General features: G+C 38.6%; 10 protein-coding genes and 1 non-coding gene across 17 annotated transcripts; 7 read left to right on the forward strand and 4 right to left on the reverse strand.

Moving 5' to 3' along the window:
- Window positions 1–3,141: 3,141 nt before the first annotated feature.
- Window positions 3,142–3,954, reverse strand: LOC130998307 (putative protein FAR1-RELATED SEQUENCE 10). Its single transcript, XM_057923737.1, has one exon. It carries the CDS (start codon window positions 3,952–3,954, stop codon window positions 3,142–3,144), a length of 813 nt encoding a protein of 270 aa, XP_057779720.1.
- Window positions 3,955–4,663: 709 nt separating this feature from the next.
- Window positions 4,664–5,584, reverse strand: LOC130998308 (protein FAR1-RELATED SEQUENCE 5-like). Its single transcript, XM_057923738.1, has 2 exons — window positions 4,728–5,584; window positions 4,664–4,682 (listed from the first exon to the last, which is right to left on the reverse strand). Exons 1-2 carry the CDS (start codon window positions 5,582–5,584, stop codon window positions 4,664–4,666), a joined length of 876 nt encoding a protein of 291 aa, XP_057779721.1.
- Window positions 5,585–17,030: 11,446 nt separating this feature from the next.
- On the reverse strand, window positions 17,031–20,057 carry LOC130997631 (neutral ceramidase 2-like). The gene is given in 10 exon segments (XM_057923017.1): window positions 17,031–17,718; window positions 17,790–17,959; window positions 18,059–18,122; window positions 18,287–18,412; window positions 18,488–18,721; window positions 18,723–18,747; window positions 18,824–19,038; window positions 19,040–19,380; window positions 19,462–19,670; window positions 19,762–20,057. Coding segments are annotated over 10 exon segments (2,241 nt in total). The 3' UTR covers window positions 17,031–17,157.
- Window positions 20,058–22,171: 2,114 nt separating this feature from the next.
- On the forward strand, window positions 22,172–22,807 carry LOC130998310 (uncharacterized). Its single transcript, XM_057923739.1, has one exon. The coding sequence runs from the start codon at window positions 22,172–22,174 to the stop codon at window positions 22,805–22,807; it is 636 nt and encodes a 211-aa protein (XP_057779722.1).
- A 4,843-nt stretch (window positions 22,808–27,650) lies between these two features.
- Window positions 27,651–28,673, reverse strand: LOC130997676 (neutral ceramidase 3-like). Its single transcript, XM_057923089.1, has 2 exons — window positions 28,092–28,673; window positions 27,651–28,000 (listed from the first exon to the last, which is right to left on the reverse strand). Exons 1-2 carry the CDS (start codon window positions 28,385–28,387, stop codon window positions 27,880–27,882), a joined length of 417 nt encoding a protein of 138 aa, XP_057779072.1. The 5' UTR covers window positions 28,388–28,673; the 3' UTR covers window positions 27,651–27,879.
- Window positions 28,674–39,677: 11,004 nt separating this feature from the next.
- On the forward strand, window positions 39,678–42,209 carry LOC130997633 (ABC transporter G family member 6-like). Its single transcript, XM_057923020.1, has one exon. The coding sequence runs from the start codon at window positions 39,917–39,919 to the stop codon at window positions 42,056–42,058; it is 2,142 nt and encodes a 713-aa protein (XP_057779003.1). The 5' UTR covers window positions 39,678–39,916; the 3' UTR covers window positions 42,059–42,209.
- An 8,409-nt stretch (window positions 42,210–50,618) lies between these two features.
- Window positions 50,619–50,725, forward strand: LOC131002106 (small nucleolar RNA R71). The gene has a single exon (XR_009094182.1). It is a non-coding gene; the product is annotated as a small nucleolar RNA R71 (small nucleolar RNA).
- A 2,599-nt stretch (window positions 50,726–53,324) lies between these two features.
- On the forward strand, window positions 53,325–57,644 carry LOC130997654 (serine/arginine-rich splicing factor RS2Z32-like). Its single transcript, XM_057923051.1, has 7 exons — window positions 53,325–53,498; window positions 54,180–54,296; window positions 55,182–55,221; window positions 55,349–55,444; window positions 56,409–56,605; window positions 56,809–56,913; window positions 57,024–57,644. Exons 2-7 carry the CDS (start codon window positions 54,187–54,189, stop codon window positions 57,409–57,411), a joined length of 936 nt encoding a protein of 311 aa, XP_057779034.1. The 5' UTR covers window positions 53,325–53,498; window positions 54,180–54,186; the 3' UTR covers window positions 57,412–57,644.
- Window positions 57,645–58,841: 1,197 nt separating this feature from the next.
- LOC130997668 (pathogenesis-related protein PRB1-3) lies at window positions 58,842–59,617 on the forward strand. The gene has a single exon (XM_057923078.1). It carries the CDS (start codon window positions 58,864–58,866, stop codon window positions 59,494–59,496), a length of 633 nt encoding a protein of 210 aa, XP_057779061.1. The 5' UTR covers window positions 58,842–58,863; the 3' UTR covers window positions 59,497–59,617.
- A 3,647-nt stretch (window positions 59,618–63,264) lies between these two features.
- Window positions 63,265–70,212, forward strand: LOC130997640 (cytochrome P450 81Q32-like). Of its 7 annotated transcripts, none has more exons than XR_009093140.1 (5): window positions 63,265–64,288; window positions 67,200–67,773; window positions 69,021–69,254; window positions 69,325–69,772; window positions 69,863–70,212. XR_009093140.1 is itself a non-coding variant. In XM_057923033.1 (2 exons), exons 1-2 carry the CDS (start codon window positions 63,377–63,379, stop codon window positions 67,809–67,811), a joined length of 1,524 nt encoding a protein of 507 aa, XP_057779016.1. In that variant the 5' UTR covers window positions 63,265–63,376; the 3' UTR covers window positions 67,812–67,916. The 7 variants fall into 7 exon arrangements, 1 of the variants encoding a protein (XP_057779016.1); XR_009093135.1 differs by lacking the exon at window positions 69,021–69,254 and having other exon boundaries at window positions 69,325–69,445; window positions 69,519–69,772; XR_009093137.1 differs by lacking the exon at window positions 69,021–69,254 and having other exon boundaries at window positions 69,325–69,445; window positions 69,519–69,729; window positions 69,830–70,212.
- On the forward strand, window positions 69,398–70,073 carry LOC130998311 (uncharacterized). The gene is made up of 3 exons (XM_057923740.1): window positions 69,398–69,445; window positions 69,519–69,772; window positions 69,863–70,073. Exons 1-3 carry the CDS (start codon window positions 69,398–69,400, stop codon window positions 70,071–70,073), a joined length of 513 nt encoding a protein of 170 aa, XP_057779723.1.
- Window positions 70,213–70,765: the final 553 nt, after the last annotated feature.

A 70,765-nucleotide genomic window follows, 5' to 3' on the forward strand; every position in this document is an offset into this window, starting at 1 on the left:
ATAATCCAGATGAATGTTGTGAAGGCACCGGTATATGTGACTGCAGTAGCTAATTGTGAATCGGGAGAAAGACCGGTAAAAATATAATTTTACTATCAATTAAGATTTATAGAATGCTATATATTATAATTATATTTAATAAAATGCTAGATATTATAATTTACGTAGGGTGTTTTTAAAATTGAATAGGTTGGACTTGAGGTTACAGCACGCCAAGCAGATGTGGTTCCAGTCAGACGTGTGAGGACAAATATGGCAAGGACATTAAAGAATATCGAAAAGGAGAACGTGGTGTCTGAAAATCCGACGACTTTGGTAAAAAGGCTGCGTAGCGGTAGGATGTAAATTGATTCAATGTGGTTGTAATATATAAACTTTTGATTCAGGTTAAGGGTGCGTGCGTGGGTGGTGAAAATGGCAAACGACTGGTGTTGAAACCTATTCCGGAAAATGTACGTGTGTTTTTGGCTGACAATTGTGTGGAGGTAGATGTGTTTTGGTTTGAGTGAACGAGGTAGATGTGTTTTTTTGGATGACAATTGCTAGGAGATGTATGTGTTTTTTGGCTGACATTTTGTGAATGTGAGTATTTATTAAGCATGATCATATATTTGCATGTCAAATTGTCTGAAATATGAGGTGGTATTCGGTTACGAATTTGAAATATGTTCATGTGAATTGATCTGTTGGTTGCTTATATTACGTTTTTCTAACGTTGGATGACGAATCATTTGCACAAGTTTATAATTTGATTTGCAGGGAATTTCTGAATTTTACGAATGATTTTTTTGAACTGCAATATGAATTTGGATTGTAGGTTTCTAATCTTACGATTTTGTAAGTTTGTAGTACGAACCTCTTTTTAGTTTACGATTTTAAATATTATGGAGTACGAATTCAAATGAATAATGAGTAAGTTTTAAATTTTTGGCATGAATAAAAAGATAAGAAAGGTTGCATGAATGACTTAAGTTGTTGAAACTAATCCCTTTTCGAGTTGGTTTAGGATATGGTGGATCATGTGGGAATGCGTTGCAGAAGCAAGGGACTGCTTAAGAAAACAAATTATAATTTGTCCCCTTTTATGGAGAGGAGTGTGAGTACGACCAAACGTCTCAATAAGAAAGAGAAGGCTTTGGCCCTATTTGGGATGTACAACCAGAAAGAGGACAAGTAAAAAAAACTTATTCAATTTGTTTGTATAAAATTTATTTCGAATGTACATTATGTATAATGCACGTTTTTTATTATTAATTACAGTGTCGAATTGATGTTCCAGTATGATAATACAATTCTGCAACGAATGCACATGGCAACACTCTGCAGGGATAATGTTGTAGGTCCTGAAGTCATTACCGCGTGGGCGATATGCTTGAATATGAATGAGGAGTTCAGGTCGGATGCATCGCCAGCACGATTCTTTGCCTCAGTTGAAATTTGCGTAAGACACGTACCAGCTTTATTTTATACGTTAATTGAACTTGTATCTATGATCATATTATATTGAAATATATGTTGTTGGGCTTTGTGTTTGTAGTCGGAGTCTATTGTTCAACCGCCAAGTACTTGGACATACAATAGACGTCGGGATATATTTTTTAGGCTTCTAGCTAATGAACTATCAGGGCTTCAACAGATGGCTGTTTCAGACATAGATTTGGTTTGTTTTTTATGATATGCACTGGTATCATATATTGAAATCATAATAATTATATTATTAAAGTGTTCTATTTCAAAATTTGCTGCAGTTCTGCTTCCCTGTGTATAGAATAATGAATTTTTTCATGGTATGCGTCGACATAAGGAAAGAGAAGGCGTATGTTTTAGACAGTCGGAATGAGACCCCAGTACAGTGCCGAGATGAAAAATATTTGTCAACGGTCAACGACGTGGTAAAAACAATTTCGTTTGTTTGTTTTGTGACTTCATTTTTATATGGTATATTGTTTAATGTTTATGTTGTTTTCTAATGCTTATTAATTACACAGAAACAAATGCTTGGAGACTACATGGGACATTTAGGTCATGTGCACAAGAGCAACGTTGTGAAACGATCAAAAATGTTGATACCACATATCAAATGGGGGGATTCAAAGAACATAAATGACTCTGCGTATACATGATGCGACACATGGAGGCGTTTGTGGGTGAGAATCCATCTTTATGGAGTTGTGGATTAGCGCCGAAGCTAAAGAAGCAACTAAACCTCTTACGTGCGAGGTACTGTGCAGTGCTTCTTGGATGGGAGAAAAATATTGCCAAAGATGCGGTTGCGGTTGGAGCTAATGCGTACTATGACGAGGTCTTCAATAACCCCGCATTAGACATTGATGCTACTTTGCTAGGATGATGAATTCAACAAATATATGGATCTTGTTATGATGACGCATATCTACTTGCAGAGATAGACTTTATTTTTCTTTATTTTTCTTTATTGGCGAGTTGGATAATATTACGAGCATTTCGTAATTGTTGATTTCTGGATATTTGTTGGAAGTTTTGTTAAGTATCTTGCATAACTGTCTTGGTTTTATACTGAATAAACATGGTTGTTTTAATTATTGGTATGTGATTGGTTGGGGGCTTGCTTACTTATAATTCGTAATAGGTGTATGTGCAGTGTTACTTATAATACTATTACGAATCTTTGTTGAATTAGTATGTCAATTTTAAGGAATAAAATTTTTGAGAACTCAAAAGGACTATAGATCGAAGCACTACAAATAAGAACAACACAAATACATAAAAATTATAATTCATAATTAAAAAAAAATACAATAAATAATATAAGCAATGACTAAATAAAATACTATAGAAATGCACAAACTACACACGAACGTACGAATTTTTAAGCAAATTCATAAATATTTTTGTAAGAATTGGTAGAGTAAATTTAAGGAATCAAATTTGTATTCCATATTTTGTTGGAAAAACTCCAGGAGTATACGACTATAGATCGTAGCACTATAAATAAGAAGAATACAGATACTAAAAACAAACCCACTATAGAATTTATAAGCAATGACTAAATAATTTTTTGACTTCAGAATGTCAAGAAATCCAAATAAAATTCAAATCACATGGAAAATTTGAAAAATTGAAAGTCAGAATGACAATATTAATCTCTCATATATCATCCAATCACTCATTTTCGCTATCTTCCTCAACAACCTTGCCACAATTACGCGAATCATGTCGAACAAGGCGACCACATTTCTTGCACCTTCTCCTAGGTTTCTTCGCTTTCTCGGTCTCTATCTCAAATCTTGACTTGAGCCTCTTACCGCTGCCCTTCGTTTTGACAGCGTCAGGTGGGTGAATAGTAACTAAACTTGGGGGCTTGGACCCGTAAAACATCTCAAACATTTTTTTCTTCCCCGCTGCAGACGATGGCTCTGGTACATCCTTTGAATGGGTGTCTGCCCAAAGTCTCAAGTGTTCCAATAGTGAATCAGTTAAAGCCTCATCCCCTTCAGCAATACCAACACAACGGAATGCCTCAGCCATCAATGATTTATGGGGTGATTTAGTGTTGAAACAAGATAGAATGGTTGAGCTAGCAACCTTAAGCCATCTATGGACAATGTACTTGGATGGGATTTCTTTCAGCCCAATGTTACGCATTACAAAGAACATGTGCCTGCAGGGAAGCCCTGACTTGACAAAATGCTTACACGAACATGTAATGGTGTCTTCAGATATAGTAAGAACAACATTAAATACACCATTAGATCTATCATCTATAGCGTACCTATGTTGTTCTTCATCAATGTCCATAGTCTTTATGCAGCAACGGTTAACAGCCTCCACAATCTCAATCTGAACTTCTAGAAATTTTTTCCTAGTGTAGATAATTGCAGCGTGCTGTTCCAATGGAATGTCCGTCTGCAGCTGCGGCGCCGTTGTCTGATCAACCATACACAGTTGTTTGTAAGTTTGTCGTTGGGTGTCCATTGCACTTTCAAAGTGGATGTAGAACGCTGCCAGGTTCGAAGTACGATTTAAGTACTTGCGAAAAAAACTATTCTCACTTTCTGACAATGATGTGGTTCTAAACAAACCACTCATGCTTAGTTCGCGAAATACGCAGGTATCCAATATGAACGCTTCGAAAACATATCTGCAAACCATGTGTGATCTTGCAAATCATACTCATCTAACACTTGAGTCCACTTTTTCTCAAAATCGTCTGGCTCATCAAAATCTGACCACACCACCTCGTGAATCCTGCTAGTCAATTCAACATTCTCCCGCAATGATATTGGCAGCTTTTGAGCTAACTTCGTCATTATATGCCACATGCAGAATCTGTGTCGTGTGTTGGGCATAACATTTTCTACCGCAATCTTCAGAGCTGGGTCTTGATCGGTTATCAACATTTTGGGGGCGTGTCCCATGCACTCAACAAATTTTTCAAGTATCCAAGAATATGCAGTCACATCCTCCCTGTTAAGTAAACCAGCTGCAAACGTAACGCATCCACCGTGGTTGTCCTTGCCAGTAAATGGGGTAAATATCATGTCATACATGTATACAATGTACAATTAATTTTAAAAATCGTATCATATAATTCTGAATCCGAATTGTTACGCATTTTCTCTAGTTATGTTACGAATTAAGAATTCGTAACACTAATATTGTTGGATGTCAAATTTAACAACTGTTACATCCACGAATTCAGTCTGTAATGGTAACATTAAAAGTTCATAAAGGATTATCTTACAAACCTGTTTGTTGAGTATGTAGCATCGAATGACACAGCCTCACCAAAGACGGAGTAATTTCGCACACCAATGGAGTCACACCAAAATAAACTCTTCACTTTATCAAACTCATCAGTCAAGTATTCACACTTGAAACCATCGTCACAATCACGCTTACTAAGAAACCTATCCAGAAGTAGCTGTGCATCGACCCCATCAGCATGAGAGTTCATGTCATAATTCAAGTTTTTAAAGTCCTTGCTTGTACAACCTACATCATCATAACTTCCTACCAACTCTTTAAAAACACGGAATGCCCTCACAGGTCCAATGTTAGCCTTGGCACACTTCAACATAATCATCTGATGCGATTGGTCAATTTTGCGATTTTGCTTCATAAAAGGACGACATTCTTCACTTACAAGCTCATGGTTGTGCGATTCCTCAAAGCGAGTTACAACATATTTCCCGTCATCTTGTATATTGACCTTAATAGTAGCCTTACAACCGTTTCTAGTGGATGGCGTCCGACGCTTCTTGGTTTTTCGCCGGCTTGACTCTGGAACCTCTTTTTGAGACTCAGGTTTGGCACCTTCCCTTGTACAGATAAAGTATCTATACAATATTTGACCATATTTTCCTTTTTTGGCCGTGCTCTTCCGAGTTCCAAAACCTGAAGCTGCTCCATATTTTTTATAAAATTCCCATGCATCATTTATAGTCTTGAATTGTTGACCTATGTACGGCTTCTTGTTGGCTTCACAAATGGGAAGGTATGAATTGGTATCACATTCTACTTCTTCGCCTTCGTGATGCCCTGCATCTGAAAAAAGTAATAGTTGTTGGCTTTGATATGAAACAATATTAGTGAAGCAAAGCATTCTGACGCGTCAAAATTTAAATAACCAATTATTAAGTAATAGTTCACATTTCTTGTAAACTTCCTACCAATTCTATTCGTAACATAACCAAGCAAATGCGTACACATTTAATTTTTATTTCATCTCGTAACATAATACATAAAACTCTTAACATGGTTAATAAAATGCATGCAACAATACCCCACTGCCCACTAATCAAAGAGACTCGAATTAAAATTCCAAGAAAAAACGACCATAAATTGCATAATAACTAATAAAATGCATAACAATTCGTGTAACTTTGTTGTTAATTAAATTCGTAACATAACCAAAAAAATGCGTGTACAATTCATTTTCACACCTTTATGTAACATAATAAATAAAATTCATAACACGTTAATAAAATACATACAACCATACCCCACTGCATAAATAATCAAAGACTTGTAAAATCAACCAGATATTGTTAAAAATCGTCATATACGATTGTGTAACATAATTAATCAAATTCGTATAAACTACATTACAATTTAATTCGTAACATATCTAACAAAATTCGTGCAACCATCAACCACTACCAGAAACTCAACAAAATTCGTAATAAATGACGTATAATCAAAACGATCTCAACTACTGAATTCAGTAAAGAAGAGAAGGCTAATCTGTATATTGAATTTTAACGAATTGTATTACAAAATATTAGGAGTTTGAATGTGTAGTAAAATGATAGATGAATCCAGAAATCATTAAGAAACATTGATTATTAAATGTTAAATGTAAGAACTCATTACCTGGATGATCCATTAGATTATTTCTCGAAAAAGAGATATGAAATCAAGAAGGTTTGGTTTCGTTGATTATTGACGCTTGATGATACAAAAAAAATGTAAGTTTTAGGTTACAAAGGAGGCGTAATGAATTGATGATACGAATGTAAGTTTTAGGTTACAAAAAAATGTAAGTTTTAGGTTACAAAATTGATGATACGAATTGTAGACATGTTTAATGATTAATCATTAAATGGAAAGAGAAAGAGATTTGGTCACAAATACATATCTTGTTACCGAAAATACAGATTAGGTAAATTACTAGGTTGTCCTCTAATGAATTTTCGGTTGTTATTTAATATATAATTAAGCTAATTTCAAGCCATTAGATCAATCAAGATCTAATGGTCAAGATTCATCCATATTTTATACACTTAAAAGTGTTTTTATTCTAGCCCTCCTCTATATATATATATATATATATATATATATATATATATATACGTGACACAATATATCATTATATACATATACATATATATATATATAATATATATATATATGTATATAATGATAAATAATGCAGTATAGTGTTGAATAACGATACTAAAAAAGTAAGTAAAATTTTTGCTCCCTCCAGGATTCGAACCCGAATAAAAATTTTCTACATTCAGGTAAATATCAGTCATATGATACTGATGAGGACTAGAATACTCATCAGCGCTGTGCTTAGTAATCCAAGCCTATTTTACCTGGTTATGATTATTGTTATTATTATTACAGAAACTAACAGCGCAGGTACGATCGAATATCTTAGATAAAAGAGTAAGAAATCCACCTAAGCAGATGGAGTGAAGAATGATTGCACAAAGAAACCTTCCCGCGCAGCCAAGTAGCCTGCCCGTGCAGCCGCGCGGCCAAGGAACTATCCCACGCAGCCAAGATGCCCTCCCGCGCAGCCAAGGAGCTTGCCCGCGCAGCCATGCAGCCAAGGTGCCTTCCTGCGCAGCCAAGAAGGTTGCCCGCGCAGCCACGCAGCTAAGGTGCCCTCCGCGCAGCCGCGCAGCCAAGAAGCTTGCCCGTGCAACCACGCAGCCAGGATGCCTTCCCGCGCAGCTACGTATGATAGTTCAACTTCGGGAATAAGATCGTTGTACTGAGTTTTGGGCCCAATTAACTAGATGAGTGGGCTTTTAGAATTAGGGTTTGCTCACAAACTATAAATAGCACATCTATTAGAAAACTGAGGGATCAATTCATTCTAGCACACTTCACTTGTAACATGTAAAATACTCTTGAGATAGTGAAACCAACGAAGAACCTCCCGTGGACGTAGGTCTTGATGGCCGAACCACGTAAATCCGTGTGTCATTTATCGCTTTCTAATTTCTAGTTTAGGTGTTGGTGATTCCGTGCTTCACCAACTGGCGCCGTCTGTGGGAAAATCGAGCTAAGGCGTGAGATTCATTGTTTCCGGGTACTGTTCATCGAACTTTTTTTGGAAAATTGGAGATTCAGATTACTGTTCACGGAAAAAAGGGGATTACTGTTCATATGGGTTCTTCCCAAGGGGGGAATGGGTTACTGTTCATAGCTAAATTTTGATTGGGGAGCAAAAATGAGAAAAGAATATCCATCGAAAAAAAAAATCAGGAAAGATCCCCAATTCTTGGAGTCGCGCCTCTTTCTTCAAAGTTTCATCGCCGGGAAGAAACCAGACCAAGTCAGCGCAGGCTTCGATCGAGACCGCCTCCTGCTTCTGAGACTTCAACATTCGATCCTTGATTCGTCGATTCAGTGTGCAATAATGATTCGTCGGCCATGGGCAGAGGAGAAAACCCCCAATTCTCTTACTCAATGTGCATCTATCAGCAATTTCATGTGAATCTTGGTTGACCTTGTGTTCTTGTCATCTTAATTAGGGTGCCTGGTTTGCCCACTTCTGCCACGATGCCGATCTGCCGTCCTCAAAGCTCTCTCTGGTATAGAACAAACCAGCATCACTGCAGCCGTCTGGTTCGAAGCCCCATCTGGCTTGAGCGTCAATCAAGGTTGACCACCAATTCACCCAATATGGAATTCAAAACTCAAGTGGCGTTGGAAGCCAACAGTTGCCACCTTCGGCATCCCAAATGCTGGTGGCTCAGCCTCCCAACGCTGCAATCCCCATCACTGATTAATATCTGTGCCTCTCGACTAACCAAGAAGCTAAGCTATCTCTATTTTCTCGCTCTCTCAAATCAATATGGTGCTGAACTAATTTGGGATATATGAAAATCAAAGTGTCATGTGTGATTGTTCTCTTATGGGTGTTAATCTGTCTATATATTGCCTGGATTCAGTGATTATGCTCTTAAGCTCTTTCTTAATGTGTAAAATCTGATCATAGTGAAATCTGATCATTGTTGGGAGTTTAAATGAATCCTTTGTGATATTGCAACAATGATTTTGTGTTACTACGTGTTTGAATTTTAACTGAAAATTGTGGCAGATTTTGTGTTGGTCTGGATCATTTATTGACGGGTACTCTATAAGTATAGCTTTGAGAAGTAGGGAAATAATTGCTGCTTGATGAATTCAATATGCAAAAAATAGGGAAAATGATTGTTGCTTGCTGAGTCTGATCATGAAAAGATTATTTATAACAATGTCTGGACATACTAGCTAACTATTGCTAAAGTCTTCCATTGCTTACGTTTTTTGTTCGGATTCAGTGGTTGTGTATCTACAACGTTAAGTATGGGAATTGTGGGAAGCGATTAATGATGATATTTTTTAAGGGTTTACATTGTGATTAATTCCAGTTTGCGATGAATTTGATTGTGGTGGACATCCTGATTGTATATGTGTCCCCAAAGCATATGATGTACTAGTTTGAGTTAGGCTACCTTGTTGGCACCCGCGTTTGACTATCTTGATTGGTCACAAATTATAGGCAGACTAAAATATTTTGTATTTGTTAAGGGATGCATCAGATCATTTAAGTGGTCCATTAAACATATAAGGCTGCAATGAGTGATTCATTTAAGTGCTCTGATCACTCGAGACTAATTTCAATAGACTGATTCATTTTGAGATAGCCAATTCGATGAGTATGTTTTAATAGTGGGATAATTTATTCTGAAATTTTGGTCCAAAGAGGTATGTGCTAGTTTTGATCGTAAAGGAGAGATGTTGGCAGCCCTTGGGCCCACTTAATATTAGTACTTTATCAATATTTCTTTTTATTCAATCTCCTATTATGGAACTCACGATTTACTATTGTTAAGTAATTTGTTAAGACAGGTGCTGCTTTGTGGTATGAATCTCAAAGTTTATTGGGGTGATTGTCATTTCTAACAGCTGTAAAAGTCTTGCTTTGCACAGCCTGTGCTAGGAAAATATCAAAGAAGAACTGTTGCTGTGGGGATCTTGACTCAGCGCTGGAGAGGGCAGCGCAGGTGGGGGCCTTTGAGGGCAGCACAGGTGGAGTCCTCTGAAGGCCTGCGCAGGCTAGACCAACTGGAGCTGCGCAGCCCACAGGCCAAGACAGGGGAATCGGGGAATTAACAGGCAGGGTGGTAATCTTCAAAGGCAGCGCAAGGCGGAGTTCTTCGAAGGCAGCGCAGAGCGGAGTTCTTCGAAGGCCCGCGCAGGCGAGACCAACTGGAGCTGCGCAGCCCACAGGCCAAGATGGTGAGGGGATCGTGGAGTTAACAGGTGCTGAAGAGAGCCATGGCGCTTTAAATGTCCATCATCTGTTGCTGAAAACATCATACCCGACAAAGGGATTCCCGCGCTGGCGGGCAATTATTATTTCCTCGCGGCTCCGCCCTGAAGCTTCTCCTGGAGCAGAGCTGATGGGTGTAATTTACATATGAATGTCAAGTTATGGATGCTACAGTGCTGCCAAGCGAAATATCGTGGATTCTAAAACAGCGAAGACAAGACGGCCCACAAACGAAGGACGTTATGACTCAGCCCGGGAAGAAGTTTATGATCTTCAGCGCTGTATTTCGTTATTATCAGCTGCACTGAAATGGATGCTGATGTTGCTTCGGAAAGAGATCAATAATGTCGCGCGAGATCAAGACAATGCTGTTGCACTTCCACTTCCTGATCCGAGGATGCAGATATTCTTCAAGGGAAACTAGAGCCTCGAGAGGGCAGCGCAGGCGGTGGTCTCCAAGAGAAATTGGAGTATCAAGAGGGCAGCGCAGGTTCGAAGAACGCAAGTGGGCACTTCGTAAGTTCGCTACTGCGCTGATGTAGCATCGCACAAGAACATTGGGATGTCTTTTATCCAGTGATCTTATTCATGGTTTATGGTCTAAATGTTGACGTTTATGCATGATCTGTTGAGATTTCTTTGCTTATGACTTCCTGTGCCTTTGTTTGATTTTTTGCAAGGGCATGTTAATACCACTATATCGAGTACAACCTGATTGCTTAAGGGAACTATCAACTGGAAACGCCAACCGGTCATCCAAGTCGTCGATGATTTGCTCAATGTCCATCAAGTTCGTGGTTAGGGGTTCACAACTGCGCTGATTCACAGCTCGGGAACAAAGCAGGGTTCGGCACGAAGACATCTCCTCCTTCATTAAGCTGCGCAGCCAGCTCCGGTTCTCCCTCTCATCTGTTATTAAGCTGCGCAGCCAGCTCGGGTTCTCCCCTCTCGTTTGGCACCCCGATCAAGTTCAAATGATTGGCGTAGCCGCTCTGACCAAGTTCTCGGCGAAGATACAGAGGCAGCGCAGGCAGTCGATGCAAGGGCTTTGGCAGCAACTTCAGCGCAGACAAAAATCCTCACGAAGAAAGTGAAATTAGAAGGGCAGTGCAGCTGTTTTGAGTGAAGGGAAGTGCAAGTTCAAAGATACGCAGAAGAGCAGCGCAGTTGTCTTGAATGTAGGGCAGCGTGGGTCAAACCAATTGGCACGTTCAGAGTGACTCTATCAATTTAATATAGTGACGAGTAATCTGTTATTTTTATTTTGGGGTTGATGTTGTGTTCAATTTTATTAGGATTATTCATTTGGATATTGCATTTAAATTTCAATAACTGAATTTGGGATATGGCAACTATCTCTTACTTTAATTGGGTACCCAATTATCACCGGCTGATTTTGACCTATATCTTGGTGAAAAAATACTCTTACAATTGAAACAGTGAGTACTTGTTGAATGGCAGAACTCTATTGAAATTCAGGGTGTGAGGAAAGCTTAAAGTATTTGATTTTGAAGGAAATTTGATCTCGGGCACTTTGCCCCCTCGACTCATATGTTTTTCTTGAGAAAATGGATCAGGGTTGGGGTAAATGAAATATATATCTTTGTCATGAATGAGTGCACAGCTCTGTTATAAGGGCTCTCATATTTTTACTAATACTTTTACTTAAGAATTCTTACAGCACAGGATAAACATCTCTGGGGGGAAGGACTTGAACAAATATGGTGAACACCATACACATGAAAAGGTCACCCACTAACAAGGGGTGACTCAGAAAATGAGCTTTAATGGCAATTCAACCACGCTACGGAGGGGAAAGCCTTAAGTGGAATCTGGGTCTTCTCAGCGCAGTCAGGACATTTACCTCAACTACCTCTGCGCAGCTATCTCAGAGCAGCTATCTAGTTATCTCAGCTACCTCAGGGCAGCTACCTCTGCGCAGCTATCTCAGTTATCTCAGCTACCTCAGGGCAGCTACCTCTGCGCAGCTATCTCAGTTATCTCAGCTACCTCAGGGCAGCTACCTCAGCGCAGCTACCTCAGTTATCTCAGTAGTTTTCAGCGCAGAATGTTCGAGCCGTTGTCAGTTCAGAATGTCTATGCTCCGCGCAGGAATATCGTAAGCCGCGAAAGTTAGACAGGGGTGTACCATCTTGATTGTCTATGCTCCGCGCAGGAATATCGTAAGCCGCGAAAGTTAGACAGGGGTGTACCATCTTGATTGTCTATGCTCCACGCAGGAATATCGTAAGCCGCGAAAGTTAGACAGGGGTGTACCATCTTGATTGTCTATGCTCCGCGCAGGAATATCGTAAGCCGCGAAAGTTAGACAGGGGTGTACCATCTTGATTGTCTATGCTCCGCGCAGGAATATCGTAAGCCACGAAAGTTAGACAGGGGTGTACCATCTTGATTGTCTATGCTCCGTGCAGAAATATCGTAAGCCGCGAAAGTTAGACAGGGGTGTACCATCTTTGTACCATCTTAAGGGCCGCTCTGCGGGGGCGTACCATCTTGAGGGCCGCTCTGCGGGGGTGTACCATCTTTGTACCATCTTAAGGGCCGCTCTGCGGGGGAGTACCACCAATGTTTCACAAAGTCTTCTCGACGCAGCACCGCCTTTTTGTTCGGCAGCGCAGCCATGTGCCTCTCTGCTCGGCAGCGCAGCCATGTGCCTCGACGCAGTGCCGCCTCCCCGCTCGGCAGCGCAGTCAGCGCCACCTCTCTGCCCGGCAGCGCAGCCATGCGCCTCGACGCAGTGCCGCCTCTCCGCTCGGCAGCGCAGTCAGCGCTACCTCTCTGCTCGGCAGCACAGCCATGTGCCTCGACGCAGTGCCGCCTCTCCGCTCGGCAGCGCAGTCAGCGCCACCTCTCTGCTCGGCAGCGCAACTAGCGCCGCCCCGCTCCAGCACAAGTTATCTAATCCCTTTATCATCTTTAATGATGCTCGACGAATCAAAAGAAAACATTACTATCTTTTTTATCTTAGTCCACTCACAGCGCTGAAATACTTTGTCACCATTGTATTGTAAAGATTGACATTTTTTATCTAATAAGCTGCAGGGAATCATATATGCTTAATTGACACGGGAGAGAAGCACAGCGCTGACTTCATACCACACACCACTAGTTGAACAAAAAGAACGCTGTTCAACTAGACCAGGGGGGAGTAGCTGATGAGGACTAGAATACTCATCAGCGCTGTGCTTAGTAATCCAAGCCTATTTTACCTGGTTATGATTATTGTTATTATTATTACAGAAACTAACAGCGCAGGTACGATCGAATATCTTAGATAAAAGAGTAAGAAATCCACCTAAGCAGATGGAGTGAAGAATGATTGCACAAAGAAACCTTCCCGCGCAGCCAAGTAGCTTGCCCGTGCAGCCGCGCGGCCAAGGAACTATCCCACGCAGCCAAGATGCCCTCCCGCGCAGCCAAGGAGCTTGCCCGCGCAGCCATGCAGCCAAGGTGCCTTCCTGCGCAGCCAAGAAGGTTGCCCGCGCAGCCACGCAGCTAAGGTGCCCTCCGCGCAGCCAAGAAGCTTGCCCGCGCAGCCACGCAGCCAAGAAACCTTCCCGCGCAGCCACGCAGCCAAGATGCCTTCCTGCGCAGCCAAGTAGCTTGCCCACGCAGCCACGAAACCTTCCCGCGCAGCCAAGAAGCTTGCCCGCGCAACCACGCAGCCAGGATGCCTTCCCGCGCAGCTACGTATGATAGTTCAACTTCGGGAATAAGATCGTTGTACTGAGTTTTGGGCCCAATTGACTAGATGAGTGGGCTTTTAGAATTAGGGTTTGCTCACAAACTATAAATAGCACATCTATTAGAAAACTGAGGGATCAATTCATTCTAGCACACTTCACTTGTAACATGTAAAATATTCTTGAGATAGTGAAACCAACGAAGAACCTCCCGTGGACGTAGGTCTTGATGGCCGAACCACGTAAATCCGTGTGTCATTTATCGCTTTCTAATTTCTAGTTTAGGTGTTGGTGATTCCGTGCTTCACCAGATACATTAAATCAACATCTACGAATCAATTTAAGATCTCATCATATATGAGGGATCTCATTAGAACCATTATATTTATAAGGGTAGGTTACAGTGAGATTGCTATTTTTCGTGAGAGTACTAAATAAAGTAATATATGGTGTTGAATAATGATATTCAAAAAATTAACAAAATTTTCGCTTCCTCCATAATTCGAACTCAGGCAAATTTTTTCCTTCTCCAGGTAAATATCAGTCATAGACTCATAGAATACATTAAAATGTTATCTATGATTTAATATAATATGAATTGACATTATAATATTGAATTAGTAAGTTAATATCAAAATTACAAAAGAGTCGAATGCAAATTTCAAATCAATTGCAGCACCAATTAAAAACACAATGTGTATTTGTGAAAGAAAAAATTCCGCAATCCTGCATGTTACTGTATCTTTACCAAAAAATTGTAAAAAATTAATCCAAAACCAACAATCCGCATTATTAAAAAAAATGAGAAATTGAATTTCTATAAGAAAAAAATATCTACTGATGTGGTACGATTCGTACCACAACTACACCGCCATTCGTATCGTATGAATGACAGAGTAAAATCTAATTATATATAGTCAGAATTTGTATCGTACAAATTCGTACAAATTCTGACTATAAGGTTCTCTAGAAGATAATACAAACTACTCTTCACGAAGTAAAATATCAGACAAGACTCTATCAATGGAAAAACTATTGCATTTCGACTATGATTTTCTATTTCCTTAAGTGTGCGTTCTCTTTGGTTGTAAATTTATCATGAGAAAATGAAGGATAAACAAAATTTCACCTTTTAAATTTTTCTTTTCTTTTTCCACATTTCTTACTTGAACATTACTCATTCAGGTACACTCCAAAGGAGAGATAATATTATCACACTATTTTTGAAGGGATAATATTATCTCCCATTTGTAGTGTAAATGAAGAATGAGTAAGGGTTAAGTAGAAAATGTGAAAAAAGAAATGAATGATTTAAAGGGTGAAATTTTATTTATCCTTTCTTTTCTCATGATAAATTTACAACCAAAGAGAACGCACATTAAGAAGACGAGGAAGGGAAAAGAGGGTGGCATGGCGTGGCTACATAGGAAATTATTGCATGCGTTTCATGATTATATATAGGTTTGGGAAAAACTGAAAAAGTATCAAAGACAATTACATAATTGGATAAGTTGTGGAATTTATACGCCGCTTGAAAGATCGATCAAGATAAAACGGACCCTTTTAAAGAAAATAATCATATATTGTTTATTAAAAAACTATAAAGTTAATTGCCCGACACATTTTGTTTTAATATAGTAGTAGATAGATTTATACTCTCTCCATCTCTATTAATTTCTTTAACCGTCAAAATTACTCTGGCATACTAAGAAAATTAGCATTTGCATCCCATGCAATGTACGAGAAAATATTTTTTATTTTTTATATTTATATAAAAATCAATACTAATTAATTATCATACTCATAAATATAATAAAAATTAATTTTAACTAAATATATTTGAATTGAATATTAAAAAATTAAAAAATAATAAGAATTTACAAAATAAATATGATGTTATGAAAAGCAAAAAAAAGTTAAAAAAAATACTAATAAAAAAGAATTAAAAATACATTATTTTTTAAAAAAGATGAGAGAGGAGAAAGAAATTTATAAAATTTTAATATTTAAACAAATTTAATTTGTGCATTTTAAATCAAATATTTACATAAAATATATCAAATTAAAGCTCTTATCGTTACCTTTAATTTGATATGCATATTAAATATTTTATAATTAATCGAATTTCACAATTTTGGAAAAAAATAAAACAACAAATAAGAAGTTTAAAAAATGGAAAATAAAAAGAAAAATATAATTTAAGCATAAACTTTCAATTTTATTATAACTACAAAATTGCCACTCAATTTTGAAATTGAGAACTCCCTTTTCAATATAGTATATAGATGAGTAGTATTTAAAAATTGCAATATTTTATAATGAAATTTTGAAATAGAATGCTCATGCAAGGATTAAGGTCCTAATATTTGTTCAAATACGGAGGATCAATGTGAATATATATTTCCTCCGTCCTATCTATCTTGGGACAAAATTTTTGGATGCGAAATTTAAAAAATTAGTGGCACTAAATGTGATATGTGAAAAGTGAAAAAATGAATAAAAGGTAAAATAAGTGAAACTAGTACTCCCCATGTCCCATTATAAGTGATTCAAAACTTTTCGGCATAAGAATTACGAAGAATGTGTAAATTGGTTAAAAGCGATGGGACATATATTTTTTTAAGGGTTAAATTTTTTTATTTATAGAAATAGACACTTACTGTGAAATGATTCAAAATAAAATGTATATCACTTTTAATAGAACAAAAAAATATATTATATCTTAAAATAAGTGGAACACCCGAAATAAAAATTGTCACCAAGTCCCATTAAGGGAGTAGAAGATAGGATCCCAGCTAATTGGGTTGGCGCGCGTGAACAAGTAAAGATGAAAGTGATGATTAGTGCAATTTGACTACGCATTTCGATTTTGGCAATTAGTATTAAATCCAAGGGGAAAATCGTTGTTAGCAACCGACTATGTTTCATTACCTTTTGTATTACCCTTTTTTGCGAAAAATCTCATTCTCCCCCCCACATATTTTTTTAACCCAATATATAAGTGTTATGTTAATAAAAGTATGACTGCAAAAGCGTGGCCATGGCTAAGCCCACTAGCCTATCAATGAATGTTATGATAGGCGGTCGTTAATGGAGTGAGTGATCATCAGTATAGAGAACACGGAATCGTTGTTTGCGGCTAGGATCACCATTTTCTTCCCGAAGATGTGAGAGAGATTCTTCGAATACAGCGCAGCGCATCATCTTGCTCAACTTGGACTCATGTTTTACCACAGTGGCTTGAGAGTATTGTTATTCATGATTATTATCCTACATTCTATAACCACTTTTTCCGTTTCAAAAAACTATCAATGCAAAGGTAACAGTTACACGATTTTGTATTGATGGATTCAAACATAACAAAGCAAATCTAACCAAACCCCCAACTTCTTTTATTCATTACACTAGAAATTACTAATTTACGACAGTGAATCCAGAGGAGGCCCCCGTGAAGTAGTTCACGGGGGAGTCCTTAGCGGTCTTAAACGAGCCGTAGTGTCTCAACCGATAGACTCCGGCGCTCGCCTCCCGCGGCACCTCCCACTCAACCGTGCCAAACCCATACGTGCTATCCGAACTATACAAGGGACCATCCCACTTGAAAAAAACGCAAAAATCATCATCATCATAAGCAGCCACCCATTCACCATCACCCTGCTGCTTCTCCACCACACCAAATGTGCCTTCCGTCAGCAGATCGTACCTCGGGTTTGCACTCCAAAACGTAGCGTTCATCCTATCCCCTGCCCTGAGGGGCCCGCTCTTCGTGTCGTGTTTTATGTCCCCAAATTTCACTCCCGACGGGGGAGAGTCTCCCGTGGGGTCTAGCAAGAGGCTCAGCTGGACTGCAGAGAGATCCGGAGGCGATGGACCTCTCACGACGCTCTTATCGCCTCCGGCCATTGCCTGCGCTAGCTTCTTGAACTCTTGAATGTAAGCCGAAAGCGTGTGAGGGCCGTAGAGCGTTGATGCACCCTGTTTTTATTTAATTAGCTCATCGTTTTATTTTTATATATATTGATTGATTTGTTTGGGTATGTGATCACCTCGTAGCGCTGCTGTTTGTACTCCTCAAACGTAGCTACATACTGTGAATACGTGTTTGTTAAGCCGGCTATGACCACGTGAGTCGAGTTGTCGAACTCTCCTTGTCCGGACCCGATCAGCGTTTCCTTCACTGCCTCGCGCAGTCTTCTGCCAGCCATTGTTGTAAACTCTGCTTGCAAATAAAAAATGTCAAGCATAAGCATTCATAACCTAAAACAAGACATATTTTGCAAGTATATTAAGAAGAGAGAGTGATTTTGAGTTAGACCTCCTGGTACAGACAGTAACACCAATTTCCCCAACCTCAGAATTTGAATTGGCACAACTGCTGGCTGCATGTAACATTCACATTGTAAAATTAAATCGTATAGATTAATAATCCCAATGATGGGATCATATATTAATTGTTACGAATAAAAAGATAAACTTGTTTATTTATTTTTTTGTAACGTGGAAAAACAATTAGTATTTGGATAGAAAAGGAGTATTTTGTTACCGCCCAAGCATAAGGCCAAAACATTTCTCCAGTGTCGAGAAGGACAGCCTTGGGCTTCTGGCACTCCACTTGATATTCGCTCGGTTCTCGAATAGCATCCCTCACTTGCTTCCAGAATTTATTAATCTGCACAATAACTAATGCTCTAAATAAAATAACTTAGAAGCTGATGATCAGACTAACGCAGTCGTCTAACCTCACCTCAGTATCACCTTGCTGAAAACCGAAAACGCCGGGGCCGTCGGTAGTCCCGGCGGCGAAACCTGGCCCCAGCGCGGCGGGGCAAGTCCTCACCACCTGCTTATCATCCAACACAACTTCTATATCTGTAATATTCAGATATATTTGCCGGTAATCAATCTTCCCCGTGACTTCATCCTCCGCAGACGTGAATAATTCCACAGCCTTCTCAAATTGCCTCTCCCCGATCATCTTCGGTGCTCAAGATCTCATCCGGATATCTACACCAACAATCTTCAGTTTCAAATCATATAAAATTCATCGAATACATTATTATGTAATCATCAAAGTATATACCCCGGGCCACGGCCAACGCAGAGCAGATCGTTGCCATGGCAGGAAGAGTGATTAAAGTCGCAGGGCTTTCCACTGTCCAAGCAAAAAGCTCCCATCACATTAGGGCTCACATCTCCCACGTTTGACTGACAAAACGCCCCCACGAATCGCGACCCGTCGTTCTTCCTCACCTTGGCGCTCTGGCTAGCTGTCTTCGCGCACGCCTGCCCCTCCCGTCGCCTCAACTCTCGAAGCTGACTTCATCAGCCTTCTACGGCTAACATAAGTGATACGACTAGTACTGGAAGCGTTGGTGTTGGTGGAGGCGAACCAGTCTTCGAAGAATCTCGCGGCGGCGCCTTTGTTGTCGCCGCTGATGAGCTTGTTGTCCTTGCTCATGGAGGTCCCGTGCGTCGCGAACCAGCTGAAGGCGCCTCTGCTTTTCCCGCTGCTTTTGTCTACCAACTTCAGAAGAGTCATTTGCGTGTCCACGTTGCTCGGATATCTATCCCTTTCGTCGGGAGGGTTCAGCAGGTACGCGCTCGGGCTCCGGTTTATTCCACCCTTCTCCACGTCTCCTACATGGGATCGTTATTTATTTTAACTTCTGAGAAATATTGCTCAAATCTATATGAATGTTATCTTTTAAATTACGTTACCTGTGTTGATTAGAATCGAACCAGGCTTGAGGCTTTCATGAGCCTGGACAATGCTGAGCTCGATTGCAGTGACGAGGACGTCGAAAGACTGGGGAACGAAACCAAGCGAAGTTACAGAGTAGGTCACATACTGCAGATACCCTCCTGGACCAGCATGTGTGTGAGTGCCACTTATTGCCACATTTTCTTCACTGTACAACTCTCCATACCTTTGGTACCATCACCCCATGCACAAATTAAACGACTCTTGTGAATAAGTTGAGAAAGTGAATAAAAATGGCAAAAAGTACACAATTGTACCTTGATTTCAGTCTCTCGAGAACTTTAATAGTGACAAGTTGGGAGGCCATCCCAGCATCGAGGTTAACAAAGGCGATTCGAGCACCAACTTGGTCGGTCTCAGCGACGACGAAGGCCCGTGCCCGGAGCCGGAAATGTATGCCTCCGGTGACCTGCTCCATGTTAGCATAACCCATCATATTGACTCCGGCTGCCGGGCCGGTCATATCGTGGCTCCCCACCCCTATTAAGTAGTCTGCATTAGCAACTACGAAGCAGGTGATGATGGCTAGACTTAGAGCTTCGCGATTGTACATTCTGCTTCTCGTGTGTCACTACTTTGTATGTTGAAGATTTATTCAAGTTATATATATAGACAAGAGTGTACATAGATATAATGTTAGTTGTTGTCGCAACAATATATACCCTTAGTTTTATCCGGAACGTGGCAGCGGTTTCTGCTGTTTGGGTTTTGGTCTATTCTAATTAAAAATTATGCAAATTGGAGGTTATGTCATTAATCATTATAAAGAATTAGCGGCTTATAACTTTAGTTAGTAGATAGCCGTTTCAGTTTTCCACTTAATACGTCAAAATTTGCCACCAAAATGTAAAATGAGGGGCTCGATTTACAATTGCTATTGTGTTCTAATTGTTTATGGGTTAAGAATATGTAATTTTAGAAATCTGAAAACTGAAATTTGAGAATATTTGATTTTTAGAAATGGTTTCTAAAATGAATCTGAGCATGGACGATTTTGGAAATGAAAATTTTGAAAATGATTTTCTGAAATTGAATGAACCTACTGGCTGGGCCTTCGCCGGACACAACAACAAACCACCTTCATGGACGAGGCGGCGATGGTGGCTCGGGGCTCGCCGGTGTGCAGCGCCCGACCACCTGCCGGCAGCTGCGTCATGGCTTCAAGCCGACGCGCCGCTGCATCTCTGTGGCAGTCCCGCCATCTCGGGCTTGGAGTCCGGCGGTGGAAGGCGAAGGCGTGGTGGCGTGTTGGTGGCAAGACGACGCAAGAGGAGTCGCACCGGCGGTGGTCTCGCGCGGCGGACCTGCGCGCTCGCGGCGAGAGCGCCGCTGCTTCCTCCTCAGAAAACGCCTCCCCTCGACGCGGGCTTGAACTCCAGCGTGCTGACGACCAGCGGGCTTCGTCAGGCGAGGCCGCGCGACGTCTTCGGCGTTGTGGATCTCGCGGTGGCGGCGGGCTGACGGGCGAAAAGGCGGCAGCGGGGTCTCCGGGCGAGGCGACGGGAAGGAGAAGGAGGCAGCGGCTGCTGCTGCAAATCCTTTTCTCCAAACCCTTGCTGCTGAAAATTGGGTTTTGGGGCAAGAGGAGTTGTTGGGCTGCAGTGTTCAAAGGCTGGGCCTGTTCCTTTTGTGGGCTGCTGCTGTGGACTTCCATGGGCTGCGAAATTAACATAATAAATGGGGCTGGGCCTGCATTTTATTTAATGCCCATTTGGGGCTGTGACATAAAAAAAAAAAAAAAAAATCTTTTATTAATTTAGAATTAATAATTGAACCCCAATTTCAGAATTAATCAATTTATTAATTGGATTAATAAATTCAAATTATTGTTATTAATTTTTAATTAATAATAATAGAAATAAATTAATATTAATTTAGAATTAATATAAATTGATTAACCCATATTTAATTAGAGAATAAAATATTAATTTGATTAATGATTTTATTCGTAGAGTTTTTATGTCTTTATGTGATAAGCATGCTATTTGATTTTATGCTTATTGTTTAACTATAGTAGTTAAAGACCGCTTTTATCTTGGGTAGGCGGCGCCCAGTATATGTAGTCCGCTTTGCTATGTATGGGTAGGCGGCACCAGTAATTGTTTTGCTATTTAATATTTGATATTAAATATAAGCAATTAGTATCACATACTAAATCCCCATTAAATATAAGTCTTTGTGTAAAGCACAAAACGCGTCGTCCATCATAATTGTTTGAGTACCTAACCTTTTCGTCCAAGAGTATTTACATAAAATTGTATGCTCTAAATCGACAAGGCCAAGTCTCATTCATAGATTGGCACCGTGTGATGGGGTTGACTTGCTTAAATTATTTTGGAACGCAAAGCGACCAAGAATGATTTAAGGACGCAGATTAATTGGATTAATCAACCAAGAGTTGCAAAATTGTTGTTGCAATTGGCTTAGAGGCCTACTAAGTGATATTATTGTAGTCATCAGCAAAGCAAAGGCTGCATAATATTGACTTGGATCTTGGACCACTAAGATTTATATGGATTATAAATTCGTCTTTTACGTTGGGGGCGTAAGATATGTTAAAATTAGTGGGAGCTAATCAATACGATAGCCCATTGTTTGATTAGTGATACAATGTGATCATAGTTTATTCTTTCTAATTTGCTTTTCTTTATTTATTGATCAGATAATATGTCGAATTTGTCACTGAAATGTTTGATAGAAACAAACAAGTTGACTGGGTCAAACTTTACGGATTGGCTCCGTTGCTTGCGTCTGGTCTTAAGGCTAGAGAAGATTGAGTATGTCTTGGACAACCCAATCACTGTCATTCCTGACAAGCAGTCTGATGAGTATGCATCATTTGATGAAGCTGCTCACAAGAAGCATGTCGAGGATGCAACATCGGCACAATGTGTGATGTTGTCCTCTATGACTACAGAGTTACAGAGGCAACACGAACACATGTTCCCTTATGATATGCTGAAACACTTGAAGAATCTGTATGCTTCAGAAGCTCAGACTATGGAGTATGAGATACTCCGAGATCTTTTTAAGTGTAAGCTTCATGATGGGGGTCAGGTTTCTGATCATGTACTGAAGATGACCAGGTTGATTGAGAGGTTGGCATCGATTAGAACGATGCTACCCGCTACTGTCTCTGTCAATCTGATTCTGCAGTCTTTGTCTGCCTCATTTGAAAACTTCATTGTGAACTTCAACATGAACAGCACGAAGGCAAGCCTGCCTGAGCTTCATAACATGTTGAAGACCTATGAGTCTTCCACCTCTAAAGGCAAATCTGTGCTCATGGTCATAACATGTTGAAGACCTATGAGTCTTCCACCTCTAAAGGCAAATCTGTGCCACGTCTTCCAAAAGGAAGTACAAGCAGAAGAAAAGCAGAAGAAGGCATTTGATGCTGGTTTGAAGCCTAAAGGTGGAGGGGCTCAGAAAAAGCCGAAGTTGCCAAAGGATGAGTGCCTATTCTGTCATGAAAATGGGCACTGGAAGAGAGACTGCCCGAAATACAAGGCACAAGGTGCATCGGGTTTGAGCTCAGGTATGTTTGTCATTGAGATAAACATGTATATTGATAATTCACAATCTTGGGTATTAGATACAGCTTGTGGCTCACACATTTGCAATAATGTGCAGGGCCTAAGTGAAACCAAGAAAGTGATGCCCGGGGAAGTCGATCTACGCGTGGGAAATGGAGCAAGAGTTGCTGCTGAACGCGTGGGGACTTATAGATTAGATCTTCCTTCGGAAAATAAAATTGTTTTAAGTAATTGTTACTTCGTTCCTTCTATTTCTAAGAATATTATTTCCATTCCGATGTTGGACATTGAAGGCTTTTCCTTCCATTTTGGAAACAGTCGATGCTCGTTTTCCCTTAATGGATTGTTTTATGGAAGTGCCTCTCTTTTGAATGGTTTATATTATCTTGAATGTGAAATGAGTATTCTCAATGTACAAAACAAACGACCTAAGCTGAGTAATGAGAGTAATACTACCTATCTTTGGCATTGTAGACTTGGTCATATCAATGAGAACATGATAGCAAGATTGAGAAAGTTAGATTATCTCAAATCATTTGACCTTGAGTCATATGGTTCTTGTGAATCCTGTCTCAAAGGTAAGATGACTAAGAAACCTTTTTCTGGGAAGGGGTTACGAGCCAAAGACTTGCTAGAATTGATTCACACATATGTGTGTGGACCGTTCCCAACAGAAGCAAGATGTGGATATTCGTACTTCATAACTTTTACTGATGATTTTTCAAGGTATGGATATGTGTATCTCATGAAGCATAAATCTGAAGCCTTTGAGAAATTTAAGGAGTTTAAGTTAGAAGTCGAGAAACAACTTGGGAAAAGTATAAAGGCTCTTCGATCAGATCGAGGAGGAGAATACTTAAGCCATGAGTTTCTTGATTACTTAAAATCACATGGAATTCGGTCAGACTGGACTCCTCCGGGGACACCTCAAATGAATGGGGTATCTGAAAGGAGGAATCGAACTTTATTAGATATGGTTCGATCCATGATGAGTTTTGCAAGTCTCCCTTTATTCCTTTGGGGTCATGCCTTACAGATCGCTGTTTATATTCTGAATAGAGTTCCTTCTAAATCAGTTGAGAAAACACCATATGAGTTATGGTGTGGCAAAAAGGCAAGTCTTAACCATATGCGGACCTGGGGATGTCCTGCTTTTGTTAAGAAAATGATGACTGATAAGTTGGAATCTAAAAGTGAGAAATGTTATTTTGTGGGATATCCTAAGGAAACAATTGGATATTATTTCTACGTTCCCGATGATCACAAGGTGATTATTTCCCGGAATGTGACGTTTCTTGAAGACACCTTTGTCTCTAAGGAACAAGGTCACGATACGATAGAACTTGAAGAAATTCAAGAACCACAAAATAACAATGAGGATGAAAACTTGTCTAATGGTGTGGACAAGAATTCAAGTGGGAGTATTTGATGATCTATTGGGAAGGGGAATATCTCTTAGAGAGACACCTCAAGACAATGAGATGCATCAAAGACACGATGATACAATAGTTGTGTCACCACCACCTCAAGAGAATCTTGAGGATGTCCCTGAAAATTCCGAAACTGTTGAAACATTCAACACAGAGGAACCTGCTCACATTCAGAATATACAACCCGAACAAACGTAAGAACAACTCCATAGGCCTCGTAGGAATCGTCGAGCACCTGAAAGACTTAATCTATTGGTTGAGAACCAAGATGATGGAGTTGATTCGGATGATGATGAACCTAAGACCTATACCGAAGCGGTGTCGGGCACCGACTCGGAGAAGTGGCTTGAAGCCTTAATTTCCGAAATGGACTCAATGTACTTCAATCTAGTCTGGGAACTAGTTGATTTGCCAGATGGGAAATATCCTATAGGCTGCAAATGGATCTTCAAAAGGAAGAGAGATGCAGATGGCATAGTACGAACCTACAAGGCTAGGTTGGTGGCAAAGGGTTATAGTCAACGCGAGGGCATTGATTATGACGAAACCTTTTCACCAGTCGCAAAGATCAAGTCCATTAGGATTTTACTTGCTATAGCTGCATACTATAACTTTGACATTTGGCAAATGGATGTCAAAACCGCGTTTCTCAATGGAGAACTTGAAGAGGAAGTCTATATGACTCAACCTGAAGGTTTTGTATCCAAAGAAAGGCCGAAGGCAGTATGTAGGCTAAAGAAGTCCATTTATGGACTTAAGCAAGCTTCTAGGAGTTGGAATATTTGCTTTGACAGAGCTATCAAATCGTTTGATTTTGTCAGAAGTAAAGAGGATCCATGTGTTTATAGTAAACGCAAAGATGGGAACATTGTCTACCTTATCATATATGTTGATGACATTTTGATTATGGGTAGTGATCGTTCCATGATGCAATCCGTGAAAGATTGGTTGGCTAGCTTCTTCATGATGAAGGACCTGGGTGATGCTTCCTATATCCTTGGGATAAAGATCTATCGGGATAGACCTAATAGATTGTTGGGATTATCACAATCCACCTACATAGACAAATTGCTGAGGCGCTTCTCAATGGAAAATTCTAAGAAAGGATTTCTTCCTATGGGACATGGTATAATCTTGTCTAAGAAGGGTTGCCCTTCTAATGACCAAGAGATTGAATACATGAAAAGGATCCCATATGCTTTTGCTATAGGATCGATAATGTATGCCATGACATCTACTAGGCCAGATGTGGCATATGCGCTTAGCATGACAGGCAGATTTCAGCAAAATCCCGGTGAGGTACATTGGAGAACTGTCAAGACTATTCTAAAGTACCTTAGAAGGACTAAAGAATACTTCTTAGTCTATGGTGGACAGCCAGAGTTATCAGTTACTGGGTATACTGATGCTAGCTTCCAAACAGACCATGATGACTATAAGTCACAGTCTGGCTATGTCTTCATCCTCAATGGTGGAGCAGTTAGTTAGAATAGTTCCAAACAAAGCACTACTGCCGACTCCACCACCGAAGCCGAGTATATTGCTGCATCTGAAGCTGCTAAGGAGGCTGTGGCTCTGTTAGAATTCGTGAAAGAACTGGGTGTCATTCCAAGTACCAATTGTGCAATACCGTTGTATTGTGACAACACTGGTGCAGTTGCGCAAGCAAAGGAACCAAGACCCACGAATAGAAACAAGCACATTCCCCGGAGATATCATCTGATCAGAGAAATAATTGAAAGAGGCGATGTGAAATTAGAAAGAGTACCCACTGATGATAACTTAGCCGATCCTTTCACCAAGCCGTTGTGTATAGCAAAACACAACAAGCATTTTGAGAGCTTGGGTGTTAGACATGTTGGAAGTTGGCTTTAATTTAGTGGGAGTTTTGGTTTGAATGTCTTAGAAACAATTTGAATTGAGACATCCTTACCTGATCACATTTATATATGTTATTTGATTTCATGGGCTAGTGCATTTATTAGAATATTTGGTTTTATTGTTTGACTTTATTCTTTTATTTGTTCCCTTGAATTATCACTACTATTAATGATGTGAGACATTAATGTTTTGAGTGTAATTCTAAAGATGCCCTAACCAATGGTCATCAAGAATGGGATATTGATGACATGTGATAGGTTAGCATGTGGTCTGCATCATATTCTTAGATAATGTAGTTGATCTCACAACTACGAGTAATTTGATTCTCGTGATGGTCACATGGATATTTTGGAGAGTATTGGTATACCCTGCTATTAAATCATTTGTTCTAGTGTCTATGATTTAATAGTGTATGGAGTATGTAATAGTCCTTTGACTTGAGGTCAATACTCATTTTGTTTGTTGAGTGGTGTGCTTTGACCAAGTACAATGCTTGCACTCCATCAAAGGGGTAGATACGGCTTGTGTTGGGTACATCATGAGGCAAATGAAAATGGTAGTTGAGCCAAGAATAGGATTCATTCCTCGATTTGAATTTCGAGAGAACACTTCAAATTCTCTATATTATTTGACCGTTAGTCATTGGCCAATGCAAAGATATATTCAATTAGAATAATTGAATATGATCGGAAGGGTCATTTAATAAAGATGAGATAAAATGATTGAGCTATTGGGATAGACACATGGCAGATCCTAGGCTCAATCGAGTGGTTCGTGAATGAAGGGATATTGCATAAACTTCATATAAGGGTTTGTTTACAGAATCCACGTAAACGTTCTTCATATATCGAGTTCGCTACACAACGCAGTCTAGGAGTTTTGTGTAGACTTTAATTTGATTATCGTCGATAATGGAGGCCTAAAGGGTCACACTTTATGTGTATTGTTGATTCGCTCAAGGGTGCAAGGATAGTGCTTGGTGTTTAATCTAATGCTAGTCCAAGTGGGAGATTGAAAGATATTATGGACTAGATTAGGATATATTTGATATATTCTAATAACACTTAATTAATTGGGAACTAGTTGGACTATTGGACCTATTAATTGGAGTAGGATTGGCTTCCTTAGTAAGATAACTCTTTGGCTTATAAGAGAAGCCAACTCTTTAGCTTACAAGGTAAGCCAATACTTTTGGCTTATAAGTAGGAGTTTGGTCTTACAAGGTAGTAGCTTTTGCTTGCAAACACTAAGAGAGCACTATAGTTTCAATCAGAGATTTCCTAGCTGTCGAAGATTGAATCGTGCACTTGGAATTGTTCCTGCATCGAGTCGACATACACGTGGATACCTTAGTAGAGGATTCACGGCAAGAATCGAGACGCACGCTTACCACACAACGAGTAAGTTATTCTTTTCGTTGTGTGCCTATCTCTACACATGATGCATTTGTAAATCTAGATCTAATCCTTGAATGTATATTCCGCTGCGTATCATTAGATGATGTCAAGGATAACCAACAGTCGAAAGATTAGGGAACGAAACCAAGCGAAGTTACAGAGTAGGTCACATACTGCAGATACCCTCCTGGACCAGCATGTGTGTGAGTGCCACTTATTGCCACATTTTCTTCACTGTACAACTCTCCATACCTTTGGTACCATCACCCCATGCACAAATTAAACGACTCTTGTGAATAAGTTGAGAAAGTGAATAAAAATGGCAAAAAGTGCACAATTGTACCTTGATTTCAGTCTCTCGAGAACTTTAATAGTGACAAGTTGGGAGGCCATCCCAACATCGAGGTTAACAAAGGCGATTCGAGCACCAGCTTGGTCGGTCTCAGCGACGACGAAGGCCCGTGCCCGGAGCTGGAAATGTATGCCTCCGGTGACCTGCTCCATGTTAGCATAACCCATCATATTGACTCCGGCTGCCGGGCCGGTCATGTCGTGGCTCCCCACCCCTATTAAGTAGTCTGCATTAGCAACTACGAAGCAGGTGATGATGGCTAGACTTAGAGCTCCGCGATTGTACATTTTGCTTCTCGTGTGTCACTACTTTGTATGTTGAAGATTTATTCAAGTTATATATATAGACAAGAGTGTACATAGATATAATGTTAGTTGTTGTCGCAACAATGTATACCCTTAGTTTTATCTGGAACGTGGCAGCGGTTTCCGCTGTTTGGGTTTTGGTCTATTCTGATTAAAAATTATGCAAATTGGAGGTTATGTCATTAATCATTATAAAGAATTAGCGGCTTATAACTTTAGTTAGTAGATAGCCGTTTCAGTTTTCCACTTAATACGTCAAAATTTGCCACCAAAATGTAAAATGAAAATATAACACATCGAATGAAATAAGGTATCTCGTATAAAGCTACTGATCAATAGCAATTAATTAAACAGCAGTTAGAATTAATCACAAACAAATAGACGACCAATGAAAAAGTGTCATACTCATCCTCGAGAAACGAAGTTCATAGCATGTTTTTTTTTTTTCTTATATATAAATAAGTTCATGGCATGTTTACATTAGCATTAATTAATTTTACAAAAATTCTAGATAAGGATGGATCATATGTATATATATAAGATGAAGTTGAGCCAGAGATGAATCTAGCTGAAATGTAATTTTGGAGGACTATAGAGAACAAATCATTTTGAAGGAAAAATTATAATGAAATATACACGAAGATCGAGTTTCTTTTGACAACTATGTCAAATAATTCGACTTTTTTTTTAGAGATATAAAATATATGTATATTACAATTGAATTAATCAAATAATAATCATGTTATTATAAATTAGATCAAATATAGATTAAATATACAAACAAATACAATTCAACATTCACACAAAATATAATCCACACACCATCAAAACTTCAATCAATGACCTATTAAAAAATATACTTTTTTTTATGTCTTACCTTTATCGCTTGAATTAGGCATCTGTAAACACAAATGTTTGTATTCAAATTAATAAAATATAAAAACATGTTACAAAGATAAATTTGTAGACTTGAAGTAGATTTATGCGGGTTGCGACCTCCATCTTATTATCTGATTCTTCTCCTCCATTTGCTTCTCGAACAATCTCGAAGATTCTTGAAATATTTGATTGGATAACATTATCCAAAAGACTCAAGTCATGATTTTGGATTAACATCATCATCTTTGATTTGAATTTGGCTTGATTCATGATGATTTCCACGAAGAATGCCTCAAATACTTAAAGATCACCTTGAATAGTTGAAGATCATCTTCAAGATTGGAAGAATGCTTTGAATACTTGAAGACCGCTTCGAATAATTGAAGATTGCCTTGAAGATTTGAAGAATGCTATTCACAAGGCTAGAGAAAAGTCTTCCTCCAACTCTTGAGCTCTTCAATCTTTGCACCACTTCACTTATCTCTTATGCTTGCCCCAACACCCCTATTTATAGATGTAGGGAGGTGGACTCATGTGTTTTGGTTGTACATTGAAAAAAATTAGGTCTCAAGTCTTACCAAATGCATATTTTCCACCATATTTCTCAGTTGCTCGAAACGACACACATCGAATGGTGTCCAACGCAACATTCTTGGAAACAACCCTTCCGATCCCGCACTTGGATTGGCAAATAAAGTACCGATTTTTGTCATTACTTCAACACTCAGTAATGAAAAACTTGCATAAATCCATAAACTTCTATTGATGGTTTTGGGGAGGACATCTTTTTTAATAAAGTTGGTCCCTAAGATGGTTGTAACAAAATGTACCCCATGGATAGGCATCGAAAGCATCTAAGTTGTCGTAGTTGATTTGATTTGAATTTGGCTTGATTCGTGATGATTTGCACGAAGAATGCCTCAAATACTTGAAGATCGCCGTGAATACTTGAAAAGAAGAATGTTTTGAATACTTGAATATCACCTCGGATACTTGAAGATCGCCTTGAAGATTCGAAGAATGCTTTGGATACTAAAGAAAATTCCTCCTCCAACTCTTGAACTCTTCAATCTTTGCTCCACTTCACTTATCCCTTATGCTTGCCCCAACACCCTTATTTATAGATGTAGGGAGGTGGGCTCATGTGCAAACACCTCTTGGAATTGCGGTGAATCCTATTGTTACAAAATCAAAGTATATGAGTACTCAAATATAAACGTTTGTAAATGCAATAAGGAAGTAAATTCAATTATTTTTACTGAAAGCTGGTGTGTTGTGTACTAAAGTATTAAAATCACCATTGTTACTGTTCCTTAGTGACTAGGAGCTATCAAAACCTCCGGGCCGGCCCGACCCGCCCCAGCCCTATAGGTCAAATACATTTTTTTAGGTCGAGTCGGGCTAGCTCGAAATATATGCGGGTCGCTGAAAATGATGCCCAACTGCCGGTCAGGTCAGACCAAAACGGGTCAAAGTTGGACAAAACTTACATCACAAATTCTCAATTTTATAAAACCTATTAACAACATATAAATACACAACCACACACAATCACTACAAAATATCATAATTCAATTAATAACAAACAATTCAAGTCAAGAACCTTAAAAGGCAGCGACTGTTGAGTTCTCAAGCGGGTGTTGAGTTCTCTGATGGCGGCGACAACAGAAGAAGACGAGATGCGAAAGCAAGGAAGTGATCCTGATTTCAATTCTGAGAGTGGAGCAGCATCACAAGCTGTGCCGCTGGCGCTGAAACCAAAAGGCATGTCGTCGAAGGTATTCAGCAAGGAAGATGTAATAACGCTACTGAAGAAGCTCGCCATTTTATAGGGTGGTGGAATAAACAACAAGTGGGCTGAATTTCACCAATTCGTCAAGAACGATATTTCAAAGCCAGATTTCACGCGCATACATGTATTGCAAACGGTCTAAAGTCTGAAGAACAAGTACAAGTCTAACTGTGAAAGAGCTCGTGTCCGCAGAGACCCCCATGAATCGCTTGTGTATCAACTGTCCAAGTCGTTGTGGGGGAGATGAGATGAAGCAAGAAAGTCGTCTCATATCGCAAATCACAATTCTCAACATTATAGATAAATAAGGACAAAAGATGAAGAAGATGAAACAAGAGAGAATTCCAGCATTGGATGAATTGTAATCTACATATCTAAACTTGTATGCCTCGTTTAACATGTTTGGATTTTCCAGGATTGCCATGGACAAATGTGTTTTGATTTGGAGAGACAATGCAAAGAAGCTTGAACACCAGTGGAGGGAACTCAATCAAAAGTTGCATCGCTTCGAGCTTAAAAAGCTTGCCCTCTCAAGGAAAGCAACAGGCGACGATTCATCAAGATAATTCACAACAAGGTTAAGTGATGAATAGAAGCAGTTATGGAGGCTGACAAAAATAAGGTTGAGAAAATAAAGTTATTTATTTTTCAAGTTGATAGAACTTCAGTTATTTATTCCTATGTAGCTTCATTTACCTTAGTATCGTAAATAAGGATGCTCAAAATAGTTTTGAATCATTGATAAGTATGAATCTGATCTATTTTCATGAAGCATGATTAATTGATTTAAATATATATATATATATATATTTATATATATATATATATATATATATATATATATATATTTCAAGTCTCCAACAACTCTAAAATAGCGAAAAGATAATCCATGAACTAATAAATAATAACTCACAACCACAAATCCTTTCTTAATTATAAAACAAATGACGGTTCAATATGATCCGAGAGTCCGACGGGCTTTTTTGGCCCGTGGCCTGCTTGGCCCGCCAGGCCGCACGGGTCGAGCCAGACAGGCCTATTATTTTTCGGGCCTTTAAATTTGTAGCCTAGCCCGGCTAAAACTACGGGTGGGCCGGGCCATTTTGACCACCCTATTAGTGACCCATGTTATTGCGATTTTTAGATCTCTCAAGGAAAACTCGAGACTTTTTCCTCGAATCCTTTGTGTATGTTGTTTGTTGAATTTTTTGGAAGCGTAGAAAAGCGAATGCATGGTATACAGACTCCCCATCCACGTATAGAATCTTGCGCTCCAAGTGGTTGTTATTTAACATAATTTTCTTCTTGTTGTTTTGTTCCTCGGTTGTCATGTTGAACATCATTTTGAAGAGAATGTATTGAAGAACACGCTCCACCTTGTCTAGTTCAAACTCACACAACAACATTGAGACCTATTAGTGCATTGAGATGTTAGTGTATAGAATATGTCCAGTTGATTGTACATGAGAGAAAATTAGGACTCTGAGTCATACCAAATGCATATTTTCCACCATATTCCTAAGTTGCCTAAAAAACACTTCATTTTATACAATTATTTTTGTATAAAATAATAGATCTACAATATTCTATGTAGATTTCAATAGATCTAAAAGTAATATATCTTCATTTTATGACATTATCATAAAAAAAAAAGTTGCGTGTGAGTTCCACATACACAACCGAAATTTACTTAAAGATTTATAGAAACAACTTCATTTCCAATTGAGATGTTTGTGTATAGAATATGTCCAATTGGTTGTACATGGGGAAAAATTTGGTCTCGAGTCTTACCAAATGCATATTTTTCACCATATTCCTTAGTTGCTCGAAACGACACACATCGAATGATGTCCAACGCAACATTCTTGGAAGGGTTAATTGCATCAAAATACCTGACCTTTTTCCAAAATTTGATTTTTTGACAAACTTTTTAATTGTAGCAAAAATTTTAGCTAAATTTCAATTTATTGCAATGTCCGTCCCGTGTATATTTTCGGCCAAATCCATTCATTTCCGGCCAATTTATTTTAGCTACGTTTCAATTTATTGCAATAGATTTGAGACGACAATGTTTCATTACCCGGCACGACATGCCACCTAAGCTTTACGGAGGTCCACCTCAGCATGGATTTGGCCGGAAATATACGCGGGATGGACATTGCAATAAATTGAAAAGTAGCTAAAATTTTGCTACAATTAAAAAGTTTGTCAAAAAACCAAATTTTGGGAAAAGGTCAGGCATTTTGATGCAATTAACCCTTCTTGGAAACAAACATTTTGATCCCGCACTTGGATTGGCAAATAAAGTATCGATTTTCGGCATTACTTCGACACCCAGTATTGAAAAACTTGCGTAAATCCATAAACTTCTATTGATGGTTTTGGGAGGACATCTTTTTACTTCGAATAATTTTGTGGGAATAATAAAGTTGGTCCCTAAAATGATTGTAACAAAATGTACCCCATGGATAGGCATTGAAAGGATCTAAGTTGTCAATCAAGTAGAAGTATTTGAGATTTATTACGGATTTATTAGGATCCCCGTGCTAAGACAACCCCGTAACAAATAAGAAATCAAGTAGCTTCAAACTCAAATCACCGCTACCCCGTAAGAAAACATATACAGGCTTTGAATGCATCCTCTATGTCGCCGTCTTTAACATGATGATTAGAGTTAAAAAAAAACTTCTCATACAATGTTTTATTGTAGACATGACTTCTATTTCAACATCACTCAATTAAGAAGATGTGCTGTTAAACCCCCCAAAAAAATGGCTAGCTTAAGAAACGTTTTATGTAAGATCCACATTTTGAAGAAAAATTATATGGTATACAAGTCTTATGCCTAGGATAGGCATATAACCCGCTTATGTTTCACCACTCTGTAAATAATTTTTTATTTATAAAAATGTATAGATCTATGTAGATCTTAAAACATAACCTATATTTCTACTTTTCAACTTAAAAATCTATAGAAACAACATCATTTTATACAATTATTTATGTATAAAATGATAGATTTACAATATTCTGTGTAGATTTCAATAGATTCATAAGTAATATATCTTCATTGTATGACATTATCATAAAAAAAAAAAAAAATTGCATGTGAGTTCCACATACACAACCAAAATTTACTTAAAGATTTAAAAAAACAACTTCATTTTATTCAAAAAAAATTGCATAAAATGATAGATCTACAATATTTTGTGTAGATTTCCATAGATCTATAAGTAATATATCTTCATTATATGGCATTATCATAAAAAAATAAAAAAAAATTACATCTGAGTTCCACAAAATGAAATAAAATCCATAGCCACTTAGGTATACGATTCACTTTTGTTTCACAACTCATCGAAAATATTAAACAAGTATAAATATAAAAAGAAATTTCTGTATAATAATATTTAGATCTACAAATTGCATGTGATCAGTTCCACATAGTGATCGAAATTTTTAGCCTATTAAGCATACGATTCACTTATGTTTCACCACTCATCTAAAGCTGTAAAAAAATATATTGACAAAATAATAAATAATGATAAAGAAGAAAGAAACAACCGAACAAAAATGATATTTCACGGTCAAAAGACTTTACAGCCAACAAAAACATAAGTGAATAAAAGAAGAGAACGGAAAGATAAGAGAATAAAGTGAAAGAACGAAGAGAATGGAGAGAGAGAGAATAGAGTGAGGAACGAAGATAATAGAGTGACAGAAAGTAAGATTTTTTGTCTGAACTATCTAGTGTAATGAAAAAAATGTAATGAGAACAAGTAATGGAATAGTGGATAGGTATATATACGGATAGTCTAGGGTTAGTAATATAGGGTGATGGCCTTAACATGGGTTGATGGATTTTTTTTAATTTTTTTTAGATGAGATTTGATGGGCTTTAAATGAAAATTGAAAGAGTTTTTTAGTGGACTTCAATATTTCTTATAATATATTTTGCTAATAATTCTCTTAATTTATTTCCGTAGGCATCCTCTTAATTAAGCATCTATGTCTTTTGCTTACACATTTTAAGAACTAACCTCTTAATTAAGCATCTCTGCCTTTTTGACGAAAAATACCTCAAATACTTGAAGATCGCCTTGAATACTTAAAGATCCTCTTGAAAATTCGAAGAATGCTTTGAATACTTGAAGATCGCCTTGAAGATTCGAAGAATGCTCTGTGATGAGTACAAAATTAAACTAAATATTTGGACGGATGGAGATTTCTTTTGGTTCACCTAAGTTTTTGTATGCAAGAGAGAAAAAGCCTTAGAATATTTTTGGTTTGGTAAATATCGTGTGTATATTATTATTAGGATGAACTATTTATAGAGGTTACAAGAAGGGTATTACAGTAATTCACACTAATACATGCACTCCGCGCACTAACTACCTAAGCCTAAGCGGATATCTCCTGGAAAGGTGTCAAATTCTTTGTCGGAGCATTGTCTCTAACACCAGCTCTGGACCCGCCTCTCTGACTAGGCCTGGGACCGCTCCTCTGGTAATCACTTCTCTGGCTTGGTCTGGAGCTGCTTCTCTGATATCCACTTTTCTGACTCGGTCTTCTCTGGTTCGGTCTCCTCTGACTTGATCTTCTCTATCCTGATTTTCTCTGACTTGGTCCACTGGAGATTATCTGAAGATGAGTGTTCTCTGGTGCTATCCATCTCTTCTAATATTCTGGCTTATTTGAGTAGGCCACATGGCGCACGATGTCACAGCCCAAAACCGTTTAGTTCCTTTGCAAATTTTATTTGAAAATTATTATAGTTTCGAGTTATTAATATATATATATATTAGTCGAGTTTGTGATGAATCTAGTCGCGCCCCTAGTTAGATGTGACTTTGAACTATAAATTATACCTATAGAAATAGAAATTTATTTTCCCAAATATTCTTTTAATATGAATTTGGGCCTAAATAAATTATTTGCAGCCTATTTATATTGAGCGTAAGTAAATATTTGCATATTTTCCTATTAATTTACTTGCTTTTGTTGGGCTACAGTTTAAAAGAGCCCAATACAAGCCCATCAGCTGTTAAGTTATCAGCCAGCTTCTTTTAGAAAATTTGGTGAGACAGCAACGTGTTTTTCAGCTACAACTTTATTTTTCATCTTCAGCCATTAAAATTCTTACTTGAGCTTCACTCTCAATCATTCTTGACCAGCAAGCATAATTTTTCAGCCATACATTCTAATTCTTAGGCAGCAAGCATTTTTACACATAACATCTCCTATTTAAACCACAATCCATCATCCCCATTCAATCAACCCCAATTCGCAGCAACTGATTTACTTCACTCATCCACTGGTAACTTTAAGTAATTTGTAAAGTTATGCAATTTTATTCCAGCACATCAATTATTTCTTCATTGTTTTCATATCTGCCCAAAACCAAAACTTTACAATAGAATTCTGTTTTCAAATCAAAACATGCATACATCCATTTTTCTGTAATTTCCATAAGGAAATCAAATAGAACAGAGATACTATTAATTACACAGAAAGGGAAAAATAGGAGAAGAAATTGGAGATGGGAGTTTGTGGCATAGAACAAGGGAGGGACGGTGGAATAGCGCCGCCGTGCGCTGTTGCTGGTGGAAGGCGGCGGCTGGCGGAAGGAAGCTGGGGCGGCGGCAGCAGTGCAGGAAGGAGGAGGCGGCTGGGCGGCGGCGATGGTGGTGCTGCTGTCGGCCAGGAGGGAAATAGACGGTGAAGGCGACGCTGGGCAGGGGAAGGTGGCGGCTGGTGGCGAAGGTTGCCGGAGAAGGAGAGGCAGCCGTGGCAGGGCACGGTGAAGACAGGGGCAGGGGAGGAGGAAGAGAGATGAGGGAGGAGGGCGAGAAGTGAGGGGTGAGAGGGAGATAGGAAGAAGGGGAAGGAAGCCAGAGCCGCCGGCCTCCGGAGACGGCGCTGCCGTCCGGTGGCGGCGGCAGGAGGGCGCAGAGAGCGAGAGAGAGTGAGCGGCTGAGAGGGAGAGGAGGTGAGAGGCGTGAGTTGTGTGTGTGTGCGCGTAAGTATGGGAGTGTGAGTTTAAGTTAGGGCAAGAGTTAGAATGGGCTTGGGCCTTAGGTTAAGGTTAATGGGCTCAGTTTATTAAATGATTGGGCTATAATTTGATTAACTATTGCACTAATTTATTTTATCAAAAGGCTTGCATTTGCATATTATTTTACAAAAAAATGTCATATTTGGCCTTGTATTATTAATTTAAATTTAGTTTTAATTAAATATTGAGCCCAAATATTTTTATAAGAAAAGCTCTTTTAGACCAATGATTTCAAATGATTTTATGATAATAAATTCTTAAGATTTAAACTATTATTATTATTATTTTTAAGTTCAATTAAGCTCTTATGTTTATTATTTGAATTTATCTGACTAGGTGCCGCACGACAAGGACATTACTTTTGATTGAATTATTCAAGATAACATTCAAGTTGAACTTCAAATTCAGGTGTGGGATTTATTTCAGTACATGCTGTGGTTAATTGTTGTCCATTTTAATATTGTGTGTTTACCATATGTGAGTTGCATTAAATTATATCGCTAGGGGCCCGTTGAATGGGTCCAGGATGGAAAGATCATTGGTATGCCACAATGCGATATTATGTTAAAGTTATGGTTGCAACCAGTCGCTAGGGGCCGGCTTAATCGGTCCAGGACGGAAAGGTCCTTGGTATGCCACCGTGCGACTTTCAGTTACGAATGTATTGATCATATGTGTTTCCATTTTATTAACGTGGACAATGATTGCATGTTCCCACACTGAGTGTACCCTGTATGCTCATCCCATATTTAACATTTTCAGGTTTTAAAGGCCGGAGGCGCGTGGAAGGTCGAATGGCGAGTCAAATATTTTTGAATTTAGCTATACTTAAAAGTGTTATGTTGAGTAAAATGTTTTTAATACAATAATTATTTCTCTATTTTCACATTAAATATCTATTTATAGTCATGATTTTCCACGTGCGTTTTCATGTAAATTTAAAATGGATTTGGGTGTCACACACGATCTCGGATGAATACATATTTCACCCCTCATCAGTCGGGAACGTCAGCTCTGGTATATGGTCAAACTCTTTACATTATTCGTTTGACCATACTAAGAGGGGGAGTAGCTGATGAGGGGTGAAATATGTATTCATCTAAGATCGTGCGACGTGGCCTACTTAAATAAGCCAGAATATTAGAGGAGACGGGCAGCACCAGAGAACACTCATCTTCAGATAATTTCCAGAGCTGAAGACCAAGTCAGAGAAGACCGAATCAAAGAAGACCAAGTCAGAGGAGACCGAACCAGAGAAGTGGATATCAGAGAAGCGGCTCCAGGCTAAGTCAGAGAGACGGTTCCAGAGCTGGTATTAAAGACAATGTTCCGACAAAGAACCTGACACCTTTTCAGGATATATCCACTTAGGCCTAAGTAGTTAGTGCGCGGAACGCGCGTATTAGTGTGAAATTACTGTAATACCCTCCTTGTAACCTCTATAAATAGTTCATCCTCATTATAATATACACACGATATTCACTATACCAAAAATACTCTAAGGCTTTTCTCTCTCGCATACAGAATCTCAGGTGAACCAAAAGAAATCTCCATCCGTCCAAACATCTAGTTTAATTCTGTACTCATCAAGGGGTTTAGTTGACACTCCATGATCATAAGGTGTCAGACGTGATAAGGGCCTATACGCTATGGGTGAAATTGATACTTATCCCTAAAAAAAATCCCAATGCTAGGTGGCCTTACTCAGTAGGGAATAGTAAATAATCTATACCTATATATACGTGTGTTAATTAACCCCACTAAAGATTTGTGTACCGAACTTGGTAGTGTACACTACATAGTAGGAAGTAGTAAATGCGTATGAGAAGACCATAAAAATCAACCTATGAGTATTAATTGGCGAAAGCTGATCAGAAAATGAAAGATAGTGCAGATGAACACCCTTACCTACTGTTAATCCATGTTATCACGAAAGCGAAAAAATGACGACCTTAATTGTTGCTTAAAAAATCCCATCATTGACATTCTATATAGTATATACTATTACTTAGCGTGTCTCAATGAGATTAGGAAATCTTTGGTCACCACATTGAAAATTACATCATTACTAATCTCATATATAGATGCGCAACTAACAAAATAAAGTACGTACACAGTGAGCTGAACTCATTTTCTATGACCATAAGGAAAACAAATGTAACAATTTATGAAGTTTGTTGCTTAGCTTGTATTTGAATAACTTTATTTACGTAAATATGCACTGAAAAAATATACTACTCCTATATATATAAGCAAATGAGGGAGCTGAGAGATTAGTGTTGTGAATAAGACTTGAGATGTATATACTTGATTTGTTTAGTCAACTGAATATATATAGAACTTGCAATTTTCAAGACTTGAGTAAACTTGGATATAAAAAATAACCAGATATTTTGCGTACAAATATATAATTTAAATCTATTCTTCAACTTAAATAAATATTTGAATGTTGCAAACACTCACGCAGACTATATATGTAGTATAACGGAGTAGTTAAAAGTTGATCCCCACACACAATGTCCTATAAAAAAGATGTGATAAAATTAAAGACAAGAAAGCTCACGGTAGACTTGGTAGTAGAAACGTGACGTGGAGCCGTTTTCCTCCCTCATAAACACAAGAAGAGAATTGTTGAAGGCAGTGCAACATCCCCACCTAATCCTTCCTGCCCATCCCCACACGAAACAATACATAACCCCCTTTTTCTCTCACACACACAACTAAAGCAACACTAAATGTTTACTTGTTTCTCAATACACAATTCCGAAACGCAACTCCTCTTATAATGCCTCGCAGCTTCGAATCCATGAGCAGCGACATGCCCTTTCTAGGCCCCAGGCAGGCCATGGACCTCCAGCCCAAGCGCAGCTCCTCCCACACCCTCGGCGAGCTCCTGCAGCACGTCGGCGACTCCACCACTACCTCCCCGAGCCACCACGTCGCCGACGTGTCCCCCTCCGTCCCCTTGCTCCTCTCCTTCCACAACCTCACCTACAGCGTCAAAGTCGGCCGATCAATCCTCCCCGCCTGCTTCAGTAGTACTAACTCTAACTCTAACTCGGAGGATGACCGGATGAAGGTCCTCCTCAACGACATCTCCGGCGAGGCGAGGGACGGCCAGATCATGGCCGTCCTCGGCGCCAGCGGGTCCGGGAAATCCACTCTGATCGACGCCCTGGCGAACCGCATCGCGAGGGAGAGCCTGAAAGGGTCCATCACGCTCAACGGCGAGGCCCTGGAGTCGAAGCTTCTGAAGGTGATCTCCGCTTACGTGATGCAAGACGACCTCCTCTTCCCCATGCTCACCGTGGAGGAGACGCTCATGTTCTCGGCGGAGTTCCGCCTCCCGAGAACCATGTCCAGATCCCGCAAGAGATCCCGCGTCCACGCCCTCATCGACCAGCTCGGCCTCCGCAGCGCCGCCAACACCATCATCGGCGACGAGGGCCGCCGCGGGGTCTCCGGCGGCGAGAGGCGGCGCGTCTCCATCGGCACCGACATCATCCACGACCCCATCCTCCTCTTCCTGGACGAGCCCACCTCCGGCCTGGACTCCACCAGCGCCTTCATGGTGGTGAAGGTCCTGCAGAGAATCGCGCAGAGCGGCAGCATCGTCATCATGTCCGTCCACCAGCCCAGCTACCGCATCCTGAAACTCCTCGACCGCCTCATCATCCTCTCGCGCGGCCACACCGTCTTCAGCGGCGCTCCGGCGACCCTCCCCCTCTTCTTCTCCGAGCAGGGGAACCCCATCCCGGTCCACGAGGACAAAACCGAGTTCGCCCTGGATCACATCCGAGAGCTCGAGGCCACGCCAGGTGGCACTGAGAGTCTGGCTGGCTTCAACAAGACGTGGCAGAGGAGGAGGATGAGGAGCAGTAGTGCCGCTCAAAAACTCTCTCTCAAAGACGCCATCAGCGCCAGCATTTCTATGGGGAAGCTCGTCTCCGGCGCCTCCAATATGGACTCCGACTCCGTCCCCAAATACGCAAACCCCTTCTGGAAAGAGATGATGGTCATCGCGCAGCGATCAATCACAAACTCCAGAAGGGCGCCTGAGCTATTCGGAGCTCGCTTCGGCGCAGTGATCATCACGGGGGTCATCCTGGCGACCATCTTCTGGAAGCTGGACAACTCCCCCAAGGGCATCCAGGAGAGGCTCGGCTTCTTCTCCTTCGCCATGTCCACCACCTTCTACACCTGCGCGGAGGCCATACCGGTCTTCCTCCTCCAGAGATACATCTTCATGCGGGAGACCGCCTACAACGCCTACCGCCGCTCCTCCTACGTCGTCTCCCACGCCATCATCTCCATCCCTTCCCTCATGCTCCTCTCTCTGGCCTTCGCCGCCACCACCTACTGGGCGGTGGGGCTGGCCGGCGGCGCGTCCGGGTTCCTCTTCTACCTGACGTTCGTGCTGGCGTCGTTCTGGGCGGGGAACTCGTTCGTGACGTTCCTCTCGGGCGTCATCTTCAACCTGATGATGGCCTACACGGTGGTGGTGGCGATCCTGGCGTATTTCGTCCTCTTCAGCGGCTTCTTCATCACCAGAGACCGGATTCCGTCGTATTGGTTGTGGTTCCACTACGCATCGCTGGTCAAGTACCCTTACCAAGGCGTGATGCAGAACGAGTTCGAGGATCCTTCGAAATGCTTCGTGAGGGGGACTCAGGTGTTCGACGGGTCGCCGCTGCGGGCGGTGCCGGAGTCCATGAAACTGAGCCTGCTGAAAACGATGAGCAAGACGCTGGGGATGAACATCACGAGCTCCACGTGCTTGACCACGGGGTCGGACATTCTCAAGCAGACGGGGGTGACTGATATAGACAAATGGAGCTGCTTGTGGATCACCATTGCTTTGGGGTTTTTCTTTAGGGTTTTGTTTTATTTTGCCCTCTTGCTTGGGAGCAAGAACAAGAGAAGGTGATCACAGTTGTATTCACTCATCACTTGTTTCTTCTCAGATTTACTAGTTTTTTTCAACTTGTGTTATGTTAAGGGTATAGTTGGAATATTTCGACATACTCATTACTCAAGTAACTCAAAACTCTAATTGTTATAGTACGAGATTTCTTCTATATCTTTCTATTTTATTTTTTTGAGTTGGACAAATAGTGTACATATATATATATATATTAATTATTTATTTATCCAATATAAAGATATATTATGATGAGGTATCATTGGGTCGCCAAATAAACTCAAATCATGAACTAACTCAAACCAAAATCTTACCAGAGTTGGACATGGGGAAAAACTACAGAAATGAAAAGGCTGAAACTCAAATGACTACATTTAAGATTTTCTGGTAATTTGCTAATAATATAGTTTCTATACACCTGAGTTTAGTGCCCCGAGTGAGATATATTATTGAAGTTTAGATTATTTGTTTAGGGTCTTACAAATCCATTTTAAAATAGGAATTGCAAATAGAAACTAAACATGATGAATTCGTTGTCAAAGATGTGATGAATTCAAAAATATTCCCATTACAAGCGTTTTGTTTTCTTTTGGTCACAATTATATAAGAAAAAATCAATTAAATTATTAATTAGTGTGATGTAGTGTTCAAAAATATTTGTGGACCCCAAAAATTCTCATTTTTTTAGCTTAACTTTTTCCATATATGAAATGAAACAAGTCTTGGATAAGGATATGAATTTCATGTAAATTGAGACACACATAAGTGGACATGATAAACATATTAGTAACTTTTGTTCTCCCTCCATCCACGAAATAAATTCTCATTTGATGTTCGGCACGAAAATTAAGCAAGTTGATAAAGGTGTTGTGAGTGAAATAACAAGGTAATTGACCAAAGAGTGATGCTAAACAACCATGTTGGCAATTTACCTAAATAGAAAATAATTTAATTTATTTAACATATTTTTCAAAATAAAAATAAGATTTAGTTATTTTATTATATTCTCTACATTATAGTTATTTTTTTGCAATTTTTTTATATATTTTTTTTATTTTTATTAAAAATAAATTTTTAAAAAAGTATAATGTAGAAACTATAATAAAATAACTAAATCATATTTTTATTAAAAAAAAAATCAAAATTTTCCTTATTATATTTGTGGGTGGCCACAATGTGTCTGCATAGATTTATTGTTGACCAAAAGTGATAAATGTGTTGTGGGGTAGACCCATGAGTGATAAATAGTAGTAAATATAGAATATATAAAAGTGATAAATGTGTTGTGGGGTGGACCGTGGACCCATGAATGATAAAAGAGTAATAAATGTAGAAAATAAGAGAGAGTATATTTGTCCAAAAAACAAAGTATGAGTTTATTTCATAGGCAAATATTTAAAAGTAAGTAGGAGTTTATTTCATGAACAAAAAGAGTATATGATTACAAAACATAATTCACATTTTAATGTATAGTCTCTTCCTCTATAAACTAATTACCATTTTGTGCAACGACATTATAAGAGTTCTTAATCACTAATCAATATCACTTATCCATAATATGTAATCTCAATTCAAAATTCACAATGGAAAGTAGAGTTGCATAATTCACAAGTAGAAAACCAAGATACCATCACGTACGGGTGCGGCATAGAAAACCAAGCCACATAACCCAAATATAGAGAAAAGTTGCATGAGCTCCTAAAAATAAAGAAACTCATAAACTAACACAATAAAGTAAATTATTAATGGCAGGGGGAGGAGCTCAAGGTAGTATAAGGTTTTCAGCACCGTAAAGCAGACAACCGCAGGTAGGGCAGGTGAAATCGATATGATCTGGCATGGGGTAGCGCACAATGCAGTGATAACGTAGATATGGAAGTTCCAATGAAAGACATACCACCACCAATAACGCATGTTTGCATACGAGAAGGCTTGTTCTCCACATTTTCCACCATATATATGTTTCTACAGAGTGAAGCCCAAGAAACGGTCCATGTGCTTCGCCGCACACTCATAGTTAAGGTTTGTCGATCGATTCGTTGTCATATTTCACTAATCGTACCCAAACCGTTTAAGATGTTCGGTTATCCAATAACCGCTTCGGTTATTTGAGTATCCGAAATACTCATTTAAAAAATTAAAATTCAAATAATTTGCTACAAATGAATTAAAATTCAAATAATTTGCTATAAAAACTTTGGGAAGATGCCTCAAATAATTTGCGATAATGCACTCAATGCAATAATTCAATTGCGTTGTTTATAAATGAATTAAATTACGAACTACAAATCGTAGTACTAAAAATTCTAAATTTCTAAAAATTCTAAATTTGCAAGCATGCACACGAGTGTGATTAAATTAATTCTGGACATTTGATAGTGCACCTCAATCAAAGCAATTACAAACTCAGCACACACAATGACACAAACTCAGCACCTGAATCAACAATTATAAACTCAGAGCAATTAACAGGGGTTGTAGACGGTCGGCGGTGTGGAGCGACGGTGTAGCGGAGCGGCCTGGACTCGCGCTCGGACGGAGGCGATGGACGGCGTCGGACGGTCGGAGAGGGGAGAGGGAAGGGAACAGGGGCTGACGCTGAGTGAGGAGGTGGACTGCCTTAGCCCTTAGAGTTAGGGTTCTCACGAATCTCACCTAATTTTTAATTAAACAATTGTTATATTATATAATATATATATATATATATTAAATAATTAATTAAATAATTTTCGGGTATTCGGTTAACCTGAATAGGTTATCGAGTTAACCGATACCCAAATTTTTTTTAAAAATACTAACCGAAACCGACCCAATAACCAAAAATTTTGGTTATTGGTTACCCAAACTCGAGAATTTCGATACAGTTAATGGATTATCCAATACCCGATAACCAATTAGACAGTCCTACTCATAGTTAATAGGCTCCCACGTCAATACATTAATGTGGTCGTCCAAGAAAAACAACCGCTTTAAGCAAGTCCAAAAATGCTCCTCTATGTGCTGAGGGTTAGGGTTAGGGTTTACCAACGTGGGGATGTAGGTCGAGAGGGCCCAAGTAATCCGGCTTCATGGCCCGATCCACAGCATCCCTCTCTTGCTACACAATACGAACCTCCATATTCACCATAATGGGAAGCCTCTCTTTGGCGAAGACCACTGCTTCTTGGATCTGTTAATCTTGATTTGTAAGATTCACAATGAATAGATATTCCAAAACTATGAATTAAAAAGCACAAGATACAAGCGAATTATGTGGTTCGACATCGAAAGTGTATTATTGATCAAGAATTCAAGATAAATGTTGGGAAATGAAAATATAGATCTAACCCTTATGTTTTGATGATACCAAAACCATAAAAAGACACAATTTAGCTATTGAGTCTCTTGAATAGCTAGACTGAATAGTGAAAGCAATGATGACTGAAGATGTCAGCTCAACTGAAGACTTGCCCGACTGAAGGCTATGCACAAGTCCAGAACGCACTAAGAGATGCAGACTCAACTAAAAGCTCTCAATTGCAAGAAACTGCATCAGAAACAATTGTGGAATCTACGAGTCATGGCATTCGCTTCAACTGAAGTTGAGAAGACCACGTGGATAACCTTTAAAACATGCTGCTTTTTTTGAAGAAGACAGAGGTATTGACTTTAAGAGAAGGAATTTCTTCTCTTGTGTAAAAGCCTGCAGCATCCGTACCAAATGACAAGAAGATCATTTATCCATTCATCAAAGAAGAAAGGAGGCAGAGAACCTGAGCAGATTAAGACGTTATCTCACAACGGCATGATTCGAAGAAGAAGATCTCCACCAACGGATCTATTCTTTAGAGCTGTCTATAAATAACTGATCACTATTATTATAGCAACAAAAACTGCAACTAAACAGTATAATTGTAGCACATAAACAGCAAGCAGAGTATCGTATCCACAGGGACTATTATGACGAATCACCTTAAGTAATCCTAACTAAACCCTAGTAATATTCAGGCAATCACAAATAAGAATGGAGTAGATAACTTAAATCAAAACAAACCAAATAAAATAGGATAGAAAACTCAATTAATAAAAGACAACTGATCCTAGGGCAGTAAATTCATTAATTAAATCTATGTAATTAATCTATTAATCCTATGTACCAATTTAATCCAGTTATGATGAGAGATCACTTAATTAATCAATCACTCTCGCTAGAGCAGCAACGATCGTAGATTAGTAAATTATCTATCTCCGTTAGGTCTCAAGAAAATCTACAAACTCACAATAGCTCCTAAGAATAGCTCCCTATGATCCACCTATCTCCGCTAGGTGTCAAGGTTAAAATCATATCATACATTCCTGAATCCGCTAAACAGTTATCTCCGCTAGGTCTCAAACCGAATAGCTACACATGCAAATTATTCGCCAGATAATCCACAAGAAATCAAGCACCAGGAATTATGAATCATAAATTGGAAGGCACAAAGGTATTAACAAATAAATCACATAAATTCAATCAACTATTTACAAACCCTAGAATAAGCTAAACGAAACTAGCCAGACATACTGAAATAAAACATAAACATAATTAAAAAGAATGCAATTATAAAAACTAAATTATATAAAAACTGAATAAGAACGAATGTAGCAGCTTGAATCTTCAATCTTGTGGAAATCCAATGCAAGCAGAAAAAAACTGGAAAGAAATAAATTCTAAAGCTATGAAATTGAAAAATAAAAGTTGGGAACTCAAAAAGGAACCCTGAATAGATCAAAAGAGGACCTATATATAGGTACAGGGGATAAATACAGTATAGAGCTCGAAAATACTGATAAAATACGAAAATCCCGCAAAATCCCGAAAATTCGGAAATTCCCGTCGGACACTATTCACTGCTGCGCGCGACTTTCTTGTTTCGGCCATATCTTTCTCGTCCGAACTCGGATTTACGAACCGTTTGCGCCTACGAACTCGTATCGAGACGAACTACAACTTTCATTAAGATCAACAGTCCAAATTCGAACTTCATATTTCTGTAAAATTCATCAAAGTACGAACAAATAACATATTTCACAATATAAAACAATTTAAGCACAAAACAATCATCAAACACTCAATTTCCTATAAAATTAACATAATAATAACATTAAAAATCATGGAAACATGAGTGTTATCAACTCCCCCAAACTTAAGCCATTGTTCGTCCTCGAATAATGAGAAGAACACAATTAATAACACGAATGGGTAAGAAATCTAGCTCATCAATGCCTCCGAAAGATAAAGAATGATAGAATTCTCAAATCCTCAATAATTAAGCACAAAATTCACCAATAAACACAACCTATAGCAAAATCAACCTTGACATTCCAAACAATTGAATCTGACAAGGTATGTGTATCACTCAACTCTCAAATTGATGGAATATATAGGACGTGTATGCTCTCATCGAATTCAATGCAATATAGATCACTTACCATAAGCTTGCCAATCGTCTACAATCTCCATCGCTAAAAGTGTGCCAGGACTAAGATCAAAAAGGTCTTTTTCTTTGGGTTATAATGTAGGGACATTGGTTAAGGTAGGGAAATATAGGCTAAGTGACTCAAAAATATATCAAGAACACTAACACCTTATAACTTCACTAATCAAGTATGGAATAAATTCCATCTTCCTCCCAACTATGCCACCATAATCAACACAACTCAAGGGATTTAATCATCACAAAGCAGAACTAAACACTATTTTATGCTCTCAATTTATTTCTAACAAACAAAGTCGATTTTCTAACAAATGTCTCAATATACACTCGACTTTATATTTTTTTCTCTTTCTTTTTCTTTTTTTTTTTTCTTCTTTTTTTTCTTCTTTTTCTTGAACAACTTTTTTTTTCTTTTCTTTCCACAACTTTTCTAGAGCTCATAAGAGTAAATAGTATCATAATATCATCCCTTCTTTTTTCATGAACCACTATGATATTCACCACAAAAATATTCCCATATACTACATCACCCCCTATCATCCAGCAAAATAATAAAAGCTAAATAGGCTCAAAGTGGATAACAAAGGATAATTTTTTTTTTCATTAAGGACAGTGTTTGGGATAATAATGTGGCTAACAAAAGATGGCCTAAAATCATCTCCTAATCCTAGGCACACAGCAACCTCGATACAGAAACCATGACAAGTTCTAGAAGATCACCACATGTATGACAAAACTCACAACAAAGAATAAACTGTGTATGATAAACAGCTATGGCTCAAAATCTCACAGGTTTATTCAACGTCTAAAAGTCAAGGTCAAAATCACTCTAGAATTATGCAAATTAGTTCCAATTATGCTTAAATCATCAAAGAAAATCAAACTCCAAATTTTTTTTTCCACAGAAATCATCATTGACATCTCACCAGAAATCTAATGGAGCTAACAATCACACACCACCAACCAAGCAGGATAAACAATAAAGCCAACAAAAAGATAAAAGTGATACACATATCTACTCTCACCCCCCTCCCCCAAACTTATTACAGAACATAAGTTCGAAAATAAGTTTGGAGGGATGATGATATGTGTGTCACTACTCACAGAAAAACATGCTCCATGGTGGTAGTATGAACAAAGCGCGAGTTCCCTCATCTTCCAAGCTCAACACTGCACTAAAACCCCAAACAAAACAACAAAACAAAAAGAAACAAAATGAAACTAAAAGAAAGAAAAACAAAATAAAAACGGTTGGGTTACCTCCCAACAAGTGCTTAATTTAACGTCTAGAGCTCGACGATACCTCAAAAATTCATGGAGGTCGGAAACAGCACTCTAACCATTGGAAAGTTTTTCTACTCTTGGGTGCTCTCTCCACCAAAACACTTCTCTTGGCTCGAACATCCTCCACAAGCATTGCCCCCTTCTCATTCTTGTTCCGAAAAATCCGAAATTTCACTTTCTTCTTCTTGGGAGTATGGGTTTTCAAAGACCCCCCATCATGCTCCAAAAACAAACACATCTCAAAAGTCAGAACTTCTTTTGGTTGTGGAGTCTTTTTCTTGGCTTCATACTTGGGCAGCTCATTCTTCTCAACCTCTTCATCCTCCGAATTTGCTAGAAAACTGTCAGCCAAATTAACCACTTCATTCTGGGGAACTTCCTTTGGTGGAGGTTTCTTGAAAATCACAGTTTTCCCATAGGCTCCCAAAGTCATCGTCCCCCTTTGCATATCTAGCTTTGCTCCACATGTGGTAATGAAAGGTTTCCCTAACAGCAAAGGCATCTTTGGATCCTTCGGAATATCCAACACTACAAAGTCGACTGGGAAGAAAAAATCACTCACCTTCACAAGCACATCTTCCGCAATTCCTAGAGGTTTAGAGCAAGACTTATCAATAAGCTGAATTATCTTGTTAGTTGGCTTCAAATCCCCCAGCTGCAACTTCCTATACACTTTGAGAGGCATGACATTTATGCTTGCTCCAGTGTCACACATCACTTTCTCAAACAATGACTTTCCAATCTTCACATGAATATTGAAGCTGCCCGGATCTTCTCTCTTTGGAGCCAACTGATACTCCTTCACTGCGAGCACCTCCTCAAATTCATTGAATGCACTCTTCTTTTCCATCACAGCCTTCACAATTTGCACCTTATTTGGCTTGTTTCTCAAGATCTCCACGGAAGGAATATTCACAGCCAACTTCTTAAATGTCTCCAAAAATTTGGAGCTTTGCTCATCTAATCTTGGCCTCGGGAATGGAAGAGGGGGAGAAACAGAAATACCTTCATCCTCAACTGAATTATCAACCACCCGGATGGAATGACATTGCTGATTTTGCTGAGGCTGTTGATGTTGGCTCTTCGGATTGAACTGAGTGTTGCTAGGAAATTGGCCTGGCTTGTGCTGCGCAGCTGCTTGGTTGGCCATCTGACCAACTTGAGTCTCCAATATCTGCACTTGCTTGGACAATGCTAAAAAATTATTTCCAATTTGACCCACTTGAGACTCCAAATTGGTCATCCTTGTATTAACAGTTGTCTTCATACTAGACACCTCTGTTAAAATCTGCTGCATCATATCCTCAAGCGATCCCTTCTTCGGCTCATTTATAACTCCTCCACTAGACACAGAAAACCCAGGTGGAGGCTGCACAACATTGTTGGGATTTGAATAGGAAAAATTTGGATGATTCCTATTATTGGGATGATACGGTGGATTTCCGCCCTGATGTCCCTGATAGTTTGGTCTATTGAATTGGTACTGCTGCTGGACATAATTAGCATCTTCAAACTGTGACACATCAGATAAACTCGGCTGCTGAGGAATTTTAGCTAGCAATGCTTTTATCTCCAACTCATACTGCTTTTGAAGAGCTTCATATTTCTCCTTAAAATCATATCTCTCCTCATGCACGGCTGCAATTATTCTCGTAGAATTTCTGTCATTCGGCCATTGATAACTGTTGGAGGCCATCTCTTCTATCACACGATAAGCCTCCCTTGTATTTCTATGGAGAAGACATCCACCTGCAGTAGCATCCACCATACTTTTTGTTAGACCAGTCAAACCATTATAAAAGTGAATGATTTGCTGATCCTCCATAAAACCATGTTGTGGACAGTTCCTGAGCAGCTCACGAAATCTTTCCCAGGCATCATGAATGGTCTCATCTCCTAGCTGGGAAAAGTGAGAAATCTCCGCAATGATTTTATGAGCTTTAGAAACAGGAAAGTATTTTGCCAGGAAAGCTCTACACAACTCCTCCCATCCAGTAATAGCACCTCTGTCCAAACTCTTGAACCACTCATTCGCTCTGTCCCTGAGAGAGAATCCAAACATCTTCATTCTGATGGCATCTGGTGGCACTCCATTCTGCTTAATAGTGTTGCAGATATCTAGAAACTGAGTGATGTGAGCATGCGGGTTTTCAGAAGCTGTTCCACTAAACTGTCGAGCTTGCACCATGTTTATCAATCCCGGCTTCAGCTCGAATGTGGTAGCCTGCACAGTTGGTCCCCATCTGCCTCCTTGAAATTGATCAACCCGAGGCTGATACATGTGATTCAGTGGTGGCTCTGGTGGAGGAGCCCGGTTGCGCCTGTTCTCCTCTCTCTCTTCATCTAGCTGCCTCTGAAGGTTTGTCACTGCTCGCACAAGTGTTTCAAGATCCATATTATTCTGTTGCTCTGCCATTGCTTGCTTCTTCTTTTCGCGGTTGTCTCTTTTGTGCTGCTTTTCGATTTCCAAGTTCAAAGGTACAAGATGTTATTTTCCTTTGGATCTCGTGATCATACACTCATGAGACAACAAACAAAAATCAGAAACAAAAATTTAAAAACTAAAAATAAAATTAAACTTACAACGCCTGAAATAATGCTTAAGTCTAATCAGAAATATTAAAGTAAATTCTAAATAGTCCCCGGCAACGGCGCCAAAAAGTTGATCACTATTATTATAGCAACAAAAACTGCAACTAAACAGTATAATTGTAGCACATAAACAACAAGCAAAGTATCGTATCCACAGGGACTATTATGACGAATCACCTTAAGTAATCCTAACTAAACCCTAGTAATATTCAGGCAATCACAAATAAGAATGGAGTAGATAACTTAAATCAAAACAAACCAAATAAAATAGGATAGAAAACTCAATTAATAAAAGACAACTGATCCTAGGGCAGTAAATTCATTAATTAAATCTATGCAATTAATCTATTAATCATATGTACCAATTTAATCCAGTTATGATGAGAGATCACTTAATTAATCAATCACTCTCGCTAGAGCAGCAACGATCGTAGATTAGTAAATTATCTATCTCCGTTAGGTCTCAAGAAAATCTACTAACTCCCAATAGCTCCTAAGAATAGCTCCCTATGATCCACCTATCCCCGCTAGGTCTCAAGGTTAAAATCATATCATACATTCCTGAATCCGCTAAACAGTTATCTCCGCTAGGTCTCAAACCGAATAGCTACACATGCAAATTATTCGCCAGATAATCCACAAGAAATCAAGCACCAGGAATTATGAATAATAAATTGGAAGGCACAAATGTATTAACAAATAAATCACATAAATTCAATCAACTATTTACAAACCCTAGAATCAGCTAAACGAAACTAGCCACATACTGAAATAAAACATAAACATAATTAAAAAGAATGCAATTATAAAAACTAAATTATATAAAAACTGAATAAGAACGAATGTAGCAGCTTGAATCTTCAATCTTGTGGAAATCCAATGCAAGCAGAAAAAAACTGGAAAGAAATAAATTTTAAAGCTATGAAATTGAAAAATAAAAGTTGGGAACTCAAAAAGGAACCCTGAATAGGTCAAAAGAGGACCTATATATAGGCACAGGGGATAAATACAGTATAGAGCTCGAAAATACTGATAAAATCCGAAAATCCCGCAAAATCCCGAAAATTCGGAAATTCCCGTCGGGCACTATTTACTGCTGCGCGTGACTTTCTTGTTTCGGCCATATCTTTCTCGTCCGAACTCGGATTTACGAACCGTTTGAGCCTACGAACTCGTATCGAGACGAACTACAACTTTCATTAAGATCAACAGTCCAAATTCGAACTTCATATTTCTGTAAAATTCATCAAAGTACGAGCAAGTAACATATTTCACAATATAAAGCAATTTAAGCACAAAACAATCATCAAACACTCAATTTCCTATAAAATTAACATAATAAGAACATTAAAAATCATGGAAACATGAGTGTTATCAATAACTCAGGAGGACACCCCAAGAAAAAGAGGGGGAAAGAGAGAGAAAATTCGATTCAATCATCAATGTAAAAGCTACATCGAAAGATCAATTCGAGCTCAACCTTCACAAGAATTGAATTGAAGAAGATAGTAAACATAGCTCAACTGGAGAAGTTTGATGAAGAGAGTTTCAAATATTGAGATTTGAATCGTGTGAGAGAGAGAATCATAATTAGACGTGGGATAGAGAAAATATGGCGGTAAAATATTACCGTTAAACTGATATTTTATATAATATATAGATGTAATAAATTTAAAAATATTTATATTTATTAATAAAATACTAAATTTGTAACACATAGTATAATATTTCCTGGCATTGCATATGAGACGTACTAGTATATATAAATAAAAGAAAAGGTTAATTTTAAAAGCGTATTAAAATAAAAAAAATTAATATTTGACAGGGACGAAGTACATGATAATAATTCAATTAATGACTGATTTACCTTGATAGGGCCAAAGGATTACCATATTTAATCGTATAGTCCAAAATATGGGGCCTTCAATCCAAGTGATCCAACACAAACCCACCAACCATGATTTCTGCACCCTCCGATTCAACCATCAAATCTTAGCCGTTTAAATAAGTCGGTTATTCACTATAAAAGGACGTCGAGATCTCGTCTGTTCCCCTTTTACGCTGTCCTTAAAAATTAGGGTTGCAGTTTCAAGTTCGGAATTTTGAATTACAAGGTTGGATTCATGCTTCTGTCAGCCCTATGCATAAATAAATTCTTTTTCAAAATGTGTGTTTTAGTTTTTATTTTTCAATAATTCGTTATTTGTTGAATTGATTTTGTTTATTTTTATTTCCTTCTTGCTGTACTGTGTTTTGATGTTCTTGTTGTGTGTTAAACTCAATCCGGCGTTTAGATTTATATTATTCCTCAAATTGTTCGATTGGGGGACTGGATTTGCTTCTGTTGCACAACTGTGGACCTGTGGCTACTGAATTTCCCTTTTCTTCCTCTAATATCTACTTGGTTTTCGGGCGTTATAATATGTGACTGTGTGCCATGGTGTTTGAAACACGGTTTTATGATTAATTTGATTTTGTGTCACCCATCGGAGGGTAAACGCCTCCCACCCCCCAAAAAATATAATAAAAAATAAAAACGAAGAGAGAGAGAGAACAGAAGTGAAAATGGAACCTTTGCAGTGTTAGTGTAATTGGGTGGAAAAGCTCGTATCCTTTTTTTATTTTGAAGGATCACAGTGATGTATTAAACTACGGTTTATTCATTCTTTACCTTGTGAAGTGATTTTGGAACTTGTTTTATCTTTTACCTTTCTTATGTAAAGCCTCCAATCAATATTTGTGCAAAATGGCACATCTTTTCTTGGGGTCTAATAAGTCTCAATTTGAATCTGCAGCTGTACAATGCCACGTTACGAGGACAGATATGGGAGCACTACTCGCCTCTATGTTGGTCACTTGTCCTCACGGACCCGATCTCGCGATCTTGAGCATGTGTTTAGTAGATATGGCAGGTAATTAATTGGCCCTTTGTTATCATATCCTCGTTGAATTTATTTCACTTTTCACTTTTCCTTACTACTGTTTAGCTCTTCCTTGAGAATTTTAAGATTTTTACTTCATATATTTTTTTTTCTGTACTTTGTGGTTGCTTATACTTGTACTGATACCTGTAGCTCCCTGCTTAATGCTGGAACTTTGTGTGTGATTATTTCTTTCCTAGTCATATAAATGTTATTCAACTTAATATTCAATCAGATTCTTGTACCTTCTGCAAAAGATTTTGCTATGTCCATTTTTAATCCTTTTGTACAGGGGAAACAAAGAAAGTGAAAATGGTTACTCTTGTCTCACTTGAATTTGTATCTGGTGATATTTATTCCATATCTCGTATGAGTTTCCTGAACTAAGCATGTCCAAGAATATCTATTTTTGGTTTATTCTCCCTCTATCATTGTACTACATCAGAGGTCTGCTATATGGGGTATAGCTTCGCTTCCCACCTCTTACTAAGAGCATAGTTGCTTTCCAGGCATGGTTGTTGCTTGGGCATCATTGTGATCTTGTTTTTTGTGAAGGAAAAAAATGCGTCTTAGGTTCCTTTGAGTTTGACTTTAATGATTCTATTGAAGGTTTCTGAGCCTTTGCCTGACCTGGTGGTCAATGGTGGGAGGGTGGACTATGCCTGACCTGGTGGTCAATGGTGAGAGGGTGGACTTGGTGGAATTTCTTGCCGATTGTTAGAAGCCTTTGGCGATTTTCTATGTTGTCTTTGCATGTTTTTATGGAATTTGCCACAATCAAACTGGTGTTTAGTTCGTCTTGAGGACCAAGTTTCATGCACTGCAGTACGTAAGTAGTTTTGATGGCCTTACTGTTTCTGGAAACCGTTTCCGCAGAGTACGCGATGTGGATATGAAGCGAGACTACGCCTTTGTTGTATGTACCATCTCTCTCGGTGTTTTTTAAATACATTAACCTTCATCTTAAGATCAGTTGATCACATGTTTCTCAAATCACACAATGTGGGTTTCTTGTTGGGATTTTTTCTTCTTGACTTGCTCAGGAATTCAGTGATCCACGTGATGCTGATGATGCTAGATATAACCTGGATGGTCGAGATGTGGATGGACGCCGCATTATTGTGGAATTTGCCAAGGGTGTAAGTCACTTTTTACCTTCTTGTTATGCCTGCGATCATGAGACAATTGCATTTCTTTTTCCTTGTCTTATACCTGTGTGATGAAGATATAAAAGCTGCCTTTTGAGATACAGCTGCTGTTTTTCGGGATGAACTCGTGATGATCCATGTCTGTTTTTTTGCAATGTTGTGGAAAGATTAAGGTGGAGCTGCGGAGCTGAGGCATTTTGCCTTGGCGAGGCAAGGTGGTAAGCGTGCGAGTCGTGAGCCTCACATGGAAGACAAAAAAAAATCTCAATAATTACAAAAAGATATAAAACAATATATATCAATAAAAAATATACTATAAATTATTGGTTTATAGGTTTAAAATAATCAAAACGAAAATTCAAAGTATCTCAAAAACACCAAATTATCTAATCAAAGAGTGCGTTGTTCTGGAGATGAGAGAATTGGTCGTGTGAATTGTCTGGTGTGAGCCGTGTGACTGTTTTTTCTATCATGCAATTTTTTATTTATTTATACTTTTAATACATTAATTTAGCGTTACAATATAATTATTTGAATGGGCTGTTTAGTTTTAGATATAAATATCTATGAGCTTTTGATTTTATAAGAAGAGACATTAAATTGTGGTTGACTTGTAAAAAGGAAATTACAGCTGACTTTTAAATTACATGCACCTCCTGAGCCAAACTCACTGCACCAGCACCTCAAGGCAACTGCCTCATGCAGAAGATGTGTATTAAATTTCACTAACTCAACTTCAGATGCGTAATATTTGGAGTGGTTTAGCAGTGCCTCACCTTGAGGTGTGGCTGCACCAACCGTTATTTATTTGCACTTAATTTAGGCTTTATAGTAGAATACCATGTTGCCAGCAATACCTGCCTGAAATTTTCGACTGAGCTGTTTTTAGAAACTTATTTGAGATAGAACTCGTGGACTTTATTATTGCCTCTGACAGTGCATGATACAAATATAGGTGCCACGTGGGCCTGGAGGGGTTCGGGAGTATGTGGGCAGGGGTCCTGCTCCAGGTTCTGGCCGCTGCTTCAATTGTGGCATCGATGGTCACTGGGCTCGTGATTGCAAAGCTGGAGACTGGAAGAATAAGTGTTACCGCTGTGGGGAAAGAGGTCACATTGAGAGGAACTGCCAAAACAGTCCTAAGAAGCTTAGGTATGAATTTTGCTGGCTTTCAGGAATTGATAAATCATCCCCCCCCCTTCCCCCCATTGTGTTGCTTGTATTTGTCTCATGTTTTATGCTTCAAGTTGGTAAGTTTCCTGGGCTGTTCTGTCCTGACCATTGTAAGGCTAGATCTTGTTTAAATTAACATGATTCATCTCATCTAGTCCTCCTTGACTTGGTTTGTGCTGCAGTAGCGGACGTGGTCGAAGTTACTCGCGATCTCCTGTAAGGTCACGTTCTCCTCGCCGTGGTGGCCGCAGTAGGAGTAGAAGCTTCAGCAGAAGCCGCAGTTACAGGTTTGAGCATTTGGCATTTTCACTATTTAAGTTATGGGATCTTGAGCTATTTTTAAGTATGATCGGTTACTCTTGGGCCTTTTGGACTGAATGTTATAATTTGTGTTCAGCCGGTCAAGGTCCCCTGCCGCCAGAAGAGGACGTGATGCTGATTATAAAGAAAGGAGGTCAAGAAGTCCACGTGGTGAAAGCCCAGATCTTAAGAGAGACGCTTCTCCTACTAAATCAAGGAAGCTCAGCCCAACACCTGATAGAGATGCGCCTAGAGAGCGAAGTGCTTCACCTAGCAGAGGCAGGGTGGAGACTGAGCAAGACGGGTACAATAGTGATAGCCCAAAGGAGACTAGCCGTAGCCCTGTGAGTCCTGCAGCTAGGAGGTATGATGAGAGTCCTTATGAGGAAAATGGCCGCAATCGCAGCCCCAGCCCAAGAGAGGACAGAAGCCCTGTTGAGGATGATGATCCAGTACGGTCGCCCCGAGGCAGCGAGTCTCCTTGAAAGCATTCATAATGTGGAACACTAACTTGGGATTTATGTACCGTCTCTCTATATGCTCTACACTTGTGTTGTCAATTTGTGAGGTATTAAAACTATACTGTTGTCTTTAGCTGTGACTTCAAGAAGTTTGTCTTTGCAGACTACAAACTTTTATGTGTGGTGATTTATTGCCAACCGTTTAGATCAAGTGGTGAATGAAATGGTGGAGAAGAAGTCTCGAGTAGTTTGTGAAATATGTTGTGTTCTTTGACTGATTATGCCATCATTTACTTTTATTGAACGGTAGTAGCTTCATTGAGCAGAATAATGGGAGTAGTAATTTTTTGATTAGGTAACTTTCTTTTAAAAGATGATTGATGTTATTTTTCTAAACATCCTTTCTCGTGTAACTGTAATTGGGTCATTTAACGCCAAGATCGTTCCATTGCCATTGCCATTGCCACTAATCAACACGCATGTTGCGATGCCAAATTAGTTCTTGGTAAAATTTAATTTCACATAGGTCTAAGTTTACGCCGATTGCCACGGTCGATTTGAGGGAAAAAAGTTGATTTGTTTCCTGAAGATGCCGAGGATAAGTTATATTTTGTGTGTAAAGTTATACGATTCCTTTCGGATAATCCTCTTTAATAATGTCTGGGATTCTCCCACTTGGGGCTCATGATCACAACATCCTCAGCTACGCTTCTCTTACATGTCTGATTGTAAGATGCTGCAATCTTGTTGGTGTTGGAGGCAAGACTATGGATCCTGCTGTCTTTGTTGGTTGGGCAGCAGCGATGATGATGATGGATCCTACGACGATTCCTATTACCTGACATACGACCATATTGAAGATTATACCGCCAAGAACCAAGACTACAAACAAAATGGAGATTCCCAGAGCTGGCTTGCCGAATTTGGTTACAACAATGAGGCCGACTATGAAAGCTACGTTGTAAAGGAAGAGAGCCCTATCAACGAAGGCGCCTCTTACAACGACGACTATGGTGCTTTAGAAGATGGTGTTGATGATTCGGAGCTCTGGGATAATTGGAACTGGACAACCTTGTATGACACTATCTTTGCTTACTAGCTACCCACCTCTCTCATTTTACTATAAATCTTCTACTCTGTTTGCTTCTATGAAATTCCTTTTTGACTATATTATGTCAAGGACTCTGAATTTATCCAAATGAATTGTTAGGTGTTATGTTATATTCATCAGAAATACATATTATAATTTCTTCGATTCTCTTTTCAATGGACTGATTTCCTTCCGCAGATCTCGTATCAATTCTGTTCTACAGTCATCAGATTATAAGGAAAAATAACCACCAATGAATTTTAGAACATGTGAAAAACCAATAAATTTTGCGCCAATAGTCTCTATTTTCACGCCGCTATCCATTTTCTCCTAGAAATGCGTTAGGAAAAAAAAACAAAAAGAAAAAAAAACATCTCCAGGCAAATATGGGAAGACCGATGACGAGGGCAAGGGTGTGCATTTTCCTGATAATCGCCGCCGCCTTGGCGGCATCAGCGGCGGCGACGGTCGTGCACAGCACCCCAAAAAAGCAACTGAGGAAGCGGCGGCCCGCCCACAACAAAGTGGGCGGACTGATCCCGGCGGTCTTCGTGCCGACCCTGAACCTGGAGCAGCAGGACTACCTGAATGCCCACAACGACTTCCGGCGGTCGGCGGGGATGCCGGCGCTGACGTGGGACGCGAAGCTGGCAGCGGTGGCGCAGGCGTGGGCGGAGAGGCGGCGCGGGGACTGCAACTACCGGAGGCACTCGAGCAGCCCCTACGGCGAGAACATCTTCTTCATGAAGTACAGGGAGTTCTCGCCGCGGGACGTGGTGCAGTGGTGGTTCAGCGAGAGCAAGATGTACGACAGCAGGCAGCTGCGGTGCCGGTGCGCGCCGGAGAGGGAGGGGTGCGAGTGCGGGCACTTCCTGAACGTGGTGTGGCGGAACACGAAGAAGGTGGGATGCAGCGGCATCGTTTACTGCAATGATCAGGGCGGCGTCTACATCGTGTGCGAGTATGATCCGCCCGCGCTCATGTCGGGAGCCAATCCCTTCACCGGCCTCCGTTCTTGATTAAGGCTTTCACCTATTTTTGTATGCATTAATCGTCATCGATTCTTTGTTTATTTCTGGAGTAATGTTTTTTTCAATGTGCCAATTTTCGAGTAACATGGAATGTGTTTATTTGTTCAAATTGCTTTTGGTATTTCATTATATGAACATTATAATGATGGGTGTATGCTACAGAGTAAAGAGCAAGCGCCGTCTCAACATTAAAGATGGGTGTATGCTAAATGATCGACCACTTCTTCCTCTCATCACCCCACATTTATTGCGGTATAATATATACTCCCTCCGTCCTATATGCTTAGGCTTGTTTTCCTTTTTTGAATGTCCCATTTATATAGGATTGTTTCCATAAAAAGTAATGTTTTTTTACTCATTTATTATTATATCCCTATTTAATTCTTTAATTTACTCCCACTTTAATACATCATTAAATAATAAATATGGGCATACTAGGAAATTTACTTATATATTTTCATTTCCAATAAATTTTTTTAATCTTTGTGAAAATCCCAATCAACGGAGGGAGTATATTTTTTTAAATAGCATCGGAGGAAATGGAAAAAGGAAAGAAAAACAAAATGAAAGTAGAGTATTTTAGGCTTAAGTGACAAAAGGCGACTACTACAAAAGGTGTTCAATATTCCATATTGGCTACTTTAAATATTAGCATAATAAATTGTATGGCGTGAATGCGTTATTTAAAGTTATATTACGAGTTGTTTGATTGGTATGACTTTTAAATACTTAATTATGATAGCTAGGAGTCATTGTCGTTAGAGATGTATACTAATGTGCAAGTTTAATTGAATAATATTGATGAGGATGAAAATTGAGCGCTTAAATACATTTAGATTCGATTTCAGCAAAACTACGAAACGTAAAAGATAAAGTTGTAGATCTAAGGTTAAAGGAGAATCATAATAGAAATGAAAAATATATATTTTCTATTATGACTATAGAGATGTAGATTTGAAATGCATGACAACCAACAATTTGCACTTCTCACATATTATTATTCAAGCTTCGAAACCAAGCTAAATGGGCCATGGTCCTGTATCTCAAACAATTGGCTATAAATAGCTCCCCTAAAATCAAATGTAGACAAGTCATTATACAAAGGAAAATAAAACTAACAAATACTCTTTTCTTCAAGTTTTCTCCACACTCAAATTCTTAGTTCTTAGCTCTTAACTTGATTTTCTCCTCATTTTCACAAATTTGATGTTGAGCCCAAAACCCAATTCAGCAATTTGTTTTTATTTCTTGTCAATTGTGATAATTTATTCAATATATTTAGACTCATAGTCTTCATATATTCATTCACAAATCAAAGATCAATTTCAACTAGAGAAATCGGTCGGGCGCTGACCTATCCATACAATGCGAAATTGAGCCTAGCTTAATCTAGGCCCATTCGGTAAGTCACATAAGTGGGCTAGGTCGGGCCGTGTTGGGCTTTAAGTGGACCATGTTGGGTTTCGAGTGGGTCGAACTATCTATTTTGATATTTGAAAAATGTACTTACGTTTTGTTTTTCTTTAGCATTTTATGGATTTCTTTGAGCATTTTCAAACTTTTATTAAGAAGTTTTTATAAAACTTGTGAATTTATTTGAGAAAATGTTTTCCAATTTGTTCAGTCATATTTTCATAAATTTTAAGTGCTATGTATACATAAATTATTTTTTTCAAACACAATTTAATCAAGGGGCAATGACCCCAAAATACACGGATTTTCATACATTTATGGTTTTGCACATGAACTTTCACTTTTGTCTAGTTTTGCACACTACAACATTTCCAACAACCTAAAATATCTTATGTAGTAAAATAATTTGCTAACGTGAAAAATAAATTATCTAATGTGGCAAATTAATACTAATTTGGCATTTTTACCCTACTTAAACAACAATCAACAACAACACTCTCCAATTTTGCCACATAAGATTGTAGGTCGACGAAAGTGTCGTAGAGTGTAAATCAGACAAAAGTGAAAGTCCGTATATATATTTAGAGGCAGAATTATCAATTTATGTGCAACACCAAAAATATATGAAAGTTCGTGTATTTAAGGCCATTACCCCTTTAAATAAGAGCATCAACAACGGCGGGTGCAATGGCGGGATCGAACCCGGCCTATCGCACCTGCCAGCGTTGCCGCACCCGGGAGCGATGGAGAGGGAGCAAGCGGGCGCACCGAGTGCAAAGGCGCCCTTTTTCAATAGCAAAATTGAAAAAACAAATACCATTGCTGGAATGGGTGCAATAGAAGTGGGGACCACTTCTATTGCACCCACTCAGGTTCACGGTTGTTGATGTTCTAAAAAAACAAATAGATAAATTATACGTAAAAATTGTGGCCTCATATGTGCACTGGAAATCAATTAGGCCCTTCAAATGGATGGATTCTAGGCCGGGCTTGGGTCTAGACTAGTCTCGAGCTTGTATCAGGCTTCAAATGGGCCTAGGCTTCAGCTGGGCCAGGCCTAGACAGTGGGCAAAATTCGTTTAAGCCTAAATAATTAAAATTATTCGGCCCATCGTTTTTAAAAATGCTTCGGTGTTACGTGTGATTTTAGATTGACAGTCTCTGTTGATCTAAAAATAACCGACGTCCCTTGGTATAATTATTGAATTCACCCTAACAAAGCTAGCTTTAAATGAATGACACAGCTGAGGCCGCATCAAATGGGCCGGGTACATTCCAACGTTATATGATCAGAACCGATCACCTACCCACCGTGGGCATACATAATGTGCCCACCATTAATGTGGCAATCTTAATTAGAGTAAGATGATTTTAATTAGAGTAAGATATGTTAATTCTCTTTCCAAATTAAAATTGCCACATCAATGGTGGGCACATTATGCTTGCCCACGGTGGGTAGGTGATCGGTTCTGGTTATATGATAGGGACATCTCAAGAAAATTGAAACCTATAATACATCTTCATAACATAATTCTGTGTGGAAAACAAAGTAGAACCTGATTATTTTATGATGGCAAGAACGCATACGCAGCCGTTGGATTGGTTGGTTTAGTTGACCTTTTTACACTGACTTGATGTCAGCTATTTAAGTGAAAGATGTCCCCATTCACACTCTTAAAATATTTGCAATTTGAATACAAACTTCAACATCTTGACATGCACACTCCACCATCAACATTAATTTATCAATTTTCGAAACGCACAATCACATGCAGATTCAAGCAGCACTCACCAACTCTTCCATTAAATAATAACACCATCATGCTATAAGAGCATCCACATTGGAGTTACATGATAGCTTAATTGATGAGGAGGGACCACATTGTGTAAGGAGGCTGCATGCATTGGGATTACATGATAGCCTACATAATTTTTTTAGTTTTAATTTTTATGATTTTCACTTAAATTTAATTGCACAAATTTAAATAACACATTTTACTAATAATTAAAATTTCATTAAAATAAAAAACCTAAAAATTACATAATTTTTTTTTAAAAAAATTAAAAACATAATTAAAATTACATAAATTAAAAATAAATTCAAACAGTCAAAAAAGACACGCAAACCGAGGCAGTCAAAGCTGCCTTCAAATTTCAAAAATCGAATTTCAATATATATATATATATATATTTTAAATAGGGCGCGTGTAAAACACGCGCCGAAAAAATAACGCTATCGGGCATACACGATCTATCGTGTAGCCCTCGTGTAAGGCTGCCTTGCAACGCCTTACACGAGTAGGTGCTATCATGTAAGGCGTTGCCAATGCTCTAATCAAACTTTAAATAAATATCTATGTATTTAATTTCAACAACTTGCACATTCTAGGACACACTAGTCACTACCGTTTTATATAGTAGTTCCCCATCACATTCTGAACACACCAATTTTCGAATGGGAAATATTTGGTTAATTTACTTATTATCCCCCATAATCCTGACAGCCCTCTACAGCATATCCCTTCATATAGTGAATAAAGTGAAAAGGCTGCCTCCGAGCCCGTTCCCGGCCCTCCCTCTCATCGGCCACATCTACCTCCTCAAGAGACCCTTCCACAGGAGCCTCTCCCACGTGTCGCGACGCCACGGCCCGGCCCTCTTCCTCCGCCTCGGCTCCCGGCCCGTTCTCCTCATCTCATCGCCATCTCTTGCCGAGGAATGCCTCACCAAGAAGAATGACGTCATCTTCGCCAACCGCCCCGATCTCCTCAACGGCAGATATTTCGGCTACGACTACACGAGCCTCTCGTGGTCGTCGTACGGCCACCACTGGAGAAACCTCAGGCGGATTTCGTCTCTGGAGCTGCTCTCCACGCAAAGGCTGCAGACGCTGTCGCATGTTCGGGCCGACGAGGCCTCCAGCCTGGCCCGAAAGCTCTATCGTCTCACCAAGGATGAGCCCGAGAAGGTTCTCGAAGTCAAATCGGCCCTCTTCGAGTTCACTTTCAATGTGCTGACCAGGATGATCACGGGCAAGAGGTATTACGGGAGGAGCGTGGAGAACTCGAGCGAAGCCAAGGTGCTGGAGGAGATAGCGGCGGCCACGTCGGAGGTGGCGTTCGAGACGAATGTCGTGGATTTCCTGCCGTTGATGCGGTGGTTTGGATTCCGAGAGGTGGAGAAGAAGCTGATGGCGATACACGAGAAGAGAGACAAGTTTATGCAGTCTGTGATTGATGAGAATCGGGAGAATAGAGATGATGATGATGATGCGATGAGGAAGAAGACTATGGTGGAAGTGTTGCTCGATTTGCAGAGATCGGATCCTCACTATTACACGGATCAAACCATCAAGAGTCTCCTCTTGGTAACTCTAATTTCTCTATATATTATATATTCAATAATAATAATTTTCCAGTTGACTGCATGCTTAATTAAATACATTCCAAGAATATAATAATGGATACATCTGAATTATAAATATTAATATCATCGTGCGTGACGACGATCTGATACGTACTGGATATATATAGATTGATAGGAATTCAGTTGCTGATGCGATACAACAAAATGTTTTAATAGTAACATAGTTTGAACCTTTGAGGTGAGTAGTTATTAGATGTCATAAAAATAAAAGAATATCACAAAACGTATAGTTATTTTTGTGATATATGAAAGTGTAATTATTTTTTATGACGGTTTCCTCAAAATCAATTTTTGTTTATGATGGTCATATATATAATTAGTTCTTGAAAATTTTAAATTTCATTAATAATTAAAGTAATATAATAAAATTTGTGTGTGTATGTTTAACACACAAATTTTATTATAACTCTATCTCTCTCTTATTCACACTCAAATTTGAGTGTGAGTAAGAGAGAGAAGAGTTAAAAAAATATTGTGACATCATATCATGTGTAGAAAAAATATTTTGAGATAATTTAGATGTTACAAAATTTATTATATTTTTATTTTTTTATAAAATTCACTTATATTTTTATGTGTGTAACAAAAGTATGTAAATATATGTGTGAATATAGCTAAACTTTGTTATACCTAAAAATATCGTGACACATTTTGTGATATATTTTTGGTGTAAGCTAAAGATTGCATCAATATTAGATAACTTTATTATAGTGATTGCAGAATTGGATAATTAGACTAGAAATAGATGCCATCCAAATTGTTTGTGCGTTGCATTATTGGATTTGGTTTTCCATGAGATTGATAACACTGCATGATGCATGCATCTGTATTTGTTTCCTTTTATGCACACGCATAATACTTAAATTTACTGCATGCCTAGGTTGTGAACTTTATTAGCCACCACATGACACACACACACACACACACACACACACACACACATATATATATATATATATATATATATATATATATATATATATATATTTTAAGCACTTCTGTAAGCACCTATATAATGTATTCGATTGTCATATAAATCACATCAAAATTAAAAATACATTAGCTGCGTAAACTAGCTTACATATAAATATGTACATATATATTTGGGGAATCTTATTCAAGTTTCGTGTGATTGTATGAAACATAATTCCATAAATTCAGATCTTCTATTTTGAATTTCTGTGATATATATATATATATATATATATATATATATATATATTATTGTATCTGTGGATGATTAACAATATGGCATTTAGAGTTTATATAAAGAATATATATTCTCTTATATTAAGCAATCTTAATCCCTTAATATTACCACATGTCTTTCATCTAAATACGTTATCATACACAAATTGACAATCAAAAATCTTTAATGATATTCCATACCGCACTAATTTGAAGATAATTCAAAATATTCTAATGTATGCAAATTAGCTAGTGATCATGTACTTTTGTTTAGGAAATATATATTATAAGGAAAAGTTTGGTTCGGTGCACATGATAAATAAGATTTATAAGATAGGATCCAAGATGATTAAATAATTAATTTAACTTTAAGGTGTTAAATAATCATCAAATTATATGATTAGGCTGCAATTCAAGTTATTCATCACGGTCCGGATCATATATATAAATCGAACATTTGATTAAATAAAATTATTTTATCAATCATGTGTTTATCACTTAAATCAAATTAACTTCCGCAAAAGAAATAGTGCAGTGTCATGGGATAATACAGGCTGTCAGCAGCAATAAACCTCAGTTTATAAATTAATCGGATTACTCAAGATATATGCTTATTCGCTGAACTTACCAAATATGCCTCTTTAATTCTATTGGTTCTTTGAGTTTGTTGATTGCAACTTGCACGTTTGTAAGGATAATCTCTAACTAGAATTTTGATTGTCTTCACTATTAAGAAATGACAGAAAATGTTGATAAAATTCAAGATATTTGTCACAATAATTAATACTTGTTCATCCAATATGAATCATAAGGTATACTATCTGCAATTAAGAATATGTAGATGTGGATAAAATCAAATTAAATTACTATAACCTACCAAAACTCTAATCAACAATTTAAATTTAGCGAAATATTCATTGATTTTGAACACTAAGGACGTGTTTGGTTTTGGGTAAGGGATTAGTCAGTATAGTTAGTAAATTTATTAAATTAGATTATTAGCATGGATAAATATGTGTTACTAATATTGGTTGGTTGTTTGTTATTATGGTTAATTAATCATGATTTTCGTTTGGTATTCATATTTCTAGGTTAGATAAGCTTAAAAATGGACACAATTGCAATGCCGTATTAATTATCCTGCGTAATCCGAGGGGGACGGTATTAATTATCCTGCGTAATCCGGACTCTTAGCTCAGGGCCTTCACATATCGCATAACCGTCCGCATAAGTGTTATAAAATACCAAACTCTTTACTACTCTGTATTAATTTAACTAATATGCTTTAAAACCCAAAACCAAACACGCCCTAATTTTAATTTATTTCCAAATGAACTCAGAACAATATAAATTATAGTTGATGCTTACATACTTGATGACTCATGATGGTTTGTGTCATGATCTTAAGGAGTATATTTTATTCAATCATACATGAACTCAGCATTACCCGCCTTGGTTGTTACTTGTTAGCTATAATAAAATACTGCTTGAAGGAGATCCTTGAATAAAATATGCTGAATTTATTATTCAACTCTTTTCGCATTATTTTTCGAAATAAATTTCATATTCAACCCACACGGAGTCATTAGAATTTACAAATTGAGAATGTGAAGCATCGTGGGAGATTTATTTAAAACAATAAAGAAATTAATTAATAATTTCAGGTGCTGCTCCAAGGAGGAACCTCAACTTCAACAATCGCCCTAGAATGGGCATTTTCTCTGCTGCTGGACAATCCAGAAACCCTAAAAAAAGCGCAATCCGAAATCGACGGCCACGTGGGATGCAGGCGGTTGATCGCGGAATCGGACGTGGCGGAGCTGCCGTATCTCCGGCACATCATCCTAGAGGCGATGCGGCTGCACCCTCCGGTGTCCATAGTGATGCCGCACCTCTCGTCGTCGGAGTGCGCGGTGGGCGGCTACCGGGTACCGGCGGGGACGGTCTTGCTGGTGAATTTGTGGGAAATCCACAACAGCCCCAAAATATGGGCCGACCCGGAGACTTTCAGGCCCGAACGCTTTGAGGGAGTGGATGTGAAGAAGGATTTGGGGCTGCAGTTTTTCCCTTTCGGGTCGGGTAGACGGGCCTGCCCGGGCGAGAACTTGGCCAACTTGAATATCGGGCTGGGCCTCGGATCCTTGATCCAGTGTTTCCAATGGGACAAAGTTGGGGAGATTGATATGACCGAAGGTGCTGGAACCACAACGCCTAAGGTTCAACCATTAATGGCTAAATGTACGCCTCGTCCATTTATTCATCATTTTTTCTCTTAACCTAATCTATCCTCCTTTTCTCCAAATAATACTTTTATATAAATATAATGATATCATTTTGTATTGATACATATTCTGAATAGTTGTTAATTTAATTTGTTTTCATCAGAGAATCAGTAGAGTATATTAATTAGCTAAATTGGATTCGAGTTTTAATTAATTTTACTAACAACTCAAATATAAGTTTCTGAATGTTTTGGAATTAAAAGGAAGAGTTTCTAAAATGTTCATAATTATTAGGGTTCCATTCGGCTAAATTAAATTGATCCAGTGATAAAGAAAGAGAATGGGCCTAACTCAAAAAATGCTTCTGAGAAAGCACTAGTAGGCTATAAATGATAACAGCCCAGGCCCATATATTTAAATATTCAAGTGGTACCACATGCTTCACCAGTTGCGCCATCACTGATGAGTACTATATATTACTACTAATTTTGTTTTTAGAAGGGAGTATATATGACTCCACTAATTAGGCAGATATATGTTCAACAGGTATTACAATAATAGTTGTAATTGGAGGGTAGTTAATAGTTATAGGTGGTGAAAGAATAGGCTGCTGTTTGAGCATATTTATTATTGCAGCAATTTAAATGTGTGACAACTAAGTACACAAGAAGAGAGAAGTGGGGTTTAATGGTGATGCATGAGAATTGAGATACCAACAACAATGCATGTGACTAAACTTTGTCTCAATCCCATCAAAATTCCACTGTCTTCTTTTCATCAAATATTTCAAATATCAAACATAAAACATTTTAAACCTTGGCTGGACATTACCATACTCTTCTTTATTTTACATCTGAATTAGTGTCCAAAGATCAACTTTAAAAACAAAATTAACTGTCGGTCTTAACTAAAAAAACAGGATTAGCATTTGAATTATGTAGGTGGCAAAAAATTCTACTCCATTTTTTTTAATTCATAATGTTTCACAATGAATTCATAATGTTTCACAGTGAACTCATTTTATATGATAATTGTGATTATCACTCCCTACGTATATACATAAAAGTGCTTAGTTGGTTAAGAGATAAAGTTTGAGGAGCGTAATTGCACCTTTTTCGAAAGATTTGAAATTGGAATAGAGAAATCAGCCAACAACTGCTTGCTTTTCCAAAGATTTGAAATGATGTTTTGTGCAATCCATTCCACGACATGTAGAGCTAAAAGTGAAAAACAGTTACAAATTTAATGTTAATTAATTTGAAGCTAAAGGGCATGTGTGGTGAGGTGGGGGCAGCAAGCAGTCCAAGCCTGTGACATTAAAGTATGAGCAGAGTGATTGTGTGTGTGCCCTATGCTCTAAGGAATGTCTTGCAAATTCCAAAACCTGTTTTGTTTTCTTCACTTGTTGTGAGATCTTAACTCAACTCACACAAAATTCAGTGTTTGTATTGAAATTGTGAAGATGACAGGAACAGACAATGTAGATGTGGAATGCAGGTGAGTTTCCTCTTTCTTTATTTTTTCCTCTATGATCTCAGAAATCAAAATTGGGATATCTTTTTCTCAGTGAAAATAAGGTTGAAGGAGAAGATAGTTGGAGGACTGTGAACTGTTTAAGAGGGAGATTGCTTGCTGAGAGAATGGCTTCCAAAAATGCTAGGGAGGAGGCAGACCAATTGGGGATTAGGGTATAATAATCTAATCAAAGTTTCATCATGTTCAATTTGATTACTTATTTTTGGTCCTTATTTATGTTCATAGCTGTTGGAAGTCGAAAGGCTGTTAGAGCAAGAGGCGAAATTCAGAAACAGAGCTGAGAAGAAGCTGAAATTCCTGATGAAGAGGCTTCAATCCTCTGCATCTACTTCAACAACCGAAGAAGTTCAAAAACTGGAAATTATGCGAAAAGAGATAGTTAAATCCGTAGATCTGGAGGAATTTAATGATTCACAACTGATTTCATGGAGTGTGAGTGAGTCTACTTACTCAATAATAGGATCAAATGAATACTCAAAGTGAGTAGAGGAACCTCATGCTTTTTATGTCTCTTGTCTTCACTCAAACTCATATAGATCTCAAGCAACAGACGTCTTGGTTTGATGCAGAATGGAATCATCATCCGCTGATGAAGGCGTGGATAATTCGATGGCCTTAGTTGCGGTGGAAACGTCGTCGGAAAAGGAGAGGGTGGATCCGGAAATTCTGGATGCGACGGTGAAACAGGTGCTGGAATCATTGAGGCGTGCAAAGGAGCAGCTTCGGAGCTCAATGGAGAGAAGGCGCAGCATGAGCATAGGCATGATTAAAGTTGGCTAGATTATCATTTTGTAGATATGTTAAATAACCAATGATGGAGAGCTTGTATGAATTTTTCATTCCATGTTTTCTTCTCATCATTATGCAATCAACTATACGGAATTAGCATGTAATTAATGTAGCATTTGTGTTTAGTTTACGCTAGATCGTGTAAGGGGTGTGTCACGTGTGGTGTGGTGTGGCCCCGGTGTGGGTGATATATATATACTATTCTTAGAGCATTCGTAGTAGAGAGTCTATATGAACACTTTTAAGTGGTCCTCATCATTTAAGAGCCTCTTCGCCATAGTGGGAGAGCCTTCACCCGAGCTCTTAAATTTTATTTTCTATTTTATCTTTATTTTTAATGTTGTTTTCAATTAAATTAAACATTAAATTTCATTAAAACTAAAATTTAACACTATATTGATTGAAAGTTAGTATTAAAAGAATATTAAAAATAAAAATCTAAATTATTCCATTGTGACGTTTTTATGTCCTCAACTTCAAGTGCAACTTCAACACGTCGGGATTCATTTGTGAGGTGTCCTTGCCCGTGATGATGTTGTCCACGAGGTCCCGTTGGATTTGGGAGAAAATACTCATGACTTTAGCATGTTTTCCATGGTCTCGAGAGCTCGTTTTTGCTCATCGGTCAACTCTACTTTCTTCTTGCATTTTCCTTTGTCTTTCTTCGTCGTCTTTTGACCTTG

Source organism: Salvia miltiorrhiza, chromosome 8 (genome assembly GCF_028751815.1).
Source record: "Salvia miltiorrhiza cultivar Shanhuang (shh) chromosome 8, IMPLAD_Smil_shh, whole genome shotgun sequence".
NCBI lineage: Eukaryota > Viridiplantae > Streptophyta > Magnoliopsida > Lamiales > Lamiaceae > Salvia > Salvia miltiorrhiza.

What these genes read in the sequence shown, in the direction of transcription:
- LOC130998307 (XM_057923737.1), bottom strand. Translation starts at nt 3,954, where the DNA reads ATGGACACCCAACGACAAACTTACAAACAACTGTGTATGGTTGATCAG.
- LOC130998308 (XM_057923738.1), bottom strand. Translation starts at nt 5,584, where the DNA reads ATGCTTTGCTTCACTAATATTGTTTCATATCAAAGCCAACAACTATTA.
- LOC130998310 (XM_057923739.1), top strand. Translation starts at nt 22,172, where the DNA reads ATGTCGAATTTGTCACTGAAATGTTTGATAGAAACAAACAAGTTGACT.
- LOC130997676 (XM_057923089.1), bottom strand. Translation starts at nt 28,387, where the DNA reads ATGTACAATCGCGGAGCTCTAAGTCTAGCCATCATCACCTGCTTCGTA. An exon ending in CTCGAGAGACTGAAATCAAG is followed by an intron (nt 28,001 to 28,091) that starts GTACAATTGTGC and finishes ATGGTACCAAAG; the next exon opens with GTATGGAGAGTTGTACAGTG.
- LOC130997633 (XM_057923020.1), top strand. Translation starts at nt 39,917, where the DNA reads ATGCCTCGCAGCTTCGAATCCATGAGCAGCGACATGCCCTTTCTAGGC.
- LOC130997654 (XM_057923051.1), top strand. Translation starts at nt 54,187, where the DNA reads ATGCCACGTTACGAGGACAGATATGGGAGCACTACTCGCCTCTATGTT. An exon ending in GTGTTTAGTAGATATGGCAG is followed by an intron (nt 54,297 to 55,181) that starts GTAATTAATTGG and finishes CCGTTTCCGCAG; the next exon opens with AGTACGCGATGTGGATATGA. An exon ending in AACAGTCCTAAGAAGCTTAG is followed by an intron (nt 56,606 to 56,808) that starts GTATGAATTTTG and finishes TTTGTGCTGCAG; the next exon opens with TAGCGGACGTGGTCGAAGTT.
- LOC130997668 (XM_057923078.1), top strand. Translation starts at nt 58,864, where the DNA reads ATGGGAAGACCGATGACGAGGGCAAGGGTGTGCATTTTCCTGATAATC.
- LOC130997640 (XM_057923033.1), top strand. Translation starts at nt 63,377, where the DNA reads ATGGGAAATATTTGGTTAATTTACTTATTATCCCCCATAATCCTGACA. An exon ending in CCATCAAGAGTCTCCTCTTG is followed by an intron (nt 64,289 to 67,199) that starts GTAACTCTAATT and finishes TAATAATTTCAG; the next exon opens with GTGCTGCTCCAAGGAGGAAC.
- LOC130998311 (XM_057923740.1), top strand. Translation starts at nt 69,398, where the DNA reads ATGGCTTCCAAAAATGCTAGGGAGGAGGCAGACCAATTGGGGATTAGG. An exon ending in CAGACCAATTGGGGATTAGG is followed by an intron (nt 69,446 to 69,518) that starts GTATAATAATCT and finishes TTATGTTCATAG; the next exon opens with CTGTTGGAAGTCGAAAGGCT. An exon ending in GGATCAAATGAATACTCAAA is followed by an intron (nt 69,773 to 69,862) that starts GTGAGTAGAGGA and finishes GGTTTGATGCAG; the next exon opens with AATGGAATCATCATCCGCTG.